Here is a 71,221-nt window from a genome sequence, read left to right as displayed (position 1 = left end):
TCTTTCTCATTCCCACAGATAATCCAGCAGGCTGGTCAGGTGTGGTTCCCCGACTCTGCCTTTAAGACAGCCCAGGCCATCAATGACTTCAACAGGGAGGGGCTGCCTCTGATGGTCTTTGCCAACTGGAGAGGCTTCTCTGGTGGCATGAAAGGTAATGGCCACTTGTGTGCTCTGATGGTGTCCTGTAGGGTGGTGCTGTGGTACCTGTGGTGGTGGCAAAAGGTTTTGTTCCTTTTCTTCCTTCTTGGCTCTTGTCTTTAATGGCCACTGTGGGAATAACACCAAATTTGCCAAGTGAAAATCTGAAATCAGGTTCTTTTCAGTGTAACAACACTATTTTATTTTTATACATACCCTTATTGGAGGGTTACAGGAACTGACCAGACCAGCTGCAGTGAGAACAGGTAATTGGACTGTAACTGTGGGCTGGTTGCTAACAAAATTTACAGCTGCCAACCTGGGCTAATTAAGCAGTAATCTCAGGAAACCCCTTCTGCTTTATATCCTGCCTCAACTTAGAACTGGGGCTGGTTAAGCCAGCAGTACTGGGTAATGGAACGGCACGTTGTACCGAGAGGGAGCACTGTCCTGCTGATGGTTTCTCACCCTGGTAGCACTGTGTGTGTCGGGATGGACTCCCCGTCCCAGGCGGTCCTTTTGGTGGCAGTGCCTGCTCAGTTATAAAACTGCTCAGTTAATGTAGTGGCAGTTAGACTTCTGTACCACATATTGCTGTTTGAAATTCTGCAAAGTGCCAGGAACGTGAGATTGATACTATAAAATTTAAATAAGTGAAGGATTACGGCCTTTTACCTGCATGCAGCGCTTTGCACACAGAAGGAACATTACAGGCCCACTAACAGCAGGAGTTCCCAGTGGGGAGGGCTGCCGTTGTGACAGTGTGAGTGTTCCTCAGAAACTGTGAAGCTTCTGAGCTGGAACCAGAGCCCAGGGTGGAAAAGAAGGTGCTCATTTGTGGGAAGATGCCAGTACTGCACTGTGCATCCCCAGAGACCTGCACTGCAGCTCACGGCAGAGCACGGAGACACTGAGCTGCTGCAGGGTGTGCTGTACCGGCCATGCTCTGCTATGGCCTTTGCTGGGGCCTGGTGGCAGCCCTGCTCCCTGCTGAGGCTCACCGTGCTCCTCGGGGCTGTGTTGGCAGTGTTGGTTTCAGCGCTGCCTGGGGATTATGCAGGGAGGGAAAATAAACAATTATGCCACCCCTCAGTGCACACAAACACACTGCCAGGAGCCGGCTGCACTGTGGGTAAAATGACTCCAAAATTGTGTGTAATGAGTAGGAAAAGATTAGAGACAGCTCTTGCTATGCTGAAAATTGACATTAGCAGAGGGGGGAAAAGGCAAAAAAAAAAAAGCAAGCAGAGGAAAAAAGCCCAACCCCTTTACTCGTCGGCCTAGGAGGTCCGATTCGGGCAGTGAAATAAATAAAGGAAGCACAGAAATGGAGGCGGCTCACAACGCGCCGGCGCTTCCCCAGCGAGCGGTGCCTGGCCGGGAGGCTCCTCGGCATAATGCAAAATTAAATTATAAAAACTGGCTTGAATATTTAGATGGAGGAGCCATTTGGAAGTGGTTTATTTAGGCGAACCGGCAGTGACCCACGACGGGGAGACATCAAGCATGAAATTTACTGGAAATTAGCACCGGGGTCTTGGACTCGGCATGAATAGTTTGATAGCATGCAAATCCCCGCGACATCAACGGCAGCGCTGCTTGTGCTACAGGGTCACTCGCGGTTGGGTTTTCATGTTTCACTTATTATTTTTCCCTGGGACAGGTTATAAATAACAATAAAAAAAAATCTAAGCGGAAGGAAAGGGCTGTTTTAAATCTCTGATTACCTGGTGCTGAACGGCGGTGCTGCTCTATATAATGGGTTTACGAGGTTCATTATGTGTCTGCGGCCAACATGCACCCGGTGTTTACCTTCGGGTCCTATCTGCTAATCCAGCCAAGCTGATGAGATCCGTTCCAGCTTCGGAGGTTCGGGGCACGCTGCCCATCATGCACAAAGCTGCCTGCACCGATCCAGCACTGCATCCCAGTGCTGCTGTTTGCACACGCAGGGAAAGGTCGGTGCGCAGCAGGCGCCGGTGCACGCTGCAGGCACAGCGTGGGGAGGTGTGCTGTGAGCACTCTGTCCTGCTGAATAACAAGCACTGCTCTTCCTGGGGGACTCCTGCAGCATCGCTGCTTTGCTCGGCTTTAAATGAGAACAGGGCTGAGTTTTGGCCCAGAAATTTCATGTTTAATTCTAGTTTCGCTAATCCTAACATAAGCAGGTAGTTTATAGCCTGTCTGAAGGCAGGAAGGGGCATGTGGGAAGGCAGAAATTGGCCTTGGTGGAAGTTTTTAGTGTGCAAGAGAAACCTGGAGTGTAAATCTTTATACCAAATCTGAGGCACAACGTGCTGGGATCTGGCAGTGGAGCTCTGCAGTGCAGGGTCCCCAGGGGAGCAGATGTGAACGTGGGGAGCTGTGTCTGCCTCTGCTGCACCCCACATCCCTCTGCAAAAGGGATGCCTCTCTTCCAGGACTTAACCTGAGTAAAATACAAACCCTTGGCAGGAGTGACAAATGGATTGCTAATTACACAATTATTTTATTATGTAGCTCTAGTAAAAAATGTCTAGTAAAGAATTAATTCAGTTAAAATAATTTGAATCGAGCAATTATTTTCTTAACACTAGAATTAGCTGAAAGTACTTCAAGTGGTTTATTACTAGTGCTACATAATAAAATAATTGTGTAATTAGTAATAAATTTGTCACCCTTTTTGAGGTCTTTTTCTTTGCTCAGGACAAATGGAAAGGTTGGAGCTCTGGTTGGTTCCAGGCCCCGCTGCTCTGCCAGAATTCACAGTCAGTCACAACTAGTGGAAATAGATCGTACTCCTCCTTAATGGCATTTGGCATCTCTTAAATGTTAGAAAATCCCTTTTCTTGGGTGTTTGGATAGTGACCTTGCAAATGAACTGGACAGAGCACATCAGAGCCTGTGGTACCGATAGACACATCTGTGTGTGATCTCTTACTGTGTGAGTATTTCTCAAAGAGCTGGGACTTAACTGTGTCTGTGCTGATGCTCCCCATTAAGTTGGGGGCTGTGATGTGCAGACCTGGGCTGGGGTCTGTCCTTCCCAGCAGTGGTTTGCTCGAGGGATGTAAGGATTTCAGGTGAACGCCGGCATCGGTCTATGACTGTGACTGCAGGTGTGGATGGAGTGTGGGGTGATGCAGGAAGGAATAATGGGAAGTGAATTGGGATGGGGAAGGAGGGGAAACTTGGCTGAATGCTGTGGAAATGGCTCTAAAGTACAAGAGCTGGTGGTTTGGGATTTCTCAATCGAGGCTTTAAGGAAGGAAGCACAGGATGGGGTCCCGTGTGGACAGAGATGGACCAGGTAATCCTGATAAGTGTTTCTCATTTCTTATATATCTGATTTGATGCTTCCAAATATAATTATGTGTAACAAAATATATGTATTCGAGGCTGCCTGTTTCCATTACAAACTACATCCATTACAAACAGTATCATCTCATATAAATTCTCATTGCCTTCATTCTTTTCTCTTTTATGTAAATCACCTTTGGGGCAGATACTTCCCGTGCTTTGTCTGTACCCAGTGGAGTTCTTCAGAATTTTAGCAAAATGCTTTGGATAGATTTTAGAGCCAGAAGAGGGGAGCAGAGATATTTCATGTCTGAACCCTCAGCACTCACTGGTTTTTATAAGGACATATAAGGATCTATAGGCGTGCACCTCCCTCCTGGGCACCCTGCCCTTGGCAAGGAACACCTGCTGGAGCTGTAGCATGGTAGGGGGTGTCCAGAACTGGGTGCTTGCATTCCTCTCTCCAGTTTGACCCACTGTGCCTGACGCTGTGTCCCTTTCCTGCAGACATGTACGACCAGGTGCTGAAGTTTGGTGCCTACATCGTGGATGGCCTGAGGGAGTACCGGCAGCCTGTGCTCATCTACATCCCACCACAGGCAGAGCTCAGGGGTGGATCCTGGGCTGTCATTGACCCCACCATCAACCCCCGGCACATGGAGATGTATGCGGACCGTGAGAGCAGGTAGGGCTGCTCGGAGCCTCCATGGCCAGGTAGGGCCAAGGCTGAGCATGGAGCTGTCACACTTGGTATTGTCTTCTCCATTGGGAGCATGGGATCATAGAACTGTTTGAGTTGGAAGGGACCATTAAAGGCACCCTGCAGTGCACAGGGACCCCCACAACCCCGGTGTGGTGCTCAGAGCCCCATCCCCTCATCTGCAGGGATCCCCCTGGATCTGCAGGGATGGAACACTGCCACCTCTCTGGGTCACTGCGCTCATTTTGTGAACTACAACTTGCATTGGTGAAGTCCTAGTTACAGCATGTAGAACAACAGGCAGGCTCTTGGGAGCACACTTTTAAATGAGAATCTCTAAAATACAATGATACTCCATCACTCAGAGGAGTAAACCAGCCCTCCCTGGACTGTCTGCAGGATGGGGGTGAGCCAGGAGGACAGGCACACAGTTAGTGGGGGATGGTACCTGCAGCCATCAGGAGCAGCAGGCAGGTTCTGGGCACACAGCCTGCATGTTGGCAGTGCTGAGCTGGGCTCTGCTGCCCTCAGCTCCTGTAGCCAAAAAGATAATTCTGGGAGCACTGCCGTCCTGTCCCTACACACTGCAGTGCATTTGTGATAATTCCCATCACCAGTGCTGCTCCACCACCTCAGCACTGACCTTCTTTTGCTCCTCTAATGAATGTGCTTGGTTAATTGATGTGTCACAAGGCTTTACCTTTTGGAGAAACTTTCATGTCACAGCTGACAGAGGCTGCCAGGAGCAGTGCTGGTGCCAGGCTGCGCTCTGTGCTGCTGGATGGGCACCTCCTGTGCAGCCTCATGTGCAGTGGCATTGGGTAAACCACAGCTGAGATTAGTTCTCTCTTGTTCTCCCTCTGTCTCCCTCCTCCCTTCTCTGCTTCTTTCTACATACTTTCCAAACAACATCAAACCATCCTGTTTTGTGTTTCCCCTTGTCTGATGGCCTGAACCTGCCTTTCTTTTCTCTTTTCCCATCACTGATCAGAGGAGGAATCCTGGAGCCAGAGGGGACGGTGGAAATCAAGTTCCGCAGGAAGGACCTGGTGAAGACAATGAGGCGAGTGGACCCCGTCTACATGCGGCTGGCGGAGCGGCTGGGTACGTGTGGTGGGCAGCGGAGCGTTCTGCTGCTGGCTAATGAGGGTGGGCACGGACCTTAAAAAGGGGCACTCAGGCATTTTATCAAATTCATGCTAATTTTTATTTACTGTCACCTAACTTGGGAAGAAAACCAGATGAGACAGGCTGCATGTATGGGTGTGTGAGAGGGGATCGGTGTGCACGTAGGGGGTGCTAGATAGAGGGCGTCTTTGTGAGCTGAATGTTTTAATTGATGGGTCTTTGCAGCAGACACTGGCTGCAGATGCTTGGCTCCAGTTTCCATCTCAGCAATTTTTGGCCAAACCCTCAGCTGGCATCATTTGGCGTAATTAAGAATTTGGCCATAGACTCTTTGGCTGTAGGACTGTCTCCGTGTGCCCGAGGCAGTTTGAGGTAACAGTGTCTGCTTTTCAGTTTTAAGAAAGCAAAAATAGACTCCTCACCTCCTTGGTAAAGGGGGTGCTTTGCAGTGCTCAGCAGCCATCGTGTCACTGTGTTGTTATTCCAGTCCCTGCCATTCCAAGCAATCCCAACACCTGGTATATGCCCAACAGCCCAAAATAGACCATTCAGCAAAATACACTTAATATCAGATGTGTACTCTCTCAGGAGAATAGACTCCTTAAAGAGTTCTTTACTGGCTCTTACTATAAGAGTATAATCTTACAGAGCCTCATTTTACCTCCAAAATTGAGCACATTTTAGTGGAGGAAGCAGGTTTCGTGGCCATGGTGTGAATTTCTAAAGCCTTCTGGGATCCTTCAGGAGGAGAAGCGTTCTGCAAATGACTGATAAATCGTCTCTGTTGCTGCAGTTACATTTTATTATTTGGCTTCTTTTAATTTATGGTAGTGCAACGATTTTTATACAAAACAAGTGTTCTGATACACCTTGGGAGGAGAATGGTAATTGTAAAGGGTGCTGGGAATGAGCACACTTGCTGAAAGTCAGCTTCTTGCTGATGTCTCTGATAGCATCAAAGACTTTTCTCTCTGATAGTGGTTTAAAAGTCTCTGTTTCCCCCTGTGGGTGTGCAGCAGGTGGGCAGTGTCCAGGCCTGGTGTGGGGCAGCGATTTGTCTGAGCTGGTCTGACTCCTGTGCATTCCTGCAGTGGGGAAAGGGGACACACAGCTGTCCCGTGGCTGTGCTGTTCTGTCTGTGTCTGCTGGAGTGGACAACCATCCCATTGTTTGTAGCTGCAGCAAAACCCATTTTGGCCCTATATGTTAGACTGACAGTGTTGGATATGATGCAGACAGACTGTGCCGAGTTGTGGGCACCCAGCAGGGGGTCCTGGTGGCTGTGGTGACCCTCACTTGGGGTGAGGGACTGCAGCTCATTCCCAGCTCCACTCCTGGTGCTGCATTCCTGGTCCCCAGCAGCCCACACAGCATTGCTGCCACAGGGGGTTGGATGTGATGGAGGAAGTGGGGAGCAGAGCTCATGGTGTGCTGGGAGCAGCCACAGTGTGCCACCCAGAGCCACGGCGAGGGGACAGGGATGGGAGCAGGTCTCTGCTGGGGGCTTTATGCCTGGCCAGAATGGGGGGGAGGCAGGAGCCGTGTGGGCATTTTCTGCCGCCTCTTCCTGTACAGGGCAATTACTCCCAGCAAACTCCATACACTTTAATTAAAATGACTGCAGCACAAGAGCAAGTCACTTACAACTGTACATAGGGAGAGCTCTAAAAGCTTCAGTCACTGATAAGCATCTCACTTAGATGGCTGTAATTGCTGCCAGCGTTGACGATCATTGCTGTTGTTTTGCTGCTAATTCCGTCCCATAGCAGGAAAGCTCAGATTGCAGGACACACTGAATTGCATAATTTTTTTTTTTATTATTTTTTTTTTTTTGCTGGTTTTCTTTCTGGCCAATTTAAAATTTGTCAAAGTCGGTCTTCTTCTGGATCACTGCCCTTTGATATTTCGCGCACTCCATTTGCCACAAACAAGCCGCAGGGCCGCAGTTCATGCTGACTCCAGCAGAAGCAGAGAAAGCTCCATTTATCTTACACTGCCTGCTGAATTCTTACTCATTAGCTGGGGGTTCACTGCCTCTCTTTAACCCCTGAGTGGCTGTCATCCCTCCCCGAGCTGCCTGCAGCAGGAGGTGCTTGGAGTGGGGAGTGGGGATGGACGCTCCCCTTGGAGGCATCTCCCTCCGCCGCGCTCCGGCTGCAGTGGGGGAGTGTGAGAGCAGCGGAGGCCGGCAGATATCGAATCATTTGACATAAATCTGTTCATTATCAATTCCCTGGCACTAGTCCTGAGATGTTTATTAGCCCCGCGTTGTATTGCGGTGTCACTCAGAGCTCTGCTCTTCCCAAACAGAGCGGAGGGGAGGAGGGAGGGCGGTCCCGTCCTGCCCGGATCGTTCCCCTGGGTGCGCTGAGTCGGACCGTGGCCGCAGCTCAGAGCATCACAGGGCTGCAATTCCTTTTATTTATTTGTTACAGCAGAACAGGTAGGAGTGGAATAAATACTAACTTTGCCGTGCAGATCCCAGGCATGCAATGCTTCAGTTGCATGGCGTAATGGAAACAAAAAGATGGGTGGAATGTGAAGGAATGGCAGAAGGTCTCCAGTTAGTGGGACTCAGTGTTACGTTATCAGCTATTCAGCATGGCAGAGGGGCAGTGCCTGAGATTCTCCTTACAGAAGTGGTGGGCTGTGTGCCCGTGTGAAGCTGTGTGCCCTGGATGCAGTTGTGCACTGTGGGAGGAGCGCTCTGTCTGCATTGGGAAGCAGAGGCAGCTCACACAGCCACCAGCCTGCAGTGCGGATGCTGTGCCATGGCCGGGCCCTCTCCCAGCTCCGGCTCAGGAAGGTGGATTGTGGCTCAGAGGTCCGGTAATTATTTTCTGGGGGTGGGTTGTTGCTCTGTGCTGTAATTAATCAAAATGCTGGTTGTTTTCTTGAGCAGTGACTAAGAAAAATGGGGTTGTAGTGGTGCCGTCTCTCAGGAAGTCTGGGACAAACGCAGTCAGTGCAGCTGTAACTTTTTGCCTTTGCTTCTATCTGCAAGTGCTGCTGCATTTAAGTGTTACTGTGCAGTCAGGAGCCCAGATGAGCAAGTGCTGATTGCTGCTACCTCTTCCAGCTGCATCCTGGGCCCCTCCCTGCAGGGCCGTAATGGATTCCCCCCAATACACTTCCAGGAGTCCCACATCCACGTGCTGTGTTGCTAACACAGAGCTCTGGGAGCAGGGTGGGACAGGACCAGGGCAGAGCACCGCGTGGTGCAGCTGCACAAAGCTATTTCAAGCCCATGTCATGAGCACGTGTGACCTTGACTGCTATTGCATATTGCACCTTTGTAACATAAATCCTACTGCATATTTAGTGAAGCAATTACAAGCAGTCTCATTTAAAGGAACAAGCGATGGCCCAAAGCCACCCACTGTGGGACGTGAGCTCACAGTGACCTTCCTGTCCCTGGCGGCTGCGCTGGGCTTCGTTGGGCAGCAGATGGGGAAAGGCAGAGGAAAAGAAGGTGAGATTTGTGGGGTGGTTGTGAGCGGGGTTAAAATAGACACGTCCTGATGTCACTGAGTGGCTCTACCTGGGAAGCAGCAGATCCCCAGGTGGGCCTGCGGGTGTGCAGCTGTGGCTGTGCCGAGACCTTGGGAGTGTTGGGAAGGGATGAGGGGATGGCCAAGGAAATGCTCTGCCACGCTGAGGCTGTGCAGAGGGCGAGGGAGAAAATCCCACGTTTTAACAGCTTAGAAACCATAAACCATCAAATTGATTCAGAAGCTGGCCGGCTTCCTGCAATCAGAGGGAACTTACAATAACATTTCTTGAAGTCATTTTGTCTAACCTGTTAAACTGGTCATATTTAAGAAAAGCGCTTGGCTACTAAATGTTATGGGAGGCTGTGATTCATTGGGCCTGTGGAGCCGCTCCCCAACGGCAGGAGCTTTATTGGAGGCGGGGGGCTGCTCCTGCAGAGGGGTGTTGTTTAATGGGGCACAAATCACAATAGTTTAGGTGTTGCTTTCTCTGCTGCGATGCCTCCCCTTAACTTTTGGAGAGCAGCATAAATTGATATTCAGCGTTGGAGAGCTGCGCCAGCGGATTTACTGCACACAGCTCCCATCTGTCTGCATGCGGGTCGGTGGCTGTGGGGGTGCCCTTCCCCATTGGGTCCTGACCCTCTCCCCTCAGAGTTTGAGCTTTTGCATCTCCTAACATGAACACAGGGCAATTTCTCAGCCTGCCCAAGGCAGTTCTGCAGTTGATCAAAGAAAGAGAGAAAACATGGTGGGATGAAGAGCTGGGAACTACGTGGTGCTGTGGTTGGGCTCTGCTGCAGAGGCACTTCAAGGCACCTCCAGCACCACCTGAGTGTGCCCCACATTGCTGCTGAGCAGGGAGGTCCTCCTTCCTTGACATCCCCGCTGCATGCCCTGCCACAGCACTGCTCCTTTGTTTCGCATTGATCAGCAGCTGATCCATACCTCCAGGTCTATAATGTTCCTATGATTTAAACGGTAACGCTTTCATTAACTGTCTGGTACCTTCAGAGCAAAGGAATCCCATATTTTAAACCTGCTCTCCCTGCCAGGTGAGATTTGTGGAAGGAGACTTTTCCCGAGAAATAAATAAATAAGGCCTGAGTGCTCTGAAAAGCCCCGAGGCCTCGAGATCTGCTTGGAAAGAAAGAAAACCATTCCAAGATATTTAATTGTACGGGGGGCTTACAGGATTGATCGAGAGCTTAGCTTTTTACAATAGTCCAGTGAATAAGAAATGCTCCTGACAAACGATCGATGATGGGATAATCACTCTTTATCCCCCCTCCTCATTGTTACCTTCTTTCTTTCAGGAGAACAGGGTTCAGAAGTCAAAAATCTTTATAGACGCCGCTTTTAAATTAAGCAGAAAATAGACATTGACATATTTGTTAATCTCACCTAAATCATTACCGGGCTCGGCTGCTCGGGGTGCACGGCGTGCATGGAGGCTGGGATCCAGCAGCAGCGTGGGCTCAAAGTGCACGTGTTGCCATTTGGAACAGGGCTGGAGGAACGGACGAGTTGAACGTGGATAAATACGTCTCATTCTTTATCCTGAAGGTTATGAGAGTCGCTGCTCTTAATTAAAAGCTTCTTACTAGTGCTGGAAAGGTTAGGCAGCATTTGTATTGGTAGGCACTCAGATGTGTGACTTGGGTAGGGAGCTTTGCTGGAGGGGCCGGGCAGCACGTGGCTGTGTGTTCCCAGGTGGAAGGGAAGCTCTGCGGGGACACGGCCATGCAGTGCTGAGGGGTGGGAGGTGTTGTGTTGAAAAGCTCAGTGGTTAATGTCATCAGTATTCCTGCCCTAATGATAAAAATTGAAACCCAGAACACTCAGTGGTGTTGGCACAGCACATGGTGCAGTTGGGATGCTCGGCTGACGGTGCTGGGGATGGATGGAGCTTCTGGCCCACTTCTCCCACTGACTGCTCTCACTTCTTTGTTTTGTGGCTCAGCTGCCCTCTGTGCAGCATCGCTCTCACAGCCCCATGCAGTTGGGTGGTGAGACCAATATGTAATTTGGCTCAGACTGCAATCTTTGCTTCAGTTGAACTGAGGTTGGCTCTAAGGACGCTGCCTCTGCACACAGACCTCATGCACAAGTGTTGGTGGCAGAGTTCTTGGCTTAGTCTGGTTCGTGCCCCTCGTGGGGTGAAATTAAGGCATTTTCCTTTTAATTCATGTTAATTGGAGTTTGGTCTTTTACAAATTCGTGAAAAATTATGAACGTCAGAGGACCGTGTCGTCTTAGAGTAGTTTTCCTTCCTTTCTGTCACTCTGTGGCTGGGAATGATGTGCTGGCTGCTGGTAAGTGGATGGTGTGAGGTGTCACTGCCTGCAGGAAAGCACGCAGCGGTGCTCAGTGGTCTCACACTGCCCAGGTTTTGGGCTGAAGTGAATGCTGTGCTGGAACATCATTCTTGTCAGGAGCAAGTCCAGTAAATCTGTCACTCAGCTGATGGCTCAACTCATTTGGCATTTAAATGGAACAGAGTTTCCATGGTGAAACCAGCCTTGGACCTCTTGCCTGAATATTGTTGGCAGGAAATCCAGGCTGGAGCACTTTGGTTTGATTGGGGAGCACTTGGCATGGCCTGGAGCTGATGGGCTGGCATTTCTCCTGGCCAAAGGCATCCCATGTACAGGAACAGGAGAAACCTCTGCTCCCTCTGCCTTGTCTTGTCAGAGGTTGCTGACCTGTGGCTGTGCCTGGTTGCAGGTACCCCTGAGCTGAGCGCTGCCGACCGAAAAGACCTGGAGAGCAAACTGAAGGAGCGGGAGGAGTTCCTGATTCCCATTTACCACCAGGTGGCCATGCAGTTTGCTGACCTGCACGACACACCGGGCCGCATGCAGGAGAAGGGTGCCATCACGGTGAGTGCACGGGGTTTGGCTCAGGGCAGTAACTCTGTTAGCAGGGTGGGGTGGCTGAGCAGGGACAGCTCTGTATTTCTTGTGTGAGTAGCACAACTGAGCGTATGAGTGAAAGCCTTCTGTTTCCATGGGGAGCAATGCTTAAGCACTTCTCCGTGGAAATGCTGCCTCACTCATTTCTCCTTTTGATCTCTGTCCTGGGCAGGACATTCTGGACTGGAAAACATCCCGTACCTTCTTCTACTGGAGGCTGAGACGTCTTCTTCTGGAAGATGTGGTCAAAAAGAAGATCCATGATGCCAACCCTGAGCTGACCGACGGGCAGATCCAGGCCATGCTGAGACGCTGGTTTGTGGAAGTGGAAGGGACAGTAAAGGTAAGTGGAAACAACCTCATACCAAAGCTGTGGTCTTCCCTGGGTGTGTGAGTTCAGTGAAGTTCTCCCAGGTGGAACTTCATCTTTGGTTCTCAATTGTAATGTCCAAAACTATTTTGGGTGGTGGAAGAGAACTTCTGGGAACGTTCCAGATTGTGAGTTATTTCATGGGAATGCTACATTTCAGGCCAGGAAAGCACCCCCACTCAGTTTCAATAGGTTTCTCCCCAAGCATGTAACTACATAGCGCTACCATTATGAAAATGGGAGCATAAGGTGGGCAGCTCTGCTGGCAGAAGGAGGAAGGGCAGCCATGGGATGAAGGCAGCGTCCAGATGCTGCTGTCTGGCACAGCTGGCAGCGGACATCCTGCTCTCTGCCACCATCCCTTGGCCCCTCAGGGCACAACTCACTGCCAGGTTCAGCTGCCAGGGAGGGGGGGGGGGGGGGGGAGGTCACCTCAGCAGCATCCGCATCTGATGGCTGTGCTGAGGATTTCTTTAATTGTGCTTGAACTCTGAAGCTGACAATCTCTAAAGAGCAATCTCCAGCGCAGCTCTTAGGTTGTTTTTTGTCACAATCCTCCCATCTGAGTTCTTTATTTTATTTTATTTTATTTTTAAAGTCACAAACACTCAGGGGTTCCAGAAAGCAGGGGGGATATGAATGTGCTCTCTGGAGGGCAGCAGGCTTTCCAAGGTAGTGTCTGAGCGTCTTTAAAAGCGGGCATCTCGTTAGCTAATACATTACACCAATCAAGGAGAGTTATCTTAAGCCACAATTAATCTGCTCCCTGGCATATGTTGATAGGAAAGCATCATGCTGTTTCTTAATTAAAAGCAAACGGATTAAAAATGATTAATAAGAGTATTAAATATTCTCCTAAAGTAACAGCTTTGGGATTCTTGGGTAAATCTAGCTTTATGCAGGTCTGCAACCGTAAGGCGGCTGCTTGGGCTTTTCTTCCCTTCCCTGAAATCTTCCCAAGCGCCCTGCTTTGTATGCAGGGAGCGTCGCTGCCATGTCTGGGGGCAGCAGCAAGGAGCAAAAACTAACGAGTTTAAAATAATAATAAGAAAAAAAAAGCAACAATGAAATAAGCAGAATCTTTGGGTTGAAATGACATCACGAGGTTCAGAGAAGCTGCACACGTGATTTTGAAGGATAAAACCAAAACCAACGTGGTGGTTTGTGCGCTGCTGGGGTCCCCCTGTGCCCTGAGCCACCCCCTGACTGCAGAGCTCATTGTCATTCTGCCTTTGACTTTGTTAGTGATAACAGGGAAGGATAGTGCACCTTTAAATGACGAGCTTTGTGTTTAATTACCCAAATAAAATGACATAAATATGAATGAGTGCTAATGGTGGTACTTGCTTTTCCGGAAACCATTAACAAAACGATTCTTAAATGATTTGTAAAGAAAATGAGAGAAGAGAGGAGCGAGAAGGCTATTAGGCACCTAACACACTCCTGAATTATTATGTAGTCAACTACCTCGCAAATACCAGGTGAAATGATCTTGCAGAAGAAAATGGGGTTCTGTTGCCAGGTCTCCCTCCTGGAGGGCTGTGCAGCTGTGCTGGGCCTGGGATGCCACACAGGAGCTGCCCAGAGGTCAGCATCCGAGCCCCAGATTTCTTGAGTTGAATTAAATTTCCAGAGTGGTACGAGGGGAGCGGGTGCAAGCAGTGATGGGGCTGAATGAGGGGACAGTGGGTGACAGTGTGCTCTGTTGGCAGGCGTACCTGTGGGACAGCAATAAGGACCTGGTGGAGTGGCTGGAGAAGCAGCTGATGGAGGAGGAAGGAGTTCGCTCGGTTGTGGAGGAGAACATCAAGTACATCTCCAGGGACTATATCCTGAAGCAGATCCGCAGGTGAGCAGCTCCAGCCAGAACACCCGTATGGGGTCCACCCAGTGAGTTTTTTCCAGCCTTTGCAGGTGCTCAGTGCCATAAAATCACATTGAAACCCTTTTGATTCTAGCTTAGAACTGTAGCAAACACAGCCCTCCAGCACTAAGACACAGGTAAAGCAGATCTGTCCCTCCTGCCTTGTGAGCATTACCATCACATTTGTGCAGACGCTCATCCTTGCAGCTCCACGAGCAGAGCACTGCTTAGATTTGAAGAGATCCAACATAGATAACTAACTTGTGTGCGTATTAGAGTGCAGGTCTCTTAGCTTTGCCTAGGGGAGGGCGCTGACACACAGAGCAACGTCACCCACTTCAGCACGGCATCTCCAGGCATTTCTGCCCATTCCTCTGCCTGTGCTGCAGTGACTGGGGCTCTGTGATGCCCAGCAGGGAGCTGTGCCCATGCCCTGCCAGCAGCTCCCAGGAGTAGCTGAGGAGCCCATCTGTCAGCGATCCCTGACAGAGCTGTCAGATGAGGGCTGGGGCTGCCAGCACTGAACTCTCTCCTCTTTGCAGCCTGGTCCAGGCCAACCCGGAGGTTGCCATGGATTCGATCGTGCACATGACCCAGCATATATCACCCACCCAGCGAGCGGAGATCGTGCGGATCCTCTCCACAATGGACTCGCCTTCTTCAACGTAAGAGCATCGATTTCCTGCACTGCCCCCTGCTCGGTACAGTGGAAGGGAAAAAAAAAAGAAAAAAAAAAAAACCAACAAAAAAAAAAGCAAAGCTGAGAATTGCCCTTTGTGTGCTGTACCGAGACGGGGAGGCTCAGGGAAAGGCTGCAAAAGTGACATTTTTAGTTTCTCGAATCAGACTGACCGGAGGAAGTGTTTCCTTTGGCCAGAGACACCAGGAAGATGCACAAACACAAGCGCCTGCAGGATTCAGTTACAGCTGTCTTAACTGTACCGTATTTATTTAACAAAGTGGGACTGGACCAACGCAGCTCAGCCACCACCAAAAGCACCACGGCCGGGCAATGATGGGTACAGCTGTACTGTACCATGAGCTCTGGGCATAGCAAAGTGGTGGGGCTCCCACGCTGCACCCCGTGCCCCCCGTCTGCTCCTCACACACAGCCTGGAGTGCTGGTGACTGCCAGCTTTACCTGCAGGAGTGTTTGCTGTGGGCTCAGGATGCGCTCTGCCTTTGGGAGTGGTGGGAGCTCCTCGGTCCATGTGGTCAGAGAAAACTCTCCTGTGTGCTGTGGCTGAGCAGTGGCACTGCTGGCAGCACTCTTGTCTCTGTCAACCCCTGTGGGCCTCGTTTCAAACATCTGTGTTACAACAGAACGTGGAGCGGGGCAGGCAGTGCTGCCACACTGCCAGGAGGGCTCCAGAATGGGGATGGGGGGGGTTGGAGCCCTGTGTGCTCTGCCTGTGTGCCCAGCTCCATCAGAAGGGCACAGTCATGGTGTGGAAAAACCCTTCTAGGAGGAGATAAAGGATGAGTAAAAATGTGGCTGTTTGGCCATTTCTGCTTCTCCTCCCCTACTTACTGTGAGGAGCAACAGCCGTGGGGCAGCCCCACTGTTGCATATACTTTAAAGTGCTAATTAATTCTTTCCATGTGGATAGGTGACTTGAAGCAGAAAGCAGCTACAACCTGCCAAGGCAAGAGAGGGATGAGTCAAATACACGGATGGGGTTAGAACTGCAATGGGTAAAGTTGGTTCAGTGCACCTGAGCTTTTCTTCTGCACCAGCCTCTGCCCCAGAGCTGCTGGAGAGCACAAGAACTGCCTTGTTCACATAAGACAGAATTAAACAGAAAGAAGGGGTGGGAGGGTGGGAATTTGGTAATCAATCACATTGTTTAACACCCAGTGGCAGCTCCACCTGTTGCAGTGACCTCTCCAGCCGCTCTGGGCAGGGGCTGCTCGCTGCCTGCAGGGGGCTGAGCCAGCCCAGGGCTCAGCTGAGCACTAAGGAGAGCAGAGGAGCAGGAACTCTGCGAAAAGTAGAACCGGGGCTTACACCAATGATTGTCTTAAATGTATTCCAGAATTTACACTTCCTCTTTTAGCATAGGGTGAATCAGAAGGGATGTTTTTATGAGAGAATTAATTACAAAGCCAGTGCCTCATACCTGTGCTCTTTCCCTCTCAAGTGCTGCTCCCCCCTCCTGTGCACAGCAGCTGCAGTGCTGTAAGACTGAGGTGCAGTGCTGGGGTTATTCTGCTCCTCAAGAGGACCAGGAGCTGCCACCCAAAGGACAAACCACGTCCTGATAGTTCAGCACCCTCACTTGATTTAAAAGACTATTCTTTCCCCTACAGTCCCCAAAGATGCTTTTACTTACTTATGCCAATCCGGTTTGCAGCCAGACACAAGGACAGACAGAGAATGTCTCAGCCAGGCAGGACTGCATGGGGTGCCTCACCAGGGACTGCTACGTGGTGGTGTCACACACAGGTCTGTTACCACCCTTTCTGCAGGTGTTAATGGGAGAGGTCCTGGTGCCCACCCTGCTATGCCTTGTGCTGGGGGGGAGCTGCAGCTGCCAAACTCTTCTGCCTGCTGGGCAAAAGCAGCCCCCTGCAGCTCAGTGTTAGGGGCTCAGGCACCTCTTAATGTGGGGGTAAAGCAGCTGTTGGTGAATGCTGGAGCCCAGCAGCACAGCGCTGGCGGTGCCCAGCCCCGTCCATGTGTGTGGGTTGGGCTGTGGGTGGGGGGGGTCAGGCGCTGCGGGAACCCCCCCTCAGTACGTGCAGTTCTTGCTGGTGCTGACGTATTTCACTTTACCTCAGTTTCTTTTAATAAAAAGAATGAATTACATCTCTCTGCTGCCAGGAGTGTAAGTCTGTCACCCCTCGTCCTGGGCACCACAGCTGTGCACACTGAGCCTCACACAGGTGCTCCCACCCCCAGATTCCTTCTTTAACACTGAGTTACTGCAGCACATGGGGGGGCAGCTCTGCAGGGGCTGGCAGCCTCCCATTAACCCCCCCCAGGGAGGTGGCACAGCAGCACACACCTGGGCATGACCCGCCGGGAGCTCAGCTGTGGGCCTTCCCTGCTCACCTTCCTACCAACCACCTCTTCCAGGTTCCCCTTATTAAAGGTTCACATGAAAGTTTGATGTGTGAAACTGGACAACGTGAGCCAGGAGAAGCCCAGCGGTTGTTTTGTGCCAGAATCCTGATAGGTAAAAGCACAAATCACCTTAACAAACAAACATAACATAACTGGGGGGGAGGGAAGAGACAGAGGGGGCTTTGGACTCCAGAAATGCATTTAAAACTCTTTAGCCTAAAATATCTACATATTAAAACGCCAAGAAAAGAAGTACCAAAGCTGTAAGCTCTCAAAAGCCCGAGATCAAAGTGCCATCATCTTTTAATGTAAACCTTTTGTTGCATCAACAGTCTTAAGAGGGATGAGAGACATCAAAATAAAAACTGAGACAAACGGTGGCTTTGTAGCTGGTTTTTGTTTTAGTCTCTCCTCTCAATTTGGGCCATGAAATAGGTCAGCTCCATTACTGATCAGCCTTCCCACAAATATTTAACACAAATTGAATTGCACACCCAATACCCATCACAATTACGGCGGGCACAATAACTAAATTAGCAATTCAACAAAATAATTGGAAATGCGATTCTCTCCATTCCGCAGCCTCCCTGCGGGGCTTTGGCCGATCTATGGGGGGAAAACTCTGCTTTACTAATTCTGCAGCTAATTAGAGACACTTGTAAATGAAGTTGTTTGTCTGAAAGTTGAAATTCTTTGCTGTTGTGGGGTTTTGGGGGGGGGAAAGGATTCAGAGGAGCCCTTCACACCGCCCCATCACTCCCGCATCACACAGCACACCTGGCTGCTGAGCAGAGGTACCTGCCTGGGTGTGCAGGCACTCATTAAGAGCTGTATCATGAATGAATAAAGGATGAATATTCCATTGGGAAAATAAAATACACCTCGCCGCCGTTAATTGGCATCATTAGGAAAACTTGGTGGCAATCACTTTGGAGAGCTGTGCTCTCTCTGACCAGCACACACAGCTGCTGCCTACACCTGGCTGCACAGTGACCACTGCCAGCAACGCGTGCTGACCTCCCCCTGAAGGGCAGCAGGGCTGGAGCTGCAGGGCCGTGCAGGTGGAGGGGGCAGCGGGCAGAGAAGCCTGCTTAAACACTGATAAGTGAATTCAAAAGCATGCTTAGCGGGGCTTTGCCTCTTATCTCTTCAAACAATACGAACGAGAAGTTATCACGTTTAAAGTGTTGCACATTACCCTTTTTAACACTACATCCAGCTCTCAAAATGTAAAATAATAATACCCAGAGCTTTGGTGCTGCCACGTTAAAGGACACAGGAGTCAGAGCAGCCGCCCCGCAGAGCAGCCTGCCCTCCTGCCAGCACAGCAGACCCCAACAGGGCAGGGGCAGGTGCTCCCTGCCAGCCATCCGTAATGCCTGCCCTGACAGTGCGAGCAGCGTGAAACCATTCCAGCGACACAAAGTTTGGAAGCAGCTAATTTACTCCCCTTGATGCCTTTCAGAATTGCGGTTATTAAACCATGAGATTTTAATGATGTCAGACGACCACACAGCTCTGCTGCCGCTCAGGAAAGCAGCGCAGGTATCGCTAAGGGGAGGGGAACTGGTGGGATGAGGCAGAGCAGCACCTACATCCTCCTGTTCACTTTCCAGCCCTGGGTGTCACACACACCCCCATCTCTCTGCAGCTCAGCACGTTCTGTGCTGTGGCAGACTGCTCAATACACGGCGTGACATGCCAGGAAGCTATTTACTGGAAGCAGGTAACTAGAAAGGAGACTTAAAGCTGTAATGAAGAGGTGCAAAAAGGATTAATTAATACCAGATCTGCAGACAGCTCTGGGGAAACGATGGAGCTACAAAATCTCACTGCTGCTGCCCCGTGCTGAGGCACCAGGCTGTGTAGCAGCTCTCACCCAGGCCCTGTGGACAGCAATGCAGCTCCAGCACCCATCCCATCACTGAGACAAACACCCACCGTCCCCTGGAGGGCTGAGCACCACGTCCTGCCTGCAGGGCCATGCAGCCCCCGAGGAACCCACAGTGCTTTTGTGGAGCCACATCAAAACTGCTGTGCGAGGAAGGGAAATTCAGAGATTAAATGGACAAAAATATCACCTGATTTAATTGCAGCAGTACCTGCATGCTCGTAACCAGCTGTGATCTATTCACACCTCAGACCTACAGTCAGCCCACACATTTAGATGTAGTGAAGCTACAAACTTACTCCAAACCTGAACGAGTGTGGGTGGGTGCCAAGGCCACCGACCTGCCTTAGTGCTGAGCTCCAGCTGCATGGCCCCAGCCCAGCTGTGTCCCACACCACCATCATTACAGGCACCAACCAACACCCTGCTGCAAAGTTCCAGCTGCTCTGTGCACACTGTGCAGTGTGACACCACAACCTCTGGATAAGATCTGTTCGTTGGTGGGCACAAGAGAGGCCGGAGCTGCTGGTGCCATTTCCAAACCCATCAAACCTGGACAATCCGTTTACAAAGTGTTTTAATTAAACCCCACAAAACAAAGACAGGGCAGTTCCTGTGGTCACAAGCAATGGCCATCTTGTTATACACACATACACACGCATTATTTATGCAAGATAACCTCGGTTTCAGATTGATCACAGCAGGCAGAATCAAAGAATCATGGATTCCCCTTGTGGGGGTTTCATTTCCAAACTGTGGCCTTTGGCTGCAGAATCCCCACAAACCCTGTGTGATGCCCCCTGGCAGCTCTGCATTAGGGCTGTTATCTTTCAGAAGTGTGTCACAGTGACGGCGAAGACAAGAGGGCTCAGTCACCATCAGCAGAAATAATTAAGCGCACACAATCAATGCTGCACTGACAGATTCACCAGCGTGTTCCAATTGAAGAGGTACCCCCAGATGTGTCCCCACACTGTGCCCACCACAAGCTGGGTATTGTTTGTGGCTGCAAAGAGGCTGTTCAGAAACCGGAATGTGAATTGGGAGCTGGGGCTGCTGCAATGGAGAGCACCTTTTCTCTGTCTTAAGGCCAGGTTAATTATGTAAATGACATTTAAATCCTCTCGACTCGGTGGATATCGAGTCACCCCACCCAGATCTGCAGCCAACCAACGCAACAGCACGAGTCAGAAAGATAACAAGAAAATACAATAAAAATCCCACCCACCTCCAAAGTACAAATCTCCGAGGGTTTAACAGGAGTGCAGTGACAGCATGTCCTGCACAATGCTTGGCCTGTGCTGAGCAGGCCGGGAAGCTAAAGGTGTATGGGGCAGATCCTGCAGGTGCAGATGGCATCGGGATGCTGCTAACCACGTCCAGAGTCTTCAGAACGTGCCATTCTTCCAAACAGCGAACGGTAAAGCTCCGTCCTGGGGAGAGAAGCAAAGAGGGAGACGTTATACCCTGGGATAAAGCCCATCTATAATTAAAAAGGCATTCAACGATCTTTGTTAATAAACACAAGCAAAAGGCAGAACTTGCATGAGACTGATGGTAGGTTTACTGTACGTCTGCCCTTTACAGATAGGGCCTTCAAGTAAGAAAACATGACGGAGTGTTTTAATGGGACGTTTTGAGAGTGCAGAGCCAAAAGGAGAATTCAAGCACAGCCCACGTAGGGCTGTCATTTCATTTTCTTGCATTTTCTTGGACTTGATGATACTTGAAAAACATCAAACACGGCCCAGCAACCAGATTCCAATGAACACCACGTGCGCAGCTGCTGAGATCACAGGAACAAGCTTCCCTTTAAAGGAAATGAGCCAGTTGCATTCAGTTGTGGGACAGGCAAGCAGAGCTCCTTGCTCCTTGGGAATGAACCCATGAGGCTTCAAAGGACGAAGCTCAGTGACGGCACCAAGGCAGCTCACACACACAGACTCCCTCCTTCCATGCTTTGCTGAGGGACAGCAGCACTGCCCCTGTGCCCCCAGCACAATGCTAAACCCGAAGTGGAACAGTCCAGGTAACCACACAACACAGGCAGACAGCCCAGCAGGGATGCAAAACCAGAGCACCCCTCCAATCTGAAACAGAACCAACACTTTACCCAGACAGAAACACCATAATAACAAAACCTTCTTCCTTTCCCCCCTCCTCCCACCATCCAGGCTGCCCTTCTTCCACAGCATCTCCCCCCTCAGCAGGATTTAACCATGCAGAGAGTAAAACTCATCAATCCTCCAGGTTTAACCTTGTCTCTGTTTCAATTCACCAGGGTAAAGTGTGGATTTTAATACTTTCAGCCCCCTTAAGGCTACATGGAAAACGTACCCGGATTTTGGCTAAAAAACATCCCATTTCTCTCCTCCACCCACGTCTATTAACCGTCAGACTGGAGCCACTGAGTTGAGACAACCCAGCCCAGCCCAGCACGAGGCTGCTGCCTTGGGACAAGGGAAGGTGACTTTAGCACAAAGGGGCAGCGGCGCTAACGATGTGCTGAGGAATAACCTATGCTGAGTAATTAACAGCACTTACACCTCAGGTGGAGTGCGGAGGAAGCAGGTCGATACAGGGGTCTTCCTTGAATTAAAATTTAACTTACCCTTTATTGCAACCTACAAAAGCAAGTAATGAGCACTAACATTTTTATTTCTTTTAAACCGTCATTTAGGCTGCAGAGGGGATAATTACCTATTTCCACTGTAGTGAGGTTTTATCACCCTTAGTGAGGCATTTTCTAATTTAATATTTTTACTGTATTATCATAAAACCCGTTTCTGGAAAGAAAAAAAAGGAAGGATCAGGAACCACAGAGCCACGTGCCATAAAACATGTGTGGGTGCCATAAAACACGTGTGGGTGCAGCACTGGCTCCACCTGGGCATCTTCCCAGCTCAGCCCCTCTTCCATCAGACACAAAGGGGAAAACAAAGGCATCCCCACGCACAGCACACAGCAGTCAACAGTGGGCTGCTCTGTGTGATTACATTTGTGCCATTTCCTTCCCTTAACAAGGAAAACCAGTTCAGCACGCTGGTGGAAGAACAAAATTAAGGAGAAAAAATAATCCCGTTTCTGGTGGGTTGGTTTTTTTCCCCCCTTTCTTTTCTGAGCACTATTAATATGGCGCTGCCACATGAGTCACTGCTGCACTGCTTCTATAGAAACACTCTCCATATAAAAACACATCCCTGCGCCTTCTCCCATCCACCTTTTCCTTCTTCTCCTCTTCCAGGATTGAAAAAAAATAAGATAATTCAGAAGATGCCCCAAGCAGTACTGAAATAACTACAACCACCCCATTGCTCGCAACATCCTCCTCTGGGAACAATGCATTTTTAATTCACAAAAACCAGGGGAAGATGCAGCATGAACAGCCCTGAAGAAACGGAGGATGAAAAGCACACACCTGATGAACGCAGAAGGCTGCCTGTCATTTGCTCAGGAGGTTTTCCATCTGTACCCTAAGAAATCCTTTGTCCACCAGTAGGAAATTCAGGTTACTGGGTGCCAAACAAGCACAGCAGGAACAAGGATGGTAAAATAAGCTGGAGCTCTTTCTTTCTCACTTTCTGGTCCAAATTGTTACTCAAAATCAGCATATGATGTATGGGATGTGGCTCTGCTTTCACACACCTAACACGCATCTCCCACTCTGATGCTTCCGCAGTGATAATTCTATGATGATGGGGAGCAAAGCGAGCAGCAGCCATCATCAGAGCAGAACTCAAATACAAGGAGTCTTCAAAAGACAGGGGCCTCAAACATGGTGCAAAGCACAGCTGTGTGCTTGCAATGCTGTGGGGCTGAAGGACAGGTTGGCCTGGGATATGATGGCAGACCCATGTTGATGGCAGCTCTATGAGATGACAGCAGGCCCACATTGACGGCAGCTCCACAACACGATGACTGCTACACGTTGATGGCAGCTCCATGTCATTGGCAGCCCCGTGATGTGCCAAACATCCCACGCCGATGGCAGCCCCATGACATGATGACCATCCCATGCCAATGGCAGACCTGCAAGGCAATGGCAGCCCCACGAGGTGATGGCAGCCCCACGAGATGGCACTCTCTCTCTCTCTCTCTCTCTCTTACCTCCCAGCGCCCAACATCACAGCACACAACTGTGGCTATAAATTACACAGCAGACGGCTCTCATCGCCGTGCCCAGCGCTTGAAGGAGATTCAGAAAGGTCTGCTGCTATTCCCTCTCGCTCAGGCAGGTCAGGATTGGGTCCTTCAAGTCCGTGCAAATGCTTTTAAGCCCCACGGCTTTAAATTATGAGAGGTGACATGTGACCTCTGGTTTGTCTCATGAGACCAGGCACAAGATTTATAATATTTCAGGATGCTGGATTCTGCCCTAAACAAAGGGACTGTGCACACTGTGCGAGGCTGGGGATTGGGAAGTGACAGGCGGATGGCCAGGCTGCTTCTCAGGGAACCTCCTGGCCTTCACAATGATCATCTGTCACCAGTGCTGACCACCCTGCCTTGAATCCAGCACTTGGCCCCTTCTCCAGCCTCACATGTGACAGAACCAGCATCTGCAGTTCACAGTTTCATATGAGCTTTTACAACATGATGCATAAAAGATGCAGAAGTGGCAGGAGAAGCAGCAAAAGATGGCGAGGTTCAGACAGCTCCGCACGCTCTGCTGCCACGTTTCCTAGCAGCTTTAATTTCCCCATGAAATTCATAAAATGTTGCCTTCTCGGTCCCTGTTTAAGATGGGTATTTGAGCAGAGCAGGCACCGTAACGCTGCGCGTACCCCACACGGAGGGACCATTCTTTGTGTACCTTAACATCCCATATTCCTAGGATGATTTCCCTCTTTCACAGCTTGACTGTTTTATAACAGATTTGATGCAGGAGAAGACAAATTGTCTCACAAAGGAAGGGCGACAAATCATCCTGCAGCTCTTAACAGGTTATTTTTTTTCCCCTTTAAAAAGGAAATTTCCATAACAGAACTGTCTGTCTTCTTACAGGGGATGTCAAACATCAGGCTCTGGGATACAATGATTTCAGCCCATTGGCACAAGTTGGGGTCACTGATGCCACTTCACTACTGCCAGCCTCAAAACATACAACAACTCCTGCCTCAAACAGCAGCCCTTCCAACCACTGCGCTCCAAGGCCATCCAGGGCACACAACAGCATCGACATGGGTCGACTTCTAATGCCAAGCCAAAGGCTATGGGGTAAAAATGCACCAAACAAACGATACACAAAACATCACTCTCTGGGGACGGCCCTCGACATCAGTGCTCCTCCCTTTGTTTCACAGAACAAAGCAGGTGCAAACCTGGACTGATGCCCTTCCAGGCTGTGTACAAACCTGGAAGGATTCTTCTCATGGGCTCTTGCTGGTGTTTGCGCCACGCAGCTGCAGTTGTTCCAGAAAGAAGAGCTTTCCTTGCTGGCAGGGACTTCTGTCGTGATGAACTGTGCTGGATTGACAATCTCAGAGCCCAAATTCCCCCACTAATCTTGTCTCGTGGTGTTTTAATACCCGCAGCACAAAGTGAGCTACGTGAACGGCTGATATCTCACCAACTTTTTTTTTGCTTTACTTTTCTTACGTTACAATCTCATGTCACATAAGTAAATTAATCTTTTAATACCGGGATTTCCTACGACGTACCCCCTTCTGCTTGCTGTAAGACACACTGCGGCAGAGCAACAGCACTAAGTCCAAAAGTGAGAAAGCTGCCTGGGAATGCACGCAACGTCCTGGCTGAATCCAAGGGAAGAGCTCTAATCCACAGCTCACTGGCAGCGGGATAAGCCGTGCCTTTGCTCTGCTCCCTATCAGGCACAGCTTGCTTGCACTAAAGCAGCCAAAAGTAGAGCAGGCCGGCTGCTCTCGTACCAAACAGGGACACACAGCCAGAACCTGAAGCTCCTACAAGCAGGGACACAATGACCACGTAACTTCTGCCAGGCAAAGAGGTTATCTCATGGTGGATGATCAATTCTGTCCAAAAGCCGCAACCCATTGGCTAACTGGTGGCAATCGTGCTGCTGGGCAGCCTGAGAAGGGCACAGCAACACTCCCCTGCTGCTGGAGGAGCAGCTGTGCCTCACACCATGGGCCAGCACTGCTTGCTTTGACGCAGACCCACTGTGGCCTTCTCCTTCTTGGTTACTGCACTCATCAGGAAGAAGCATCCGCTCAGGTGAGATGGGGCCCACACCAAAGCTGCCCCTTACCCCCACCTTCAGCCAGCACTGAACTTCAGCTTGCACTGTGAATGCATCTCTTTTGTCCTGCCTGCCTCTCCTGCAGGAAGGCCTCCCCTCGCCTCCCGTTCCTGCACCAGTGCCATCTTTAATGATGATGTATGGGTGTCCTTTTCCTCAGCGGTGCTGTGGGGAGGGGGGTCAAACGTGTGACACCACCAGCATGTGTATCAACAGCAAATTATAAACCGTGTCAATCCAAGTTAATGCAAAGCTGTAATCCTCTTTAACAAGAGATCAAATCAGTGCCATGAGTTATGTTCATTCTGTAATCTGATAAGAAATAGAGTGAGCCTCTAATAAAAGAGTAATGAGAGCCCTTAATGATGCTGTTAAAAGGTAGCGCCAGTTAAAATATTGCTGTTGTTCCAGCTGATTAGATCACTGTTGCATATTTGCACAATCTTGTTTTACCTGTCAGAATAACCTGAGCCGTCTCGGGAGATAAAGGCGCGTGGACCAAACATCTGTGTCCTCAGAGAATGTCTCTCTCACAAGTTTCCCCATCCTCCAGAGGTGAAATGATGAGGACGTTCCTCAAACAAGAGCAGTGATTTGATATTGGACCTCCTTCCAGACTGTCCACATTCAGTCTCTGCTGCACACACGCACGTACAGCGCAGAGATCTAGAGGTCTATGTATCAAAGCTGACAGAGAGATATAACACCTCCAGAATCCACTCACATCCTCCCAGGAGCACAGACCTCACCTGACCTCACAACCAGGCTGGCTGGAGGATCCATTCCTGCAGATATGAAAATTCACTCACTTGGCTATTGACCTGCACACCTTTACTGGGAATCTCGAGGCTCAGTCTGTCATTTCCCGTGCCTCTTTTCCCAGGGTATAAAACAGAGAAGATGGGCAGCTCACCGGCTCCATTGGTGTCAAAGGATGGACCCCAGGTCAAGAAGACAGGAAAAGCACATCAAGGGAAGCCCCAGAGGTGACACCCACACGATGCTACTCTCAAGCCCAGGAAAATCACAAACTGACAGAGATCAACCCCGACCTATTCCTGGATAGTTCCATCCTGAGCCCACCACTCTCCTCCAACCACTGCAGGGCACTCACATTGAAGCTTTTGCCTTCAGCTTCCTTGTCACAGGGCAGGCCCATTTACATAGCAATGACCTTGGACCGATTAGGAGAACCTTGGCCCAAGAGTACTATAAATGTATTTAAGTCTATAAACATATACCCCAAGATAACCATAAAAATCACTTTCCAGTGTATGTTTTAAAATACTACCAGAGAGGGGTTAAAACAGAGGAGGGCTCGAGGCCACCAGTGTCCCACACATTACAACATAATATATGTGAGCACAAGGTTAAACAGCCATGCCCATGCGTAGGGTGCATGAAAAACTGGCAAGTGGAAGATTAATTGCCTGCACGAATGCTATTATTCCAACCAGCAGCAAGAATAAGAAAGAACGTGGCAGTGATGTTGACAAAGGCAGCATTATACCTGTATGTTTCTTTCCTTAAATTCAGACTGTAAAACAGTTCTGGAGTGACCGTCCATCCCCCTCCCCACACAGCGCTCAGGCGGTTACTCCTCACACACATTTACTCTTTGTTTCCCCACCAGTGTTAAACTTGATGTGCCAGACCCCCAAGAGTCCTGGCTGCCCACACCAACAACATACCAGAACCTTCAGGTGAGCTCCAGCATCACCTGCCATGATTTTAAGGTCTCTCTGCACAGCCAGAATAGCATAACATGTACAGGAGAACCAGGCCCCAGAATTATTCCTAGGTTAATAATGTAAATATACATCAAATGACTGGGCATTAAAGTGCTACAGAGACACAGACAACTCCCTCCTGCTTTCGCCCCAGGGGTGAAGGGGCTGTACCTGGAGAGTGAGGACTTGGCACAGCCCAAGGAGAACCAGAGCCTGAACAGCACTGTGCCCATCCACATCTCCACATCCATATTTATTTAGTGGCACTTTGCAGGTATCTACCTGACACTGTGGCCACTGGTAGAACTTAAGGAGCAATGTTCAGCCAGCTCTATTGCTACTCTTCTTTATGCACAGCTCACTGATACTTTTACATTTCTCACACTGCAACACAGACCACTCTGTGGTTCCGATGAGTATTTACTTTGGGGTCATCTTTGCTTTGGGGTCAACTTTTAAGTGCCTGAGCAAGAAAAAAAAACAGTTGAGAGCACAATCACTGTCAAGCATACATTGCATTTTCAGTACAGTAATTCACACATGGAAACAATAAAATTACCTTCTTCTGTCACAGAAGAAAGGTGTTATCATAACCGCTTCCCTCTCATGTGTACAGGCTTGGCTCCTTCTTATTAATTCACCTGCAGTTTAAAGCGCACGTTGAATTCTTATCCAATGTGGCTGTGTGCTGTTAGAGAGGTATGGTGCCCTGTCTCATCTGAAACAAAAGCTTTGCTGTGCTTAATAAACAGGAAGTGATAATAACACTATTACTAAACCATTGTTTTTATACCTCCTCAATGCAGACCTGCAGGCATCCCCAGCTCACAGTCACAGAAGCACAGAGTCAAACATCCATGGTGACCCACGAGGCCATGAGCAGAACTCGGAGCAGAACTGCCCAGCCTGATGCCTGCACTGCCCTGTCCTACCCATGGTTTGCTGAAAGCCCAATCCTGGCAGAATGAGACACAGCTGCACACACAGTACAGCCCTCAGGCCCACTTGCTGGTGTGCAAACACATCAATTGACAGCTCCGCTCTAGACGGCTAAAGCAGCACCAAGAGATAAGTGACTAAAATGCCATTAACAGAAAGTGTGGCGGGACTCCAAAGCGACTAATAAACTTAATGTAAGGAATAAGTTCCCGCAGTTTGACAATAAGCAGCAGCAGCTGCTGCCACCAAAGAATCTGTAACACATGCAAGCGCTGTAATAACCCCTCCAAGTGCAGAAAAGCCCCAGGAGACGTTCTAGTAAACCAAATGTCAAACACTCTGTCCCTACCACAATGATAACTGTGTCAACACAGCACCACACAGATAGCATCCCATTAGCTCTAATAGCTTCTGAGGGTCAGCCGGACTCCCAGCGGCTTGGGGCAGGCTGCAGGTGCCTGCTGAGGGGTAAAGGGAAGCAGGGTTATGAAGATGGCAGCCAGACGATGTGTAGCGGAGGCCCAAGAAGCCCATTGAGCCGAACGACAGCCCAGCTGTTTGGTGCAGTGCCATTTGCATGCACTTGGAGAATTCTGGCTTGCAGAATTGCCTTTTCTGCGCAACTTCTGGAACACAAGTGAGTGCAGTGGAGTGTGAAGGAGGAAGCAATGTCAGCTCTGGGGACAGCAAACAGGCTGTGATAACCCTTGGATTATTAGGATCAGTATTGATCATTTTTCCCCCCTCCCTCTGTCGCACACACCACACAGGCTGAGCTTTCCCTCATTCTGGGGACAGAGCAGAGGCCTGTGTGCCTGCCCAACCTGCAGGGCAGTGCAGCAGGTACTGGATGCAATTAAAGACAAGCATCCTAAACTCTTCAGGATGAAATAGCACAGGTCTAACCACGCACAGAAAATGCCTCAGTGCCAACACTCTGAACAGCTCTCATCCAGATGTCTCTGAAATATCCCACAAGGCAGCAGTCTAAGAGCAGCAGGTATTCGGTTTCCATTTCCCAAAGTGACAAACGACATTTCTCCCTCACGAAGCACAAACATGTTCCACTACCCAGGGGAAAGGCGTTGCTCGAGCCTCCTATATCCAATCACTGTAAGGGTTACACCAGCCCCCTCCCACAAGAAGCCTACCACCTCCAGACTTAGTTCAAAAACACCATAACTGCACATAAGAACTACGCAGATATACATAGAATAACTACCAAGCAGCTATGTACCAAACCTAACTTGTACCCTTCTTAATACAACTTGTACCTTATATATATATATACCTTATATACTTAATAATACTTGTACCCTTGTTAATAAAACCCTACAGTCTCCTAATAAAACATTTCACTCTTTAAATAGCAACAAACACAAGCAACATTTAGGACTTGTCTGAATCTTGAGAACTATCCCAGCTGCTACCTGAACAAAGAAATACACTTGAACAGGACTTAAAATAGTTGCCACTTCTGTCAAAAGACAAATCCTTTGTAATTTTCAGTCGTACCTGGAGATGTTAAATTACTTAGTTGACAATTTATGGGATAACTCCACAAAACTAAAAGATTCCGAAATCCACACAATTTTCGAGCAGGAATAAAAATGCAGCTACTGAGACTCAGGAAAATTTCTTTTTTGGTGTCCCAGTAATTACAGAGTGAAAGCTCAGGCAGACTGCCTGGACAGATGTGACCAAGACACCCAGGCTATGATGCCAGTGACAAATGGTTAACTGATAAGAAGAAATGGAGAGGGCGACAGACTGAAGAACAGGTCAATATCACGCTGTCATGAAGCCATTTGAGAAACATAATTAATCTGTTACTCACCTGGCATCATCATTCATCGTACAGTGGTCAATAGGTGCCATGAAGCTCACCAGCTTGCTATGGACATGATACCTAAATAGGGCAGGAATAAGCAGGCAGCACATCAGTTAACTACTAATGAGAAGGAAAAGTTGCTGTTTGAATAGAAACATACCAGCCCCTATATAGGAAGTGCTGGTTCTCCTGGTGGCCGATATCTAATGAGTTACTACTTATAGTCAGCAATTTCCCCTCCCTCCCCTTTCTTATTACATGGATAGAAGAATAACCAGATGATACAATGAACTGAATGGATGACTAACAAGGAAATCCTTTTTTCAGCACCGCTAGAAAGAGGACATACAGCATCCATTAATTGAGTGTGAGTACCTAATCAGACTCCCATACAGCCCTGAGAAGGCAGACAGAGAAACAAGAACTCCTGTTTTCAGCCTGCCCTTCTCTTAATCGCCTTCTGGAGTTTGTGCCCAGAGTGCAGGCAGCAGAAGCAGCAGACATTCTCAAGCATCCATCTGCTATCACGTTTTCCATGCTCTTTGGTAGCCAGAGACCTAAAGGATATCAAAATCCTTCTCCCCTAGCAATACCCATAGCTGGAAACTTTTACCTTGAGTGCTCTGAAGTGCAGAACATAAAAAGAGGCAATGAAGGTGGTAAGAAAAAGACCGACCCAAAGAGCAGAAGGGCTATGCCCAAGGTGATGCAGCGCTACACCTGTCTCAGTTTCTGAGCCACCAAAATACTCCTGCCAGCTGCAATGCACCTACAGATACAGGAATCCCCTCCTGCTTTCTGTCCTGAGCGAGGACCTTGCAGTAGCTATTCATGACTTACACTCAAGGACCCTACATACACAATTTAACAGAGTACAGACTAACTCTGAATGAGAACTTGCCTTCAAACCCTCACGTGTAAGCGCAGGATATTCCAAACCAGCAGCTTCTGATGTACACCACCACATCACCTTCCCAGCTCACAAATGCTTTATCCAAGTTGCTGCTATTTTTAGAGCTTGACAAATAGCAGGCAAAAGGATTCACAAGCATTTGCCCAGAATCACCTTCTTTCTCTGTCACCTCTGCTCTCCCTTTTGTTTGCTTATGCGGGAACATTCCCTCGAGGGGATTTTTTTAACTTATAAGAATATTGCAGAATGGCTCTTCAGGCACAGCACACGCTCACCCTCACACAAGGGCCTCTCGGGGAATGGAAGGAGCTGTGCTGATCTAACATGGTATGATCAAATTGGGGAACAGACACAGCAACAACAGGCTGAACTGTGAAACAGCTCGCTCCCATCAACAACTGATTGATTCCCACAGTTCAAAGCTCACAGCCTGTGCAGTGCTGTTGGGACTGAGCAGTTCTGATAAATTCTCTGACACAAGTTTGTTTGCTCAGAACTAATTACTGCCATGTACTCAACAACCAGGACTCTGAAAAGCCTGGTCTAGCAGATACAAGGTACCTAACTACATCCACAGGATCACATCCCATGTTGCAGCAGCAAAGGACCAAGGACTGACAAGAACAAAGGCATGCACACACTGCTCCTCCACAGCCACCAAACGAATGCATCAGCAGAACAGCACAGGGTTGGACACCAGCTTTCCTAATCTCACCCTTTTTGGAACAGCCTCAACTTCCCCACCTACAAAGGGGACAGGTCCTCATGCCAAAGGTCAAACGCTTTTGAAAGCACCTGGAGACGCTCAGACCCTACAGCGAATTAGCATGTTTCTCCTGAACATGCTTTAACATTGAAGGTTTGCAAAAAAGATTGAAAAAAAAGGGAAGAATTGCAGAGATGGATAAAATGCAACGTGTGATACTTTTGCTCCCTGGGATCTCCAAGTCCTCTGTGAAAAGAAATCTAAGAAGCACTACCTCGATCTAAGAGAGAAGGGGGAAAGAGAGAACAGGAATGCTGAAGCACACAGATTGCACACCATGAGAATCCCCCATTATTCCCGGAGGTTTATGAGCCTGACTCAGTTGTGTGATGCTGTCAGTAGTTTTGACTGAATCATGAATATATCCAATTATGCGTGATGCTGACAGAAAAGAATATTGATAGTCAATAATTATAGGCTTTTCAGGCCAACAAAGTAGCTCTTCCCTCTTTTAATAAATTATCTTATGACATCTATCTTAAAAATTGCTATGCCAGGCCTGACCCAGACCGACTCCACTGACTTTCTATCAGATGCCATCTCAGCTCACGATTTATAGTTTACTCACAAAAGGATGGTTAATGTTGCGGATGTTTCAGGATGTGGTGTAGCTTTTCAGCATGCCTCCCTGCCACAAACACCTCCTTCACTACAAATCACGCAGTCATGCTAAACTCAGGGAGACTAATAGACCTGCTCTGCAAAGGGGAAAAAGAAAAAGCAAGCAACTATCTTCTCCAGGCTGCTTTCCCTCTCCACCCTGCAGCAAGGACAATTCTCCTACTGGAAACAGAGAGACAAACCTGCGTTACTGACTGAGGCATCAGAATGTGAAGCTAAAGAAATCTGTGATGTGACTAAAAAATAGAGTTTAGACACCACATTCCAACTGACTGTCAGTGGGAAACAAGCATCTACCTCACCTGGGCTCGTCTACAGGTCTTCCCCTCAAGCTGCTCTCCACATCTGAACCAGCTAAATACATATTGAATAAGAAGTGCTTATTGGCTTTCACCAGAAACTACAACCCCAAATTGCTTCGGGGCATCTGAACACCCCTCCCAGCCGTGTCCTGAGACCAACAAACATTCTTGCTAAGACTGATCTGGGACAACTCTCACAGGTTGCATCCAACCAACCCCTTACCTTAGGCGCAAAGAACATTAAGACACCCCAGAGGAAGTCCCAGGGCACTGTATCTTGCCCTGAAGGGGATGAACAAGTTTGACAATGCAGCCCAGAGCCAACCTACTGTAGTCCAAATTTATTTGGCAAACCCAGAGCTTCAGGCTGCCTGCAGAAGTTGTCACTCACCGGATTTTCCTTCCTTTACTGGCTTTTCTGTCCACTTTCTTCTTTATTTTGCTTCGTAGCTTCTGGATGGCCAGCCACTGTCTGAGGGATGTAAAATCACAGTTACATGACTTTTAAAAACCACAAGGCAAACAAGCATTAAGAACACTGAGGTCTCCCAGTTCTTTTGAGGAGATGAGAAGCTGAAGACAGCAAGTATGAAACCCCAAATGCCCACATTACTGAGTCACTCCAAGAACGTGGCATTTAAACAAGAAGCACTTCCCATTCCAGCCACATCAGGCTCCAAGCTGGGTCCTGCTGGTCCCAATGAGATGATCACTGCTCACTGAGATTTCTCCATCTGCAGGGAAACCCATGGAGGCCACAGGGTTGGCTCTGCTCTTTATTCTTTCATGATTACAGATCATTCTTTATCTCAAGAATCTTTAGGATTAAGACGAAAATCTTTACTAAATACAAATGCTAAAATCTGTAATATATATATATGTGTATATATATATATGTGTGTGTGTGTGTGTGTGTGTGTGTATACATAAATATATATATCTTTAAAAGGTACTGCTCTTTTGTGTCAGCACTGCTTATTAGAGTGACTTCTGTTCCATACAGAACATATAATGGAACAGATGGTCTGACCTGTTCTAAACTGACACCTCAGGTGAAACAGGGTATGCCAACTCCATGAACAGAACTAACACAGTGCAGGAGATGCTCTGAATTTATTTCCCCCCTCAATTCTGCACAGCATATCAAACATTTCTTCCCACCATCTCTGCCTGTTAAACCTGGCAAATCCTGCAAGAAGTCCTACCTATTGCTCCACCTCTTACAAAGCAGAACTACAAAAGAAAGAAAAGCAATCAACACTTTCTGTGAGTGCTGCTTGATTCCCAATAGAATTGAGAAGGAAGGGCTTGAGGTGCCCAACCAGAACACCATCAAGTCAAAGAAAGTTTTCAGCTGGGAAAAACTTCTCCATGTTATAAATATATTCTTTATGAAAACGAGCGTCATCTCACCTGATTTATAAAACGAAAACTCAACATCGGGGAAAAAAATCTAGCAAAATCCAATTACTGCAATCTTAATATAATCTTAATTACTGTAATCTATTTTATTGTAAAGTCAGATAAATGTACAATGTAATCACCACTTAAATGTAATTTTGTCTATATCATGTTAAATTATAGTGAATAGCTTTCCATAGTATTTCAGACGTACACAAAATACGTTTGACATGATGCACTAAAATTTGGGTAGTATTTTACAAGGATAAAAGTTCTTTCACTTCCAAAATTTCACCTAATGAATTTTCTTCCCCTCCCCACACACACTCCCATAGCTCTTCCAGAAGGGAGGATTGGAAGCTCACAAGCAGTTCTGTATTTCAGGGCTGGGGAGGAGCTGGTGATGCTGTAGACAACTTCCTACTCACCTGCCCATGGCGACTTGATCATTGGGGTCCAATGAAGTGGTTTTACGTTCTATCAGTTCTCGAAGGAGCTGGAAGAAAAACAGCAATCCTTTTTAAAAGCACAATAAAGGCAAGTGAATGCAAACTGGTTCAAGAAAACTTTCCCCAAGAAAACTTGAGGAATGTGCTGCCCCAAGTTCCCAGGGGAGACAGCAGTCTCTCACCATGGGGCAGAATGAAGAGATGAGCCTGTATCTCAGGGATCACTACTGTTTGTTGGGCTTTGGGGAGGATAAAAACACCAGGGCTTTCACAGGCTGTTGTGTACACAACTCCTATTGACATGGGGTGGAATGTTGGAAGGTGTGCAGTGAGATTTCTGCCCCAGATGCCTTCACAAAACAGAACTTGAGCGCTGCTCGGCGCTCACACTCTGAGGAACAGAACAGCAATGTAATTTTTACAGCCAGAGCAGGAATGTTCAAGCAGGTTTTTCTATTTCTTCTCATGTCCTGAGGGTTACGTTTTGTCCTGTTCACTTCCTGTGAGCAAAGAATGTTGTGAACAGCTTTTTTTGGATGCTTGACCAGGGCTGCATGTTTATCACCCCTCACTGTAGATGGTACGTGCTGTGCCTACACAGTGACACAGGGAATGGAAACAAACCCTCCGAAACAGAAGGGCACAGATCTCTTCTAGATGTCCACATTTCATGACCCAAACCAGGGCCAGCCCTGGAAACGAGAGAGCCCAGCCAACCCAACAAGAGTGCTAAAGATAGAATGAGTGACGCTTTCCTTCCCCCCCTGTATTTTTGCTAAAGGAGGAGGGTTGAAGCACAATGGTCAATCACAGCTGAGCAACAACCACAGAGCAAAGGGTGCTGCCCACACTGGCACAACTGATGCCCAGAGCTGCCCCTGGGCACTGGGAAACTCACCCAACTCCTGAAGTTCCTGAACACATAAGTACACCACTGGAATGAAGGTGCAAGGCCCCCCAAAAAAAATGCCATCAAAGTAGGCAGCTATCATTTTATGACCCTTATTGTTTTAATTTCTAAACCAGTGACCCTCAGATACCAGAGAACATTTCATTCCTATCCACATTTTCCCCCTGCATTCAAGGCATACATCGGATTCCTCCCCAACCCCCCCAAAAAAGGGGAAAAAAGTTGCAATTCCAGTACAATTAAAACCCTGCCACCGCTTCTTTCTATCTGCTTATTTTTAGAGATTATTACTACAGCAATTACATTCAACAATTCCTGGAACTGGGGTCTCTGGTTTATTATCACTAGAAAACAGCAAGCTATTTCTCTGCCCCGTTTATCTGATTGATTCCCAACATCTTTCTGGCACACAATCTATCAGTTTATCTCTCCCACTTCATCACCGTCACTTCTGGCAGCTAAATACAAGATCCAAATCCAGTGTTACACAGACATACGACACAGTAAACCTATGTAACACTGCCACTCTGTAAACAGCTGCCCTTAAGGCTAAGCAGAAATGGGATCTTGGTTTCTAGTCAATATTCTGTCAAAAGCAAGGTGGGAGGGAGGGTTTTAACAGTGGCAAGAAATGGTGCAGCTATGTTTTAGTGGTTTCTTCCTGCACTGGCAATAGGACATGTTTACTGTCTCCTCTTATCTCGCTCCCTTGGCATTATACACAGAAAAAGTGCTGAGCTGTGCGGGCAGAGGTAAAGCAGTGGAACTCCTCAGAGCTGAGCAGCAAGGCTTTGCAGCAGGACCTGCTCCTCCTGGCGGCCCACCGGCCCCATAGACCTGCAGCTATGCCAGAAGAACAGGGAAGAGCCCTGTGCAGCACTAGGAGATAAGCCCTGCAGGCAGTTCTGCACTCCCCTGACCTCCAGCAGATCAGTTGTTCCGTGGGGCAGACTGTGCCTTGCTGACCTCAGGGCTGATGCTGAACGCTGCACTGAAGGAGTCTCAGCAGCCAGGCTGGGGTGAGGCAGGAAAGACAAAGGTGAGGGGGAATTATAACAGAGCAGGCACAAGAGGGAAACTAGGAAAGAGAAATAAAAGCTGTGCAGCATCCTGCTATATCTAAATAGCGTACGTCTTAAAGCTTACGTTATAAATCATGCTAACAATGGTTACTAAAATAAAAGTGGATGTAGCCAGAGGCTACCGCTGAAAAAGTCAGTCTAGACCTGCCTCGCTGCCTTTGGTCTTTAAGGATTTGATTAGTTTTTCCGCTTTCTAGTTCAGAGTCTTGCATTCAGCCCATGCTCCAGAGCCAGCTAGGGCTCGGGGTATGGAATGAATGATAAACTCATTTACTGAATAACATAACACTGTTTTCAAAGCACAAGACTTAAAACACTTCCAAAGCTGTAATATTTCATTGAGCTTCGAGATTTGGGTTAACGTTTATTAGTCAAAACAGAAAACTCTCATCAGACCCCATATATTCCATTAGGAGTGATATATGGTGTCTCCCGATGTCTAATTATTAACCAGGAAGTGTAGGTAAATCACTATCAGAATTGAGCCCTGATGTGTGAAGACAGTTTGATTTAGGCAATTTCAGCATCAAAAGGCTTTGATTTGAAACACGTCCTTTTTTGCTTTCCATCCTTCACCCTCTTCCCATCTTCCCTGACCTTCAGAAACCCAAACTCGCTCTGCCATGCAAACAAACACAACTGCCCACCTGCACAGCCTGCGGCTCAGCTGACAGCTCCAAGCCATGTGCCTGTATCTACCAGCACCAAAGCCTTTGGTAAAGCTCTCGCTGGAGTCAATGACGTGAACTTTGTAAAGAATTCCCCTCACAAGGACTCCCTTCTCTGCTGGTTAAAGAGAAGCAAGCAGACTGTACAGAATTAGAGGGACTTAGAAATGCCATCAGGGTGTTGTTCAAGGGTAATAGAGATTCATTTCTCATTTCAGAGGTCAATTTGCACTGCAGAGGTTAGGTCTCATTTTCATGCACTATCTATCAGTGTTCCTAGTACTACACTTGCTGACCTTTCTGATGTGCAGACCGAGGACTTGCCAGCCGGAACAAAGAGCTACATACAGCCCAAAGAAGCCTCATGACAAAAGGGACTTTTCTACACCCTCACAGACCACTTTACATTCCTATCTTGCCAAAGTAAGGTATCACAGGGTACAGTTTAGTTTACAAACCTTAGAAATGTAACTGGAACAAGAGAAGGATTTTTTCTCTGATGTTATTGAAGTCTGCAGGAAAGGCTCAGGCCTTTCTGCTATAGCACACCACAGCCATGCACTCCTTGTGCTGCCCCAGCATTGGCCAGGCTGGGCAGTGAAGGGTAGAGAAGTTGAGGACAACGTGTGACGTCCAAGTAAAGAAATAAGAACAGGAACACCAACTGCTTACCCTCCTCAGCGGTGAAAAAGCAAAGTCATTCTGCTCCCCAGCAGAAAGCTGACAACGTGGCCTTTTATCAATGCCATTCCAGTGCTTTCTAATTCATTTCTTTTCTCTCCTTTATTCTTTGGACAGACGTGGTAAATAACATCATTTTTCTCCTTCCTTCTCATACACGTACACTGTGTATGAGAGCATAAATAACGAAGAGGTGGTTTCTATTAAGCACGCATTTTGCACTGCACTCTGCTTGGACACGGAAACAAGACATTCCTTCTCCCCTTTAAGCTGGCACTGTGCAGACACTGAACTCCATTTGGATTCCCAGCAGCACCAGAGTAAATTCACACCACGGCTCAAATTTTGCTCATAAATCCCCATGCAACACTTCAATATCTAACTTCCCATCACCTGTTGATAACATACACACCTAAAGCGCAAGGTGAATCACTGGATGGTCATAAAATCTTGGTTGACATTCAGTTTTGGATAAAACAGCATTGGCTTGTCTATTTTCTGATAACCCATTAAGAGCAGTTTCAAATCAAGCTTTAAAATGTGTTATTAACCATCTATGGGGCCATTTAAAAGATACACGCCTGCGATAAGAGCACTGTATTGCCATTAACCTGTGGGATGGTTCGAGATGTCTCTTATCCACACAAAACTCAGAACGCAACTCATTAAAGTCACAAGACCAGCTGTCCGTATTAATCATTCACCAGTTTTAATTAAGGTGAACCAGCCTGTCAGAAAGTCAGACTTCTCTCTATTCTTCCCCATTACTGACTTGCAATAGTTACTAGATTAGTAATCACTTGTTTATAAGCACTGTCAAATATCTGGGAGAGAATAATACAGCATGCAACTGGGAACTGCTTCAGGCCCACTCCTGGCTGGGATGCAAGGATGTAAAGAGCTTTAAGAAGTTGTGCAGTGCATACAACCCAGAAGAGGAACAAAGCAAGCTACACATGACCAAGGGAGCCAGGAGCTCACCTGTAGTCATTCAGATTAAAGGAGGAATTCTGAATGCAAAGCTAGGAACAAGGAAGCAAGATCTGCTTGCAGCTCTGACGCTGTGTGTGGGTACATGAGATGCCACTCTACAAGGAACAACAAATGAGTCACAGCTCCTCCTGTCAGAGTTTTCAATGACATCAACTCCTACCCCAAGTAATAGCAGGCACAGATAACAAACAAAACAGAGCAAAGCCCAGGAACAAACAGGTCTCTCAGCTGCTGTGCTGCACTGCCATGCAGACTGCATGCAGCACCCCAACAAACCCCAGCACCCCAAGGACAGCTCTCTGCCCCTTCCCACCCCCAGCTCTGTGCCATTTCTGGAGTGATGCTGTCAAAAAACATAGTGATGTACAACACAACCAAATCAGGGGGAGGAGGGAGCAGGAGAGCAGAGAGAAAAGGGGATTATGTATATTCCTACTTCTCCTTAGGCATACCTGCTGCCATCAATGAGGAACATTTGTTCTGGGAAGAGCCGCCATCAGTGGAACGCTTAGCATCCAAACACTACCCTAATTCCTGTTGGAAATAAACCAATTTCCACTCTCTCCTTTAGCAGAGTATTTCAAGCTAATAATAAAATCTCCACTGTAGCATGGCAGAGCAGCAGCTCTCAGGCAGCAGGACGGAGTGTTAAGCCTTAACGTTGCGATATCGGCCGTAATGAATTCTAACGTAAATACGACTTCTAAGCACATCCAGCCTTTCTCTTCCCTTAAAAACATGTACCAACGAGAGTTTAGAAGGAAGGAAATGGAGTCTGGCCTCTCGCTGCTGTCACTAATGTGGATCTTTTGGAAACACTTCTTGCACCATTCAAGCCCAGCTGTACATCAGCACTCAGCCTGGGCTGCCATAACGAGGACTGGAACTGCTTATCATCAACTGAAGGAGATGAGAGAAGGCAAAGAGGGACTAACAACAGAACAGAGCTCAGTCCCAAATCACTGCAAAGTCCGCCAGCCCCACATGGTGAATTCCATCAGCCTCCAATGTCTGAACAAGAAAACTATGGTTTTCCAAAGGAAAAACAGATTCATTAAAGAGCTTGGGATTATATTCTATAATAAAATAGTAGAGCTAGTCATTCTGTTACCATTCATTTCTGCACATCGATCAGAACTCGTTCATTTTTAACTGCTTAATTTTGCACTGAAATGGACAGGAATTGGTGTCTCACATCCTTCTTTACCCACACTTTTTTCCTCTCGTACATCCCACCATTCTGCAATAAGTAGTAAATAAAATCACCTATTAGTAAATGATATTCAGAGAAATGAAAGCAAAGCTGAAATTCTGGACCTAAATTTAAAAACAAAGACAAAAGCCCCCATTTAGATGTACACGTGTGCTGTGCAATAAGTATTATGCATAGAGGGCAGAGTTTCTGAGCAGTCTCAGCTCCAACCATGTTGCTGCCCATTACAGCCAAAGAAGCAGTGCCCTTTCTACCCAATATTTATGTGTACAAACAGACAAGCACACACACATACAGACACACACAAAGCACCGCAGTTATGACCCATTTGAAAGAAAACACATTCTCTGTATTGTCAGCGCTCTATTGTAATGCACTCTACCCTTTCTGAATGCAATGTTCAGCTTCAGCTTACCACCCTGACAAATAAAGGAAAGCACTTTATGAAACCAATTTAATTGGGAGGTGACAGAAAACATACAGCCATTTTCTTTAGCCTTATCACTGAATTGGCTTCAGCTCCAATCTCTGCCAAATCCCACTCAACAGAAGAAATTAACCAGGTCAGCGGAACAGGTGCTGCGCCGTGTCTGTCAAGGGGCTGGCATCCCCACAATTACTTGCACACAATGAAGCAGTAATCTTTACAGATCATCTCTCCCAAGAAGCATATTGGGGACGGGAGGAGAAGGGTGGAAAGGAGGGAGGGAGGGAAAAAAAAAAAAACAACAAGAAAGGAAAATGAATGTGTAGCTGCCTCGCGGCTCAGCAGATGTCTGTGCGTGATGTACGAGGCTAGGATAAGCTGTCGGAGCCCTCTGCCAAAGAGTAGTAAGTGATTAAAGCCTCCGCCAGGCTAAGCGCCATATTTAGAGTCTATGGGGTTTCAGAAGTTGCACCCATTCCTTGCTGTGCAGCCAGATGTTGTCGGTAGGTCCCGCCTCTATTCAGTGTGCGCGGGAGGCAGCAGTTGGAACAGCAAGGAATGCAATCTGGAGTGCTTCCGGAGGTGCCGTACATTAAACCAGTGTCACCCATCCTTCACCTCTCCTGAATGCTGAAACAACTCCAATTTGCTGCCACTTCCCTCTTGGGAAATGGCCAAGACACAGTTGTGCCTGGCAGACCCATTTGTTTTACTCAGGTGATTCTCTTCCCTCAATGACCTCTATTAGTTTAAGTTTTAATTTAGATTAACCCCAGCACCCCAATTAACCAGGGAGGGGAAAAGCTAAGCTGTGACTAGTCATAATTCTGAAGTTAGGATTTATCGAAGTTAAAGTTATTAGAAATGAAGACAGTCCGTCCATCCATCTATTGCTATTTTTCTTAAAAAAGTTTTAACATTTCACAGTCAATAAGCACCTCTACCTGCACAGGTCTGAAGGCTGTCAGTCACAGACATTTCTCCTTGACCACCCCACTATTTTATTGCACTTACTCTATTTATTTTGTGTCCTAACAGTCTACTTGGTCCCCCAAACTCTATGACAATGTTATCTCACTGCAGGACATATTTGGTCTCCTCAGCCACAACTCCAACAGGCACTCTCCCATCCCCAGCCCTGCCTTAACATGTCCTTTTACCTACCTCTAGTTCTGGCTCTGCACATGAAATCCCAAATCTTGAATGTTTCTGGCTAAATCAGTTAACCCAGCACAGCTATGAGGTAACAGCTCTCTTTTACTGCCCACACCCTTTGCTAGCCATTTTAATTCAGATTGGAAGTGTCTGCCTTTCTAAGGGTATAATTATATTTGTTTAGTCCTGACATGAAAACACTCTGTGGATCATCAGAGCAAAAGCACTTTTTCATGCATTGAGGAAGGACATACTCCTCAACACATGGCAATTTCAGTGTTTTATGAAGCTGGCACTGCCATCTATTAAATACATTACAAGCACGAGGTTTTCCTAAGCTTCAGACTCCTGTGCTTAACACAGATACCTCGTTACTAAGAATTCTGCAAATAAAATGAATAGCTGGCCCAAACCCAACCTGGCATAGCTCCAAGGATAGCGCTACATAGAAGCTCTGCAGTATTTTCATTTTAAAGTGATGAGTTGAGGTGAGATGAAAGTAACTTCGGTGCTTTTAAGGATCCACTGGAATCATTTTTCAGGACTACAACAACAACTCACATTCACTGATCAGACTCAGAGCACAGTGTCACCTGCATTAGAACTTGGTGAGTATTCAAAAATAAGTGAAGTCATAACGCCAGCACAGGTTGACAGACACTTACCTGGTGATAAAAGTCATCATCATCAAATATTTCCTCATCTATGTCCTTCAGGTGCCTGTTGGAATCTGTCTGAGGGGGTACATCCTGGAAGCACAAAGGAAATACTGCAAGCTCATACGTGCACATTTCCACCCCCAGCTCTGACAACTCTACATGTAGCAGCTTGTAAACACTTGAAAATAGGAAGGAATGGAGAACAGTTCCCATCATAGAAAGCTTTTAAGGACTAGGAATACATTTTAAGGCAAAGCAGAAATGCTGCCAATGCCAAAACAGATTTATGATACCTTTGCTAGGAAATAAATAGGACTACACAAAGTCTGTCTGGCAAAATACTACAGATATTTGTAATGTAATGGCAAAAATACATCTTGCAAGCGCAGTAATTCCACATGATCTATCAGGATTGAGTATTTATTCATTCTTAAATACTAAATTAATAACAGACGTACTTCCCATGCACTCTGTAGGTGATGTGCAGCGTGACTTTCTGGGTTAAAGATTTTAAACTCCAGAGTCAAAATAAAGCTTTGTAGCCACAGCCTTGAGCAGATTTAGTGACCACCAGTGCCTACAGCACAGGACAGGCATGGTCAGAGACCAAATGCTGTTTTCTCTAGTTGAGAACTGGCACAGGAGATAACACACACACCATAAAACAGGAACTGAAATGTGTACATACTGTTGCTAGTCACTACATTACATGAATCAGCACTCAGGTTCTTCATCAGCCTCACAAACAAGAATATTACCTGTTAAAGGCTAATTGTTTTGCACTGGCTCTACAGCACGAGCTACATAAACAAAACACCCTTACCGAATTCTCAGGCAAATATTCAGGGATGGGATGGGAATCCTGCTCCTTCTTCCCCAGCACTTTATACACTGATCGCTTGGTCTGTGTCCGCCGGAGTAATCTCTCTTTGTCCATCAAAATATGATCAATCTGAGTCAAGATTGAACGCTCAAAGGCACCGAAACCCTGCAACAACATTAACTAGTGTCAGATAATGCAGAAAGCTTTTCCTCAAGGCAGCAATGTTCCTCTATCTTTCCATGTCAGTGGATAAGCAGACAGCATTCCGAGAGGAGGGGGCTCGGGTTTTCTTGCACAGATTTTTGCTGTTTTTGTTATTTCTTTATTTCTCTCTCTCCTTTCCCTCCCAACCTGAGGCATGGCTTCATAATAAAATGCCTTTGTTGCTCTGGTTCAGATCAACTTCTCAATGATTAATATTAAACTCACAGATGCTATGAGACCCTGGATCTTAGGGGCACATGATTACCCATAGTATTAAAGTATACACGCTGTAAAGGAGGAGGAGGCACAGAAACCCCTAATGGTGTTGTAAAACAAACTACATGTTTATCAAGCAAAACTTGGCTTTAGCTTGCAATATCCACAACAGGAGACTTCCAAATCAACTGCTGTTCCACAGATCTCTATCAATTACATGTCAGCACACACTAAGACTCACCTTGCCCATTTTGCCAGATGCCAGCTTTGTCTTCTCATGCCATTTCTGCAAGATGTTGTTCCGGTACGTCCTATAGTCTGCATATCTCTTGGCTATGAACTCTGGGATGTCCTCTGCCTTCAGCTTTCGTTTTGGAGGCCGCTTCCTCTTCTCCCGAGCTTCACTCGCTCGCTCTTCATCGCTGCTGCTGGGGATTTCATCATCACTATAAACAGACAAACACAGATTGAACACCCTACACCTGTCTAAGGCAACACGTATGAGTTCTCTGCAGCCCCTCTGCTACAACTCAGACTCATTCCACTCCATGGCAATACCTATATGAGGAAGGAGCTGCAGTTCAGTCTCTCCCCTGCTTTCAGAAAAATTACAGAACAGGCTTCCCACACTGACAGAAGGAATGTCATTCATCCAGCATGGCTGCCACCCAAATCCAACAGCAATGGAGAGAAAAGCAGAAAACAAGTATGGTCAGGAAAGCTGTGCATTTTCTCATTTAGTTGGGAGACCAAAGGATTCAGAAAGATCTTTTCTTATATTTACCTCTCAGGTTTTGATTGTTTTCCATCTACCAGGTGCCTCGTGCCTGGGCACTGATAAAGCAGCTCATCCTGAATGTCCACTAGTACTCTCAGCAATGTGTCTATGGCTTTACAACCTGCAGAACAAGAGACACAGGTGACGATTTCGTACTGATTGTTGCATTTGATAAAAACTTTGCTTTGCTTTGCCTAATTCCTCTTCTCAAACCTGAACTGCTGCCTCAGCTACTGCGCATCTAATCAAATGTTTCTCTCCAACCAGTCAGACTTGTGGTTTTAACTTCAGATCAACTTGTAACTGTTTATGTTGAACATCACATTGATAAAGAACAATTTATTCCTAAAGAGGGAGGTTGGGAGGGAGGACTGCTTTCTAAACTTCTGCCTGGCTGCACACTGGGAGTACACTGACCTAATGTTTCATTGACAAACATTCGGTCTGCAGAGCCTGAAGGATTAAGATATTGAAGAAACACAGCAACATGTGAAGAAGCATTCCATGACACACACAGCTGACAACAGCTGACTAACTCACTCTGCTTTGTATTAAGTTCTAGTTAAGAGATCAGTTTCAGCAAAATATTATGAAGTAACAGAAAGAAAATGCATATAAACACATCCCCTCTAAGCGTGACCTCTGACTTTACTCTCTTGTACATAATGTGCGGGCTATAGGGAGCAGGAGGAGGGAGGGCACGAAGGAAAAACGGACTCCTGCAGGGCTGTGACTATTGCTGGTTTCTATGCTGCTGTGCTCACCACGCAGGAGGTATAAGAAATTAGATTGTAAGTAAAATTAAATGTAGCAAGATCTGATCTATGGGGAAAACTTAAACAATGACCTGGCAAGTTTAATGAGAGGACTCTGATCAGAAAAAAACTGCTGGCCACAAATCCTGAGGGTGGATCCGATATTCTCTATCCAAAGGCTGTCAGAGCTGGCAATTCTTCTGTACCTATAAAATAGATGCAGACTCAGATGCAGAGGAAATGATCTCTGTTCCAATGACCTTATGTCCTCCAAGGGCATACAGTGGAGCTGGCTGTAGGGAAGGGTTAACTGCACACCGCTGCCACATCTGTTCTTTAAACATAGCTCTTCTGTGGCATGCAGCAAGCCCCCTGCAGAACGCCCTGATCTAAACAAGTGTTTGGGTGTACACAAACACTCCTTCTGCATCTTGCTGTACATCAACCACAGAACCAGCTCTTCAAGGCAAAAACAGAGTATGCCTCTATCCAAAACCCTGAAGGGAACTGTACAGATTCCTTCATATTTACTTCTCACCGCCTGATTCCTCTTTTGTTAATGGAGTACATGGAGATAGATCATGGATAAAGTGAACAGCAAATCTTCATCAGCCGGACACAGGCAGAGCAAAAAGGACTCAGACCTGACACACAGAGCTCTCCATGTGTTATGTTACCACTGTAATATCATCCAGTTGTCACCAACTTCAGGCAGATTATGGCCTGACCTCAGTAACAGGAATGCCAAGGTAGAGATCCTGTCAGACTTCAGATTCTTGTTGCAGATCAGCAGTTGGACTCCCCCAGCCCAAGGTTCATTACAGATACACTCTGACAGCTCTCCTCTATAAACCTATTAACGGATTAGTTTTGCTGTACTTGTAAAACAGTTGTGTGCTCGCATCAAAACAATTCTAAGAGACAAACAGACAAAAGCCCTTAAAAATGCATTTATCGTACGTGTCTGCAGCTAAAGCATCATTTGCAAAGGAAATTGCCCCTGCCCTACCCTGAGTGCACAGCTCACAATGGCAAAATCCTTCCCACTGCCTGCAACACAGCTAAATGTCCCCAGAGCTTCCAAAACTGTTTATTTTCTACCCGCTGTCTATCCTCCAGCAGCAGTGCTAATGCACCCCAGGCAGCTTTGATCCTGTCAATTACAACTGGAGTAGCACTCCAGCTCTTCTGGGGTATATCAGGGCCACGGCAAGCAGGCAAGGAATAAAGACAGGCTCAAGCTCCCCCAGGCTATGAGATATGGACCCCAACAGAAGTGGGGATGGGAAGCAATTTTATTTGGAGTGAAGGGGATGGAGAGGGCAGGGAAGACAATGACCGTGCGTCTAACCAGGTGGGAGGGCTAATTATTGCAGGCAGCAGCTTCATCGTGAGCCTCTTACAGCTGGGTAATTTCCTGCTTTCAATTCGTGTGTTTTTAATAGCATTACTGGATGGCATTCTCATTGTTAATGTTGGGTGCTTAAGTGTGCAGTAAACTCAACTTCAGAAGCCCAGTATCACCCTCCCCTGCCTTCTCCCTGCCCATTTCACATGCAGTTCCTGGAGGGACTCTTTCCTTCCCAGTCTCCTCTCCTCTGTTTCCTCTTCCCTCAAATGCCCTCATCTGCTTTTACACCACCCGCAATGGGGAGAAGACTGAAGTCACTTGTGAACGAAGGCTGAGTAAAGCAAAACCATCCCACAGATGCATACTGGGCCACTCTGAAGGAAAGCCAGGCACTAACCCTCCTGCTCTCCAACCCTCCCCAGCATATACCTACATTATTAATGCTGCTCATCATCTGAAACAGACAATTAATCAGGAAAGCTTCAAACATGGAGCTTTCAGGCACACCAATACATTAAGAAAACCAACCAGCAGTCTTCACATGTGATAACCACAGCTTCTACCTCCTGCTCTCTCTCCGGTTTCATAGACAAAACAAAGCTGGCAATACCTCTGTACAGTTTAACACCTGCCCTTACACTTGGCCATAAACCATCAATGAAAACAACATTAAAACTCCCTTCCTTTGGAGAAGTTACTTCTGTAATCCCAATCCACATTCTGTGAGGATGGGTGCTTCAGCACTTCTTCAAAAGCAGCCAGATCCCTATACAAGCCACTCAGATCCCCCAAACAACCCACACTTCATGCAAGGAGTGGCCAACTAACCCCAATACAAAGGCAATTCCTATTCCATCAGAGCATTCCTAATACTATTGCATGGGAAAGGATAATTGATACGAAGCAGGATCCATCTGCAGCAAATATACAGCAAGCACAGCGAATGTGACTTCCAGCTTCAATGGGACTCAGAGTGCCTGGGTAAGATGTTAACTTGTAAGTGTCTATGGGAGCCCCTTCATTTTATGTACAGGAGTGAAAGAGTTGTTCCAGATTCAGCAGACAGCATATCAATCCACCAAGGAAGCTGTGAGCCAGGACCAGTAAATCAAAGTGTGCCTTTCTGTTAATACTTCCTCATAAGTTCTCATTTTATACATCCCTTCACCCAGTCAGAAAGTAGCCCTGGAGTATTTAGCTCCATTCAGGGATAGCACTGCCATGTATCAAAGTGTCAGAAGACCCACCAGAGATGGAATCTGTCCTACTGCTCTCAAACCACAAAAACCAGTTTTGTCAATGCCAGGGGCTACAGACAAACCAGCTCTGCTGCTGCATCCCCAGCTCCTGGCTGTGGGTACCAACCCACCAGCACACCTCCCTGCCTGCCCCGGGGGCTCCTATCACTGTATATTCAGTGCTTCTACAGCAAGGCAGCCTCACGTGCAGATAAACATCCATGCTCTTTGTCATGACCTCTAAAAACGGGGCCTCATTTCATCTTCCCAAGCAGCTGCAGAGAGCAGCAGCTGGCATGGAGCAGCAGGGAGCGGCTGCATGCAGAGACACTTCAAGTCAATGGGAAAAGCGGGTGCCTCGAGGCCACATTTTCAAAGGTATTCACAGAGAGCCAACCAGTGATGCTCCAGGAGCAGCTCCACAAGGCAGGCTCCTCCCTGCCTGCCTCCATCCAGCACAGGGTTCCGAGCCACAGATGCGTGGTTATGGAGGTCAGAAATGGAATCCTAAAAACCAGGGCAAAATTCCATGATTTCGATCCATTACACACAGAAGGAGAAGTGCTGAGAGAGGCAGCTGGGAATTAATGGCACTTGGAAGCTCATGGGTAAAACAGACACTGCTCACATTGCCCAGCAAACCGGTAACACCATAATAACACCATAACATCATCCCAAGGCTGAGCTGCCAAATGCAGGGGGTTCTGTCCCACCATGGGAAGCCACCGCATCCCCACTGCACAGCACGAGTCACACCGTGCCATCAGGAACAAGGACCCCAACGTGTTCTATTATAACAGCTATGCATAATGGAAAGTATTGTTATCAGGTGCACATATTTATCCCAACATTCAGATGAAGAGGGGAAATTTTCTCTGCTTTCAAACGGCGGTGGGACAGGAGTTAAACTACAGGTCAAAATGGCACTCAATATGCCGGCCCCAGAACAATACTTCTCATTCAAATCCACCAGCCAGCCACTTGCACTAGTCATCCCCAGCAATTAATCCCCCAAGAAACACGTTTGATTAAATCTTTTCAAGCAAATCCTTTGCTTTGCTTTTGTTAGTTCACTTCTTGTCAACATCTATTAAAATATGCCTTTAATTCTCCCACAATCTTAAAAAACACCGATTCCACTGTCTTCAACTTTAATCAACTGTATGGCCGGCATTTTTCATTTCATAATAATGTGCTGTTTGGAATTCAAGAGGCAGGCTCAACATCAATCATTCGGCAAGAATTTTTCCACTGCAATAAATATGCAAATGAGGAAAGCCAGTCAGTCGTATTTCAGGCCCGACTTGCTAGTGTTTTAAAAAAGACACAAATTTATTAATTGCCGTTGGCCAGCGGAATCCTATTACTTTGGGCATTGATTACAAAGCTGTGTGAGTGATTATTGTGCAACTCGCAGGCTATCCAGGCATGAGGAAAAATTATTAAAGCAAGGCAGAGATTATCAACTCAGAATAACAATAAGCCTTAACATTTTAGGCCTCTAACTTCTTCAACAAAGAATTACGCCGGAGCTCCACCGTATCGTAATTTTGAAGTCTGTCAGTGTTACTTCTGGAGCTCACTCCATGCTCCCAGCAGCAAAGTGATGTTAGCAGCCTGGAAAGGATGGAGGGACTCCTCCAGGTATGGCAACCCATAGCGCTAAGCTTGGGACAACCACCCTTTTGCTGCTGTCACTGCATGGGATCAGCATGGTGCAGCAGGGCCCCAAAGTGCAGTAAGCCATACACCCCTACCTGCATGCTTTCTCCTGCACAGAGGTGGAATGGAAACATAAAGCTAGCAGTGAGCTGGAGAGACAGGAGCACCAGGCAGCCCAGCATGGCACCAAGCCCTGAGCAGCACAGTGTTATCTTGTTTTGTGCCCAAAGGTGGTGGTGCTCAGAATGCATTTCTCAGTGACCTCAGCTGAACGTGAACACAAAGCATTTTAAGTCCATCCGACTTGTTTTAAGAAATAATTGGAGTAACGTTGCTTTCACGCTTCCCAAAACACTGAGTTCCTGGGTTTTTATGAAGGTCGGGAGGAAAGAGGCCTACTTTTCTGCTGATGGCGATGAAAAGATCTGCTCCACAGCAGAGGCCCAATTTGCTGGTTCCATTGGAATGCAAATGATGCAGAAGTCTCTGCAGAGGGGAAAATTTTATTCCTTCAAGCACAAAGGAACCAATATTGCAAACTGCTTTCACACACACTCCCAAAGTTACAGAATGGACTCAATTTATTCCTTTCACTCAAATATTACTGCTATTGACAGTAAGAACAACAGGATCAGACATAGATGAGCTTGCTAAAAGTAAAGCAAATAACTAGATGCAGCAACAGAATAAAGGTTTGGTATTGGAGGATGTTATTAGTGGGGACTGGGGGAGGGGGAAAGCTGAGAAAGGAGAGAAAGAGAAACACTTCCATGAAGTTCATGCTCTGCTGATTCGCCTCGACCGTCATCTTTTGATATCAGCCAGAAGCAGGGAGGGACGGGGCTCGGAAAAATGAGATTTATAAAAACTGATGTTTTACATTACTGTAAATGTAAAGAAGCTGACACTGTGTGTTCCAGTCTGTGCCAGGCAGGATTCCCCAAGTACACAGGCAGGAATGAGAAAGGAGGAAGAAATGTGAAATTTCATAGTTATCTCGATATTAAAGCCAGAAGGGAGCAGTAGCCCATCAAGACTGACCTCCCCATATAATACCGGGCCATTAATTACATTTATCATGACAAGCAGTGAGTTTCCATCTCCAGGTAACCAATTGCCAATTAATTCAAGTTAGCTGACATTTGCACATGGCTCTCTAAGATGCTTTGCAAGCCTTTGTTTCCCCGCATCTTGTTTGTGTGCTACTCACACTAACGTGCACAAGTATTTAGTTAAACTCCATTTAATTAACTATTAATTACCTTGAGAAACTCAAGCGTAGGCAAAGCCATCTGATGTTCCTGATGTGTGGTGAAATCCCATAGACTGGAGCTTGGGTGCATCAGTTCAACAACTACAACAACTACATCCTTCCCTACCTTTTTTCTTCTGCTGTTTTGTTTTTTTTTTGCACTAGAATTTAAGACAGCTTTAAAAGAAACCTCAAATATGAATAATGTCCATCACATCTGGCTATGGAGATAACCTACAAAATGAGAGCACTTCAATTTTAGCACATCTGGACAAGAGAAGCACACACAACTTCTGCTCCATAAGACTAAACACAACAGGCTAACAGCCTAGACAGTCAGCAAGGAAGGACAAGCAGTTTTTGCTCTGAAAGAAAGCCCCAAAATCCATGTCAAATAAACACCTCGTGCAGAATTGCTGTACAGACAGTAAGGACAATCCCCAAAATACATTCCCAGTGCCTCACGCAGCCCAAACCCCACACTGGAATGAACATACAAAACCTCAAAGCTCCACCACCCAATAAGCACAAGACAAAACAGAGCTCTGGAGCTGATATCTGTAGCTTTCACTAAACTCCCCAGTTCCTACCTCCTCTGCCTTTCCTGCTGCCGTATATGCAGAACAGCTGCCCATCCTTATGGATCCTAATTCTTAGCAAAACTCCCCAAAGCCTGGGACCATCGCAACACAACACACCAAAGATGGCCTCGATCATTTATTTGTTTCAATTGAGAGTGAAGACTTCATTCACATCACTATGCTTTGGCTCAGTCCCACACAAATTCTTCAGTGGATCAGAGAGAAAGGTGAAATCTGGGGACACCTGCATCCACGTCTATCTAAAATCAAACTCACCACCACATGAATCGACAAACATGATGCTTCTGTATTCATAAAGCGTCTAGACTAATACAATTCAATTAAAATGAACTACCAGTGTTAAGTGGGCTAGATCTGATCATGATAATTTACACTCAGGATTGAAACTCAGCGCTGCTGTCACACATTTGTGCAGGCTCCCAGTAAAATCTTCAAAGCAAGAATATATTTAAGCCCATGATCTCGCCTAGCACCAATTAATCCTGTAACTGGAAACCACGTAATCTGCCTGTGCCTCAATCCTTCCCCCTGCAGCCCTGCGACACTCACCTTGCTCTGTATCACAGCATTATCCGCTCCAGATGTACGTATGGGCTACATCTCAGTTTAAAAGTGATCCATGAATCGAGTTGATAACAACATTCTGACTAGAATTATTGGCAGCTGATTCCTGCAGGCTTCTCTGAGAAATCCCAAGCTTATGTTGATAAAGTACATTTCATATGGCGTCTTTTCCCTAACCAGGTGTGCAAAGTGACAATTAACAGCTGGGGAGTGAGGCAGGGAGTGACACATTGTGCTGCACAGCAAGAAAAGGACCTTCTGCCAAACACAGCTTCTACAGGAAGGGAGATGGGTTCCCCAGAATCCTATTCTGGTTTAGCCTTGATCTTACCTGATTTCATGATTGGTGACCCTTCCTGCGGCAGGAGAATTGGACCTAGATGATCTTTAAGGTCCCTTCCAACCCAACCATTCTATGAGTCCATGATTATTCAAGTTAGCTAATACTTGATCAGCTTATTGAACATGACTCACATGGATACTGAATAAAAATATATCTGTTTTAAAGACGGGGAATCATTGTGAACATGAGATAAACTAAAGAGAAAGCAGACTGAATCTTTCTCGTTGTCTTGAACACAAGTGGGATTCTCAGTCTCATCATTCAGAGGCCTTCTCCACCAATGGGCTCTCCTCAGTCACAAGCCAGATAGCTGTTACTGGAGCAGCAAACCAACCCTGTATACCAGGGTTCCAACACAGGCCATAGTTATAAACAACCACAGAGCTCTGGGGACATCACAGCCCTTTGTACCCACTACAAATGTAACCTCACTTCACTCCAGAAACGGAGACATTTCTAAGAGAAGTGAAATGTTTGGACCAAACTACAACACTGAAACAAGAACAAATAAATCAGCACCTCCATTTCCCAGAGGTTCCCAGATCACCCTGTGCAGCTCCAGGCAAGCACCACCAAGTTTTGTTAGTGCACCTTTTAGCTTTACTTCTCAATAAAGTATAATTAAAAAGCAACCATTGGCTTGCTACACCTGAGACAAAACACCTACAGGGAATAACTCATCAACGTATAATACAGGTTATCCAGCAAATGACTTGAAGAAAGTGGCTCCAGTAACATGAATAGGGAGTCATTTCGCTTGTTCCATCTTTCCATGACTTCCTTCTGAGCAAAGTCCCTTCATAGAACTCAATTTAAAACATGTGAACTGAAAGTTGTGCTTGTAACAGCATGCAGCCCAAAAGCAGTGCTGATAAAGAAAGGCAGGGCTGGGAACCAGCATTTGGGCAGCAACTTCTGTGCCCATGTCGTGGTTTAACTTGTCTCCCTATAAAGGTCACAAAGAAACACACATCCCCTGTGCTGACCAGATGCAGGAAGGGCTCTTGGCAGGGCACAAGATCCTCACCTTTAACTTCCCCATGAGACAAAAAAGACTGTTCCACCATCCTATGGTTGGGGACACAGGGTATGTGCAGAGAACGAGGTGCTTTGAAGCACTGCCTGCAACCCAGCAGAGCAACCTGCAGCATCCTTCAATGCTCATCAGTGTCACACTGCTCTTTTGGAGAGATACTGAAGGGGATACTCATACCAACCAGTGCCCTAAGGATGAGGAAACAAGGCTGACTTACACACCACTCAAATATCACCATGAGTTGGGAAGAGATACACAAGTTCCAGCAGAATTTTGAAGCTGGATGCCATACTGTAAATATTAGGAGCAGCTTGGGTGCAGTGCTGAGCAGCTCAGGCAGCTGCCAGGAGGAGCTGCTGCTCCATTAACACATTAATAACCCAGGCAGCTTTGGGGATGACAGCCTTGCAAGCACAGGGAGAGTTTCATCTGTTGTTTTTTTTTCCTTCTATATATTTTTAATCCAACTCACTTTATTCAGATTTATTTCCTTACTGATCACCAATCTTTGCAGGGCCGTGCGGGAGTTACTCAAAGAGTAGATAAGAGTTAAGATGTGCTGTCACCACTTCTGCTCCTCTCATGAGGACAACCCACTCTCACAGACCCTGCCTGCTTTCCAGCTGTGTCCTTCTCCAGGACTCACACTGAAGAAACCCACAGTCCAGTATTTCCTCCCAACCCACTGACAGACAAAGGCAAAGTCAAAAACAATGACAACATTCAGCTGGCAGTTTGTTCCAGGGAGCTGCCTAACAGCAGGAAAGTGAAAGGACAAGAATATGAAAAAATACACAACTATTATCATCTTTAATCTTTCCAGTATAAATTAGCATCTCGCCAACTGTAAGAGACTCACAGGATCCTGTATTGTATGTTCTTACCTACCTTTCTCTCCAACTTAAAATTGAAAATAACGTGCTATCCCCATCATTGTTTGAGAGGCACAAAGCATCACTGTCACATCCCCAGGTATTTTTAACCAGGACCGTAAAGAGAAAGGAGTTACAGCAGCAAGAACAAAGCTGCAGGACCCTACAAGGAACCCCAGCTCCCGGCCCCTCGCTGAGAGCAAGAGATCTTGTCTACAGCTCTGCTTGCCCCCCTCTGCACAGCTGTGGCTTTTTGTTACTGACTAAGAGCCCCAAACCTCAGGCACTGTTTAATTCCTGACACTGGATATGGTTTCACCAGCGTGGCTTCCACCTCTGCCCCGACTCCTTCCTGCCCTTGAGGTAATTTTTGTGCCATTTTCACATCTCCTTCCAGCCTTCCTCCTCCCTGAAAGCATACACAGAAACATGAATGGCAAGCATGCAATCTGCGCAGAGACACAGCACAGAAACTTGCACCTTGCACTCTTTTTCTATGTAAATAATGCAAGGATCCTGCGGGAACATGCCAGGGATTGGAATTTTTAATTAATGGGTCTCTTTAATGTGCAAATCAGGAGCAGATTGCAAATTCTGACTTGCATTGATTATGAAAAACATTAATTGAACGTGCAAGACCCCAAACGGAGGCAACATCTCAAGCCCTGGACCAGACTAGGAGATAGGGTGAGAGAGAATACAAACGTATCTTGGAGAAACAGACCGCCCCGGGCAGCAGCACCTCACAAACACGAGCTGTGGGAGCTCACGTGTGCAGTGCATTCACAATCTGCACTGCCTTCAGAGCGCAGCCGCCGTGCTTTTGGTATTAAGAGACCTCTCTGACTTTCTCCATGGATGCAAAGCAGGAAGAAACACGAGCACCAGGAGCACAGTCTGCAACGTGTAGGTAAAAAGAATTGGAAAAAAAAAAAAGAGAAACTGGGATATAATTAAAGATTAGGAAAAAAAGAAAACATAACACGGTGCAAACAAAGCAATGCTGTCTCTTTAAAGAGGAATTCGTCCTATATAAATTATGGCCATAAACTTTTCCTGCAGTGCAGCCTAATTAATTCTTGTTCTATACACAAAGGGAAATGCTGGGTGACAAATGGGTGTGAAGCCTGAAAGCTGCCAGGTCTGCAAAACATTTTCTACCTCAATTTATAAGCAATTTTGTAGTAAATCATCCACCAGAACCTGAGATCTCAGGAATCCAAGATCATCCGAGGTACACAGTATCACTTTTAATATTATTTTTTTCCCCATAAAAGATTACAAAATTAAGAAGTTAAAACACTTGAGTTTTGCTTAAATGCAACTCAGAATTTGGGAAATGTATGTGACCGTACCATTTTTGCTCTGACTTGGCTGTAAAACTGCAAAAGCACACAGATCATTGCTGCCTGCTCTTTAACACCCTCAGTCAGTCCCTGGGGAGCCTCGCTGCCACCACCAGCTGCACAAAGAGCTGTCACAAGTGGGACACACCAGCAAGGCAAATAGAAGGGGGCTGTCTTCCACCTCAGCAAACTCATCCTTCCTATAAGCAGGGAGCAGAATCTTCACAAAGGAAGGGCTTTAGGTAACACCAAAAGCTTGCTAGGGAAGCTCAGAAAGAGGTGCAAGGGACCTGGGTGCCCAGAGCCTGCAGCACTCCTAATACAGAGCCGGGACTTTGGGCAGCACTGCTTCGTGCAGCTTCACACACCAGATCATTTCCTCTCATTCAGAGAAGATCATGAAAGCATGCCAGATTTATTTTGTGGATTTGGAAGGAATTGCTGAGGCTTCCCTGAAAGGAGAGGATCATCCATTCCAAAACAGCGTCGATGTCATGATTATCTCAAATCCCATCCAAGTCTGAAGCACGCTACGTGCAATGGAACAAGCTCTACGTTCAGCATTCACAAAGCCTTGCCTTAAACCCATGATAAAGAGATTCATCTTTAAACCTTCTCATGCCCAATTCTTTCATTTTTTTTCCTGTCTGGAGACTGGGCTCCTGCCCACAGGCTGATAACAACTGAGAGGAGAACGCAGGAGTGCACACCCAGCCCACCACCTCACTGTTTAGAATTGAGTTTCTAAGAGTTTATTTGTACAGAATTGAATTTCTAGAAGTTTATTTGTATAGAACCCACCAAACCTCTCAGTCAGAGCTCCTTCTAGAAGCTGATTGATGAAAGGTGAGACTGCCTTCCTAAATCAAGGTCCATCACTTCAAGAAAGGCTTTAAATAAATTACAATATATGCATCTTTTTCTTTTAATTCACCTCATTTCACTCACTGAAACTAAAGCTTCACAGTGCTGGTACCCAGGCATGAGCTCCCTAACAGAAACCACGCCACAGCTCATATGTGCTGGGCTGGGATGTCCCAAATCTCTCTCATGGTGGAGATGGAAGAGAAATGAATCACTGTCACCCACTGCACTACCAGACTCTCCTATGATCTGTGCATGCAAATCTTACATTTCATGCTTGGCACTTCCCAACTTCTGGTAAGAGCACCTCTGTAGAATAGAGAAATATTTCCTTGGACAACAGCGCAGATCAGCACAAACAACTGCTGTAACCTACTTTACTGTACAATTACAGACTGCATTTAAAAGATATATAAAGAAATGTAAACTTGGTCCCTTAGAGAACACCAGCAAATGCTAAACAAACAGAGCAGCATCAGAGTGTTCCTAAGCTCCATACTTCCCACCCATGAGACTGAACATGCCCCCTGCTAAGGTCACCAAGCTCAACCCAGCTGGATTGTTCTGTCTCCCCACTCAATGTGGAACCTGAATGCGGGTCATTAGAACAGCAGAGCAAACTGCTGCAAACTTTCCTGGCTGGATTATGAAAACAGGGTGGGCAGGGAATCACAGAGCAGCTATTAACAGCAGATTTTTCTTTAATGTACTGGACAACTGGCAGATTAACCTCTCTGCCATACTGTGCATGGTATTACACCACGTGTTCTTGGATGTATTTTGCTTATGGGGAATATCAAAATGTCAACCATTGTTTCTGTTAAAGGTCTTTAATGATATTACATTTTAGACCTGTAATGAAACATGGTGCTCAGTGCAGTTTGTAATGCATCTCATTAAACACATTAATAACATGCGTTTCACTGAAAGGTCAGCTTAGTATTGCTGGGAGTTCGCCTTCTTTTCCTTAATCACTTCATTTAAAGCAGCTGAGCTAACTTTAAAACAAGGAGTCTCACCTGCTATAACTCCAAATAAGCTGATTAGCTACATGCTCAGGTCAGGTGTGAGCTGGAAGATAACAGTCAAACACTGGCTTAGGGGTAAGGCCCACAGTCAGGTTGGATCATGGCAGAAGTTCTTGATGTAGTTCTAAGGTAACTCATGGCAGCCTAAGTCAAAGTTTCTCAAACACACAGGTATCAGTTCTGCACATACAAACCGAAGCATTAATAAATTAAACAGATGAAGTTGAGCACCTTGTGTTTATCAGCCGGAGCACGCAGATTTTACTTACCATGTTCAAGAATCTACTACAAGTCTCATCAGATCAGTATCATTAACAACGATCCTAAAAACATCTGAAGCAGCTCCAAACTGAAGTGATATTTGCTGTTGCTTTGACAGCACAGGCCCTTCTCTTTTGTGCTGCATTACTCCTGATTAGGGCAAATCATTGCAATCACAGACCCAGCACAGAACTGCTATCTACACAGTGTCTCAGGACAAAGAAGCATCCCAGCTCTACACCAAGCAGCAATAACCAAGCCATTTACTTTTAAGAACCAGCACAGAAGAGATAAATGAACTTCAATACCCACATGAAGCAGAAACAGCAGCAGGACCCAAGCTGAGGCTCACCAACATCACATAAGAGACAACACAGGCTGTCGGAGATCAGTTAGACATAGACAGACATCAGCAGTTCCCATACACTCATTAATGATTAAGGCAATATAAACTAACAGCTACAAACACACGTGGCTCAAAGCCCTCACTTTCCTATTAATGCTCTCTCACACATATAAAAAACACACCGGCTACAGCAGACTCTATGCAAAGTAAGAAGTTAAAAGAATTCTTACAGCTCTCCACAGCATTGTCGAATTCCTGTCCACCTTCCTTTCTGAAGAGGGGGAAAGTATCTGGCTGAGGAAGCCGGTTGGCTATTACAAGTGCCTTCTGCATCTTGATTCTGCCTTCCAAGATGTGATCCCACAGTGCTTCGTAAGAGAAAGGGGGGAAAAAAGAAGTTATTTCACAAGCCAAAGCACCTGCTCCTTCCCCATCCTATCTGTGATCCTGACTGCAACCCTGAGAACCACAAAAACTCCGTTGTCTTCACTGGTTAGAATGGACTTGTAAATGGACAGTGGTAACTTGACTGAATAGACTGGAAGAAACTTCAGCATTTGAAGAACGATAGCAGATAGCACCACAGCACAGAACTAACAGTGTAAAGTCCCCCTTCCCACCCAAACTACAAGTACATTCAGTGTGGGTTCAATTAAGCCAGCAGAGAAGTATACTCCATAATATGAGATTTTGTAGGAGCGGTGATATCAATGTGCATAGCACGTTTAGTGCAACATCTGCAAACAACACAGGCTGCTGTAGCTTGCACACGCACTGCACCAACAGCAAGTTAAAATGCTGCAGTGTCTCCTGTCACGGGCAGCGTCTGTAGTGTCAGCAAGGTGAATCTCATCAAAACACACAGCAAACATGCACTAACCCAGCTGATTCTTCACCGCTTTTCCTTTTTCCACTTCATCGCTCGCTTGTCCTTTGGAGAATGTCATCACCCCCCCATCATCCTCATTGTCAGTGGCGTCTTTTACGTGGTCATGGTTTTCCCCCTCGTATTTCTCATCATCGCTTCCTTCTTCCATGCTGGCATCATCTTCATCTTCTCCATCACTGCTCCCAACATCATCCATCCCCTCTGCAAATTTCTCAAAGTCTGTGACATTCTGGAAACTGAACTTTGGTGCTTTGGCAGAGGAATCCCTCCCATCATCTTCCAGGTTATCCTCCTGCTCACTGCCAGCACTGCTGGGTTGCTCCTCTGTTTTACTGCCCAAACTGCCATTGTCTTCTGAATCTTCACTGCCGCTGTACCACTCATCTAAGGCTTCTGCAGCTATTAATTCAAAGAGAAAAACATCTGTCACTCTGCCGTATGCAACAACGATGGGTACTGATCTGAGCACTAAACTTGGTTTAATTTTTCATGTTGACCAATTAATGATAAATAAGTAAATGAGTCTATACCCAGGAAAAGATCTTAGTTCTTATCTTCTATAACAATAATTAGTGACATGGTAATCAAACGGGTGTTCATAATTTGCTTTATGTATCTGTCTTTAAAATGAGATGTGCTTGCAGTCATCGAGATATATTGGCCTTAAAGTGACAACTACTTCTTTCCCTTCACACAGCATTCAGCCTCACCTCAAGGTTATTCCCAGCCCCTCCTCCTGAAGAAGGAGACCTCAATGGGGGATTTCCTTTCCCTTCAGATCAAAAAACATGGCCTGAATTTCAAGAAGGCACCTCAAAAAGACGCCCAACTTATTTCTACCTGTTTATAACCCCCCACCGTGGACTTAAAGCTTCTCATCTCAGTTGAGACAGCCCTAATTTGGTCTAGCATGCCAAAACTATAAGTATCCCAACTAAAAGCATAAAGAACTAAGATTCCTTACCAGATCCTTCTTCAGACAGCGCATCTCCCCACAGCTCTTCCCTCAAGGCTTTCCGAGATGTCGCTTTCCCACTGTACCTTTTATCAGCTTCTAAGAGGGCGGCCGAAGCGTTTCTCCGTATCTTACCAACAGGTAAAACTTCATCTGCAGCATCATCCTCAAACCTGTCGATCACTTTAGCAACTGTGGCTGTAGGAAAGGAAACAAATACATAAACAGAACTGAATTTCAGGCCAGAAATCGCCGCTTCTCCCACCCTCCCGCACACCTCAGGCCGCAGCTTCTCATTAGGGCCCACCCGGTACCGTGCCCCCCCCCCACTCTCACGGCGGCGGCTCCACGTGCAGCCTCGGCCCGCAGCCCAGTAGCCTCCCCCATCCTACCCCAGGCCGCCCCCCGCCCACACGGAGCCCTTCCCCGACCCCTTCTCACCTTCCTCCGCGTCATCCTCGGGGTCTCGCAGGTCGGGCCGGGGATTGAGCAGCTCCTCCAGCTGCTGCGCTAAGGGCGCCGCCATCTTGCCGAGCGGAGGGGGCGGGGCCTGGCGGCGCGCGGGGCCCAGAGGGGGCGTGGCCTAAAGTGGGCGGGGCCTCATAGTGGGCGTGGTCTCAATTGGGGGCGTGGTCTCCGTCGAGCCGTGTCCGCCCCCTCTCGTTCTTTGTCCGCGTTAAAGTACGCGGTGGTTCGAGCGGAAACAACCGCCATAAAAGAACCGAAATCCACCATCCGAACCCCCCCCCCCCCCCCCCCGGCACCGGGCTGACCCGCCTCCATCGCTACTGTCATGAGAATTCATATGTGCTGAGTGCTGGAAGGCACGAGAATGATGGGCTCTTACAGCACAGCTGTCCTATATAACTCAATATATATCTATATATCTACTACTTTTCTTCCCCCCTCCACCCCCAGTCTGCACACCCCTGCCATGTGAGCAGTGGGGGCTGTAGGGCACTGCCCACACCTGGCACGGCTCTGCTGCATCCAGCACCTGCAGCTTCGTGTGGGACCCCAGCAAAGCGATGTGGGATAAGTGACCCCCTCCCAGCCCCCAAACACAACGTATCACCTGGAAATGGTGGCTGGGAATAGAGGGCGGTGCATCTCTTGTGGGCAGTGAGAACGGACCCAGGTCGGCACCTCAAACGTGAGCTGTAGGTGGGGGCTTAAAGCTCCCACCCCTCCAGGAGCGGCCCCAGGAGGTCTATTGGGACCCCTTGTTTGGGATGGCACCGGCAGGTTTGTGATGCTGCAAAGTTCAACTGCATCGAGCAGGCGGTTCGTTCATCCCCTTCCTGCCAGCACACGGCTCGCCCTCACCACTTCTCTGCTTCTGAATGTTACAAAGATTAATCCCGACATGCATTCTAATTAGAGCACGGGAAGGCTCAGGCCAAGCCCGGCGCTTCTCCGCGGCTCCGGGATCCAGGTTGGTTCCCCCGAAGCAGGAGCGTTCAGTGCAGCCGCTCGTCCTACAGAGGGCAGAGGAATATCATTAATTACGGGCCCGGCGGCTCCCGCTCCCTGCCGGCCCGCACGGCACCCGCAGGAGGAGCCCGGGGGGCACTTCGCCCCTTTTCCCCCCTCTCCGGTGCCCTTCGGCTCCTTAGGAACCCGTGCATTACCGTCTGCTGCTGCGAGGACTGCATCTCTAGTTATATAGAAACTCACTGGAAACACACGTTATCATCACAAACAAAACCCCTGGATTTTATGCAGTCAAGTATTTACGGTTCCATTTCAACTTTATTTTGTATTTATTTTCTCGTGGTCTGAGTGACAGCTCTGATTCTCTGCATTATATTTGAGGTGTTTTATTATATTTGCTGTTGCTGCCGTGATGTGAAATTAAGGCTCTTCCACATACGTTACAGACGTTTCCAAAGCAGAAGGTGCAAACCGCCATCACTTCTGCATTCTTTTCCCCCTCCAAGTTCACAGCCGTGTTGTTTCCAGACTAAACGATGCCGTTACAAACAAAGGGAGGAGAAATAAATCCAGAGGAAGTGAAGGAGCAGAAACAAATGCTTACCTGAGCAGCTCCTGAGACGTACTCAGCCAACCACAGAACCACTGGCCATTGCCCCATGCATAATTGCATTTTCAAAGCTCTGCACTTCATGGAGTGAAGAAGGGATGTTTCCGACCCCAACAAATGATAAATAGCCCCTCAATAAACGGAGGGCAGCATTTAGCAGTGCTTAATCAGAACGTACCCAGTGTAATTCCTAAGCAATACACAGAAAGTTGTGTGAGTCCTAAGAAAAACGTTGGCTTCTGGAAGCTAGTTCAGATAAGGACATGAAGCAGAATCTGTGGTATTTAAGTCCGTAGTTGTTAAAATGTTTCACCAGCACAGGCTCCTTCTTTACAATCAATTCTCTCTCTTTTTGCCTCCCACTCAGTGGGGTCATTAAACCCGACTCTCAGACTTGGTTTTAATTCCTGGTTTGCATGCCCTCAAATCACGCTGCTGTGGATTTGGTTCACGACCATTTTCTGGACAAACACGGTATCTATCCTTACCCTTTAATTTCAGACCATCACAAAAGCTGTGATGGAAACAGCCGCATGGCCGTGCATCCCACCCAGCCCTCCACCTGCTTAGAAGCTCCAGGAGCCATCAAACTACCCGACATCATTTCTCCAGCTTGCTTCCTCTTCATTCTACTTCTCATTTCCACACTTATTTGCTAAAAGGGGAACAAACCCCACACACATCACATAAAAACACGGGGATTTTTGCTGCTATAAGAGGTTTCCATTTCTCCCACCTATTGGTGGACCATGTCACCTTCCAGGAAACTTCTGGATTTGGCAGCAAAGGGCTCACACTGATGTGCCTGTGTTTGTTACCCTCACACCTTATTCACAGAGATCCTTTTCCTTTCTTTCAGTGCATTCCTTAAATACGCCAACAAAGAAAAGCAGCAATCCATCCCAGTGCTCCCATTGGGCTCCAGGGGACCCACACAGCAGCAGCCCCCACATGTGCTGTGTGGCATTGGCAGCAGCAGATTATGACCCACACAAGGATGGTTAGTGCCTCAACACAGAGCTGCTCTTCCCTACATGTAATTTTCCAGCCCGGCCTTTACTCGTTTTAGACACTGTTTCATTCTGAGATGTTCTCTTTGTATCAGCGATTCAATTTGTCAGCGAAAAAGGAGAACAAGAAGAGGAAGGAGATGGGGGCAAGAAGGGAAGAGCGCACACCAAACCCATCTGCTGCAAGGAAACACATTACAGCCAACTCAGGCGTCTGTAATAAAAATATCTCCCTATAAATATTTGTTTATACTTATGGATGAATTTATTCACGTGCTTTGTTTTTATTTGAGTATTTCCAATATCTCTAATGATCATTCAATCAAAAACCACAACTGTTTCCAAGATTTGATCAACTCTTAATTGTTCTTACACCTCAAGATGTGATGAACGCAGCTCACCCGCATAGACACACGGACTGAGGATGTTCCTAGCAGGCAGGAATTTGAAGGCAACTCAGCGACAGCCACAAAACCTTTTCAGATGGAGCAAAAACCTATTTCTTGCCCCAGAGAGAACTCCCACAGTGAACCATGCGTGTGCATTCTGGAGCACAGAGAGGAGCGCAGCACAGAACCTCAGCACACACAGCCCAACCCCACGGGGTGGCTTCTGTCCTGAGGTTCTCCCTCCATCTCTCCCCATATCCAACATGTGTGGCTGCAGTTCTGTGTCTGCCTGCAGCACAGCCCGCACTGCTCCGGCCTTCAAACCGCCGCAGTGCCGTCCCATTAACAGAGCCGAGCGGTGAGTGCCAAACATGGTGAGATACCATCAGCCTCTCCAACAGCAGCCATTCTGCAGGAAGCACGCTGGTTCTAAAATCAAGCAGGAAAACAATCTAGTTCTCATGGCTCCCAGTAACTGCTGAAAGAGTGCACTGAGCACCATCAAAGCACACACACAACCCTGAGCCCCATCCAGAGATGCCCCAAGGATCAGCACACAGAGGGCCAACCTGAGTCAGAGTGCCCTTCTGGGGCTGTGGTACGGCCACCACACAGCTCCTGCCCAGCAGCCACACAACACAGGGCTGCCCTTCTTCCCATCACTGCCGTAATGAATGTAAAGCTCTCTGGACAACAAGCAACTCAGCATCGTAAGCCGGGTCTGTGACTGAAAGCATAACAAATACCGTTTCAAAAGAGGCCGTCAGAAATCCCACATGGATTCGTACTCAAAATATATTTCTTTAATGGTTCCATTAATTTTAGTTAGAACTTCAAGAATATCTTGTGGTCATCTGGAACATAGAGTACGGACATAAATAAAAGCACCTTCAGCATCTGCCCCGGCCCTACAGATATGCAGCAGCTGATTGTGTTGAACAGAGGGGAAAGTATGCCCTAGTCTGTGTGCTGGGGTGGGAACAGAAAGCCAGACTGATTGCTTATATTTAGTATGTATGAGCATACAAGGCTTAAACACAACATTCTTGCTTGGGGAAAAACTCCAGGCCACTTCCTAGAATAGCAGGAGCATGTAAATCACCGCTGCTACTTGTAAATGATATTTATTTATAGATTGGTATCAGGTACCCGTCACTCAGCGCCTGGGTACACATCCACGCACTAAAATAATATACATCATCTGGCCACAAATCAGACTTTGAGTCCATTCCTACTCTTGGGGTGCACGGCTTTACAAATCCCCTTCTGCACCCCATGCCAGGGACTGAGCAAAGCAGGAATGGGAAGGACAGCAGCACGGAGGGCAATAAGGAGCGCTGCACAACGCAGCCACTCTGTGCCAAAGCGGTGCTGCTGAGTGCTGTGAACCCACTGCATTTGAAAGACGCTTTATCTCGCAAAGTATCTCCTTCAAATAAATGAGCTCAAGGCGAATAATACTCACAATATCTTCCCAGTGCCCTTTTTCTTCATAAAGCAGTACAGCCTTACACGGGGGATTGCAAAACCTTCAGTGTTGCCTCACGTATGCAGAGAGCCCCATCCATGCCAATGGATGTCCCACTTCCCAGGGCAGCTCTGCAGTGTGGGCACCAAGCAGCCCCACAGCATCGCACTCTGCTGTGGGGGGATGGCACCGAAACCAGGAACAGCAGAGGGTGAAAAGATCAGAGATCAGAGCCATTATTCTGAGCACACTTTAGAAAGCACATTGCACACACACAGCTCTGTACGTGGCACGGCCACCTCGCCGCAGTTAAAAGATTAATACGGGCACGTAAAACCCCTCCAAGCAGCACATGTGTTCCGAGGGCCTTCTCCTGCAGCCTTCTATTCACACAAGTAACGCTACTGAAGTCAATGGAAACGCTCTTGTAAACAAGGACTTACAAGAACCCGACGCCACAATGATTTCAAAGGGAGTTTTGACTGTTCGATTGTTGCTGGATTAGGGTCTTCAGAACCACCCAGCTCCGCTCTGAACAGCACACAATTCAAATCTGCAAAGGGCTGAGGCCTCCACACCGCATCCCAGGAGCTCTGAAGGGTGAGTTTGGCTTTGGGCATGGGAACCACTGCTGGGTTGGCTCCTTGTGATGGCAGAGCTGCTCCGAGAGCGAGCAGCAACACTGGGAACAAGGCATGTTCTCCTGTGTCCCTTTAGAAACCGGTGACCTAAACTGAACCACATCACATCTCTGCCTAAATTACCATGGAACAAACCATACAATCACCTCGGTGCAGGAAAAAAAGAAAAGAAAAAAAAAAGAAAAAGAAAAAAAGGAGGAAAAAATAATAATAATAAAGGGAAAAACGAGTTGGCAGACGTGATTTCTGCACAATGAGATCCTCGTTTAAAATAATTGATTGGACAATAAAACAGCAGCACAAATAGCAGTATTTACAAACACATTTGCTCGGATAAGTAAAATTCGTAAGGAAGAGATGACCCCTCACTATGCTCATGTCAATGCAAAACAGAGGGAAAAATCAGGGCAAGGATACAAAAGGCAAATGGATGAGCCGGGCGCTGAGCCACGAGGTTAAGAAATCTCCCCTGCCCTTCATAAATTGGCTGTTTAGAAACACTACCCTGTTGTTTTTTGTCTTTAGAGTATATATATATATATATATATATATACATATATGTAGAAAGAAAGACATTTTGTGTTGAAGACGAACTGTCGCTTCACCCAGACGGGGGCACAGCAACGGCATCGGGAGCAAAACTGCCACTGAAATTACAGATCACACAACTTGAAAGCATTGCGAGTTGAGAGCAAAGAGAGAAAGCACTGAAGTGCTGAGAGCTGGGAAATCTGCGCCTCGGAGCGAATTTCTGAGCCGACAGAAAATAAACCAGAAGCCCGACGGAATCACAATTAGCCGAGAGATGAAGGCAAATACGCAATTACTGTCCGTGCCACCCCATTATCCCAGCGGGTGCGAGGCGTTGCAGTGAGCAGCGATGCTGCCGAGCTGAAGCGAACCCTCCAACACCACCCGAGCCCTCAGACTGCTGCAACCAGCCGTAACGGAACCGCCACGTCTGCCCCGGCACCGGGCTGTGGGAAATCCTCATTGGGTTCATTTCTGTCCCAGAAAATCCGCGTGTTTCTCCTGCCAAACCCATCCGAGCGCTCCACAAATACCGCGCTATCAAACAATTGACTTCTTAACAGCTCCAAGAATACAACATAAAATAACCACCTTCGTGGCACTGAGGATTTGCTGCTTCCCAGACCATCCAAATAGGAAAACAAAACCAAAAACAAAAAAACAAAGAAAAGAGAGAGAGAGAGAATTACCTTTCAGCAATTACATACACGGATCTGCAAAGCTTTTGCTGTTGATAAAACACTTGTGTTAATGAGCGCTCTGAGTGTTTCCTCTCAGCACAGCCCGGTTCCATCCCATCGTGCCGGGTGGGCAATGTGCAGAGCAGCACTGCTGGGTTCTCTCGGGGCTCTTTTGGTTTCTCGGACACCCAATGAAGCACCATTTATCTAAACATCCCATTTTCTAATTTTATTAAAAACGCACAAATTTTATCCAACATGTTTTCTTTCATACAGTGAATGGTCTAATATGCACTGGAGGTCACACAAGCTTAGGTTTATTAGAACAATAAAAGACATATGAGAAATTTAATATATAAAGAAAAAAGTAGCAGCTGTCGACTGCATATTTGACCATAAAATTTAAATATTTTGGACTTTCATTTTAAAGACACAAAAATAAAACCTGTGTGGGTCTATATAAGTCATATTAACAATTCCATGAATGTTCAACAGGACTAAAAATTAGCAAAGATGTTCGTTCTGTTCTGGTTTTAACCTTTGTGACATTTGGAAACGCCTCTCCGGGTTGCTGGTGCGGAGCACCTGACAGTATTTGTGCTATAGATTCCCTTTATTTGGCAACGGTCTGGGATTCGCGGGTTTCTCTTTGCCTTCTGTAAACAACACCTTTGACAAACTAGCACAGTGAACCACAAGCCCTGCGATCGCTTTGTACATCTACAGAAAAGAAAAGGAACTATTTTGGTTGGCTGCTCAAAATATTTTGCTTTCGAACAAGAGGTCCTAAAACAGGATTTTGTTAGTAAAACATCGAGCTCCTGAATTTAACGTTAGACGTAAACAGTTGACTGTTTTTAGTTCAATAGAGTCTTTTCGTTTCGCTTTGCTCTCTTTGTGAAGGTAGAATGCTTTATGTTCGTTTTTTTTTTGTTTTTTTTTTGTGGGTTTTTTTTTTGTATATATATTTTTTCTTTTCAAGTCATTCGCCTTAGAGGTCCGTTGGTGACCTTTGCTATGATGAGGAGGTTTTGTATGTGTATCATTGTGAAGGTAGAAGAGTCGGTGGTGGTGGTGGTGCCGAGGGCTCAACATTTAGTATTCGTTATTTGGGGAGGGAAACAAAAGAAGAAAACAACAACTGAAAAAACAAACAACAAACACAACCAAACAAACGACAAAGGGAAAAAAGAAACAAGAAAGGAGAAAGAAAAGTTGTCCCACCTGGTACTCAGCAGGCTGCAATGGCTGCAATGGCTGGAGCTAAAGAGTTTCTCGTGGTTGAACTTTTTGAGAGAGAAAAATGAACAAACAAATGCGGAACGCCAGAACCATCCTTATCGGGAGCGCTCAGAGTTCTCTTGCGGCTTTTCCCCCTTTTTTCCTTTCAACCTTTCCGCCATTCAATCCTTGCTTTTTTTTTGTGTGTGTGTGTGTGTTTTTAAATGAGGAGTTTCTAAGGATTGTGGCTCTCGGGGTGACATCCGACGGGGTTAATCACACTCAACGCCATCCCACGGCGCGGCAGCGCGTTACTGTACAGCTTCACCAGTTCCTTTGTCACGGCACACGCAGGTCCCCGTGTCTGTGACAGACGCACACCGGGATCGTCCCCCGCCCTGCAGCAACGCTCCGCTCGGAGCCGCCGGGCGCAGTTCGTTCCCAAGGTGACATTGTCTTAGGGCGGGAGAGATGTTAGATTTACTCATTTCTGTACACCGTAACAACAAGCAGACTAGATGATCATCACTTACTTAGACCCAGTTCGCTTAAAGCTACCACACAGCCGCTTCGTTCATTTCTGGTGGGTGTGACAAGTGATTGCCGTAGTTAGCACCGCCGTTGACGGATATCGAGGAGAACGGAGGACTGGGGCCGAACACTTCCGCGGACATGGAGTGCAGGGAGCCGGGCAGGGTGGGCTCGGGGCTGGGCGAGTCCCCGGCGGGGTGCGCCAGCATGTCGGGGAAGCGCTGCGCCTCTCCGGGCGGGTGATGCCCGGGCAGCGGATGCTCCAACGCGCCCAGCGGTGTGCCCGGCGGTCCGCCCGCCGCCCCGAACGGCAGCTCCACCGGCGTCTGCGCCTGCGAGGAGGGCGGGCCTTGCGGGAAGAACTCGTAGTTGCCCCCGGGGCCGTAGTACTCGCTCTGGTAATCTGGCGGTAAGGAAAGACACGGGCGGTAGCGCGGAGGACGAGCGCCCGAGCGTAACGGAGGGGAGGAGAGGAGCGGAGCGGCGGGTACGGGGCTGCGGGACCGCGACCGGCAGCAGCGCAACGAGACGCAACGAGACGCACCGAGAGCAGCGCAACGGCGCAGCCGGGACCGGGAACCGCGACGCCCGCGACGGGGAACCCCTCCAGGCCGGGCCCGGTGTGCGGCTGGGAGACCGGCGGCTGCGGTTCGCCCGGCCGCGGTTCCTGCCGCTCTGCCCACCCCGCCCCGAGCACCGGACGGAGAGCGACGGCCGAGTACCCACCTCCGTAGAAGGAGAAGGGCCCGTTGGGGAGCAGCTCGCCGGGCTCCAGGCGGTCCACCAGCGGCCGCATCCTGCGCGGGCTGCGGAAGAAGGCGTGCCGGCGTGCGCCCAGCGCGCTCAGCTGCTTCATGCGGCGCTCCTTGGAGCGGCGGTTCTGGAACCACACCTGTGGGGGGTGGGAAAGGTGGGTCGGTCACGGGCACAGCACCGGTACCGGTAACCACGCGCGACCGCGGCGTGGCAGGAACGACTGCGCTCCTTCCCGGCGCCCCGACGGGATGGCTCCCGCTCCGAGCATCTCCCATCCAACCTCGCCTTTAATGGTCCTTTAACCCCCCATTACCCTCAGCGCTGCGGGTTTATAAACCTTTTAATAATTCCAGCGCATCGTCATCCTTATTTATACATTAACCCCTCACATCTCCGCTTATTAATTCCACTGCCGTCGGCGGCCCCGTTTGGACCCTCCCGGGCTGCTGCGAGCTCCGCGGGGCCGGGAGGACAGCCCGCACCCGGTACCTGGATGACGCGCATGTTGAGGCCGGTCTCCTGCGCCAGCTGCTCCCTGATGTGCCGCGTGGGTTTGGGGGTGGCCGCGAAGGCGGCCTTCAGAGTCTCTAGCTGTTTGGCTTTGATGGTGGTGCGGGGCCCCCGCCGTTTGGCCCCCAGGTTCTGGTCGTCGTTCTCGTTGCTGCCCGTCTCCTTGTCGGACACGTTGGCGCTTTCCGAGTCCTTGGCGTCGTCCTGGGAGGGGTCTTGGGAGTCGGGGGACAGGCTGGGGTCACTGCCGGTGGTAGCTGCGGGCAGCGAAGGGCCGACAGTCAGAGGGGGTGCGGGAACCGGGCGGGGGGAGAAAGGAAGGGACGGGAGAGGGAGAGCCGCCGCCCCGCGCTCCCTCACCTGAATGCAGGCTGTTTTCTTTGGCAGTATTGCTGTTATTTAGGTAATCTTCTTTGCAGACGAACTTGTTTTCGTCTATGATATAGAGCTCCTCGCCGGTGGAGAGCTGCTTGTTGCACATCATACACGTAAAACAGTTCAAGTGGAACACTTTGCTCCGCGCCCTGCGGACCAGGTCGCTGGGGGAGATGCCCTGGGCACAGCCCGCACACTTGGTCCCGAAACACCTGCGGGGAGAGGCGGCGGGTCGGGGGGGGAGCGGGGGCAGCGAGCGGGCAGTGCCGTGCGCCCACCCCGACGGGAGAGAGGCGGCCTCGGAACCGCACCGAACCGAAAGAAACGAAAACCAAACCGAAACCACAGTCATTAAATAAAAAACGCGCACACACACAAAAAAATACAAACCCAAGCCAAACGAAAAACCCAAACGAATCCAACCCCAAACCATCCCTCCCCAGCGTTTCCTTTGCCCAGAGAGTACCCGCCTGACTTACACCTTGCAAAACGATAAAAGAAAACACAACCACTGTGATCGGGACCGAGGGAAAACGCCGGGGAGATCAACTCAACGCCCGAGCGACTTTCCCCTCCGCGTCCCGATAACGGCACCGATAAACGGGAGCGGAGTTCGGCGCCGCGATGGCCGCGTAGCAGCGGGAGATGCGGGGCCGCCCGTGATCCGGGAGATGCCGGACCGGAGCTCCGCGGCGGCTCTGCGGGGCTCGGCCCTGCCGGGAGCTCCCGCAGCCGGGCCCCGACCCAGGCCCGCAGCGTTGCCCGCAGCGTTGCCCGCAACGCGGCTCCACGGCCACGGCATCGCTCCGCGCAGCGCCGGGCGGGCTCGGAAGAGCAGCTGCGGGCGGGCAGCGCCGGGAGTCGGAGCGCGGCCCGTGAGAAAGGGGCTCTGCGGAGAGCGAAGAACTAAAAGATGGCAAACGGATTGAAAAGAGCCGCGGCTCCGGGCGGCGGTTGCGGTACTTACCGAAAGAAGTCGTTTTTGCAGTAAAGCTTGCCTTCTCGCGAAAAGCATTTCTCTGTCAAATTGCATTTACATTCACAGCACTGAACACACTTCACATGCCAAGCCCTGTCCAGTACATTCAACAAGAACCGGTCCAAGATTGGCCTTTTGCAGCCCGCACAGTGAACCATTGTCTTTGGTTATTTCTGAGAGTGGGGTATCGGCGTCCCAGATGGCAAGCGAAAAATCGAAAGAAAAAGAAAAAGACGACAACGGCGGCGTAGGTTTGATTTGTGGGTTTTTTTTATGTGTGTATGTTGTTATTATTGGGAATAAAAAAGGGGGAAAAAAAGCCTTGGAAAAGCGGAAGAAAAAGGACGGGAGGGAGAAAAGCCTTCGGTCGGTCGCTGTCCCAGGGCCGCGGGTCCCGGGCCCGGCCCGGCTGAGGCCGAGACGCAGAAATCGGCGCTCAGATAAAATGCGAACGGCGAGAATGAAAAGACCGCCGAGAAGAGCGATGAGTTTTTGTTTTTTTTTGTTTTTTTTCTCTCAGGTCTGAGGTAGAGCAGTCAGGAGTCAAAGTGCAGCTTTTCCCAAACGGAAATCAAAGGAGGGAAAAGAAATCAAAAGAAAAAAAAAGAAACAAAAAAAAGACGACAAGACGAGGACAGCGCTGGCGCAGGGCATCGGGCCGCCCGCGGTCAGACGGGCGCAGGCTGCAGCCGCGGTGCCATGGCCCGAGCGTTGCGGAGCGGGGCCGCCGTCCGTGCGCGGAGTTGGGGGGGGGTGGACGCTCAGCGCGGCTCCGTTCGCTCCGTTCGCTCCGCTCCCGGCTCCGCCGCTCGCCGTCCCCCGCCGTTCCCCGGCTCGTACCTGCGTGCCCCGCTCTACCCCGCGTCCCCGCGCGGCATCTCCCGGCGCTGCCGGC

The 71,221-nt window shown here is 47.9% G+C and overlaps 3 protein-coding genes across 9 annotated transcripts in view; 1 reads left to right on the top strand and 2 right to left on the bottom strand.

Annotated features, from left to right (window-relative positions):
• ACACA (acetyl-CoA carboxylase alpha) overlaps positions 1–14,642 on the top strand; it is a 105,462-nt gene extending 90,820 nt beyond the window's left edge. For all 7 annotated transcript variants that reach the window (XM_032448510.1, XM_032448512.1, XM_032448509.1 and 4 more), the window contains 7 exons: positions 19–154; positions 3,928–4,105; positions 5,112–5,224; positions 11,467–11,621; positions 11,827–11,997; positions 13,737–13,873; positions 14,431–14,642. In XM_032448510.1, coding sequence (XP_032304401.1) covers positions 19–154; positions 3,928–4,105; positions 5,112–5,224; positions 11,467–11,621; positions 11,827–11,997; positions 13,737–13,873; positions 14,431–14,557 — 1,017 coding nt within the window. In that variant the 3' untranslated portion in view covers positions 14,558–14,642. The remainder of the gene's footprint in view (positions 1–18; positions 155–3,927; positions 4,106–5,111; positions 5,225–11,466; positions 11,622–11,826; positions 11,998–13,736; positions 13,874–14,430) is intronic.
• Positions 14,643–19,406: 4,764 nt separating this feature from the next.
• Positions 19,407–59,768, bottom strand: AATF (apoptosis antagonizing transcription factor). Its single transcript, XM_015880776.2, has 12 exons — positions 59,633–59,768; positions 59,201–59,389; positions 58,228–58,635; positions 57,578–57,715; positions 43,834–43,948; positions 43,291–43,495; positions 42,630–42,794; positions 41,813–41,896; positions 33,998–34,065; positions 32,560–32,640; positions 29,573–29,644; positions 19,407–20,279 (listed from the first exon to the last, which is right to left on the bottom strand). Exons 1-12 carry the CDS (start codon positions 59,715–59,717, stop codon positions 20,216–20,218), a joined length of 1,674 nt encoding a protein of 557 aa, XP_015736262.1. The 5' UTR covers positions 59,718–59,768; the 3' UTR covers positions 19,407–20,215.
• A 6,394-nt stretch (positions 59,769–66,162) lies between these two features.
• The window catches only part of LHX1 (LIM homeobox 1), a 5,103-nt gene continuing 44 nt past the window's right edge, over positions 66,163–71,221 (bottom strand). The window contains exons 1-5 of the mRNA XM_015881047.2: positions 70,315–71,221; positions 69,333–69,559; positions 68,952–69,229; positions 68,433–68,598; positions 66,163–68,109 (exon numbers count right to left, since the gene is read on the bottom strand). The exon at positions 70,315–71,221 is cut by the window's right edge and continues 44 nt beyond it. Of these exons, the coding sequence (XP_015736533.1) occupies positions 67,730–68,109; positions 68,433–68,598; positions 68,952–69,229; positions 69,333–69,559; positions 70,315–70,484 (1,221 nt within the window). The 5' untranslated portion in view covers positions 70,485–71,221 and the 3' untranslated portion in view covers positions 66,163–67,729. The remainder of the gene's footprint in view (positions 68,110–68,432; positions 68,599–68,951; positions 69,230–69,332; positions 69,560–70,314) is intronic.

This window comes from Coturnix japonica, chromosome 19, assembly GCF_001577835.2.
Source record: "Coturnix japonica isolate 7356 chromosome 19, Coturnix japonica 2.1, whole genome shotgun sequence".
NCBI lineage: Eukaryota > Metazoa > Chordata > Aves > Galliformes > Phasianidae > Coturnix > Coturnix japonica.
Note: the sequence above shows the minus strand (reverse complement) of the source record. Positions and strands in the feature narration are given on the sequence as shown.

Coding starts and splice junctions, on each gene's coding strand:
- AATF (XM_015880776.2), bottom strand. CDS start 59,717: ATGGCGGCGCCCTTAGCGCAGCAGCTGGAGGAGCTGCTCAATCCCCGG. Junction 57,716..58,227: donor AGCGGTGAAGAATCAGCTGG/GTTAGTGCATGT, acceptor TCTCTTACGAAG/CACTGTGGGATCACATCTTG. Junction 29,645..32,559: donor AGTAAAGGAAGGAAAATCCG/GTGAGTGACAAC, acceptor TGCCCTATTTAG/GTATCATGTCCATAGCAAGC.